The sequence below is a fragment of the Nicotiana attenuata genome, chromosome 12, assembly GCF_001879085.1.
Source record: "Nicotiana attenuata strain UT chromosome 12, NIATTr2, whole genome shotgun sequence".
Classification (NCBI taxonomy): Eukaryota; Viridiplantae; Streptophyta; class Magnoliopsida; order Solanales; family Solanaceae; genus Nicotiana; species Nicotiana attenuata.
This window is the reverse complement of record NC_032000.1, coordinates 51915939-51988027: the sequence shown is the minus strand read 5'-3', so window position 1 is coordinate 51988027 and position 72089 is coordinate 51915939. Positions and strand designations below refer to the sequence as shown.

The 72089-nt window shown below is 41.3% G+C and overlaps 2 protein-coding genes across 2 annotated transcripts; one reads left to right on the top strand and one right to left on the bottom strand.

Annotated features, from left to right (window-relative positions):
* LOC109236133 (uncharacterized protein C9orf117 homolog) lies at nt 34644-35939 on the top strand. The gene is made up of 4 exons (XM_019402350.1): nt 34644-34823; nt 35105-35296; nt 35364-35687; nt 35793-35939. Exons 1-4 carry the CDS (start codon nt 34644-34646, stop codon nt 35937-35939), a joined length of 843 nt encoding a protein of 280 aa, XP_019257895.1.
* Nucleotides 53454-56021, bottom strand: LOC109236132. Its single transcript, XM_019402349.1, has 4 exons — nt 55041-56021; nt 54021-54935; nt 53668-53943; nt 53454-53594 (listed from the first exon to the last, which is right to left on the bottom strand). The coding sequence occupies exons 1-4, from the start codon at nt 56019-56021 to the stop codon at nt 53454-53456; spliced, it is 2313 nt and encodes a 770-aa protein (XP_019257894.1).

The window sequence follows — 72089 nt, the reverse complement described above, 5'->3', positions numbered from 1 at the left end:
TAAAGATGACTACACAGAATCAGAAGATTCAGGGGACCAAGGATTGGTCAGGCTTAAACATAAGCCTTAGACAACAACAGGGGAACAATCATGACAAGCAAACCAAGAAAGACATACAGAGTGCCAAGGATCAGGGGAACTGGGAAGTGGTAAATTTAGGCATGCTAATGTATAGCAATAGGACATAGGCATAGTAAGGAATAGACAAAGTCAGACTTAGCATATAAATCAGAAGACATGGTGAAGTATTTAAAGCAAAGAATCAATTACACATTGAATAGGAGAAGCATAAGTAGAAGAAAACCACAAAGATAATGAACTGAAGCAAAAATAAACACATCGGTGTGAACTTGAAAATTAATTAGGACATACCAGTAAAAGAGCAAAAGCAGGATGCAAAGACAAGGTAGTAACACTATTTTAGCCTTGGCTTTCAGCCGGCTAATAATAAGCAGGAGCAGGGAATAGCAATAGAACAAAGAGCAAGAGAGAATGCATATTTTTAAAGTGTTCAGTGTGTGTAAGTCAGGAAGACTTGTCGTGTGTGCTATGTAAAAGACTTAGGGTATTTATAGTTGAAAGTAGGTGGTAAAATAAGGTAAAAATCATAGAAAACTGTTAATTGAAGAACCCAGGATCAATTAATTAAAGAATCAAGGAAGTACTCCCATTAATTGAGGGAATCAAAATCAAACGAAAAGATTCAGCACCATACAAGGCAAGTAGAAAAAATCAGGGCAGGGTTTAATAAGGAATGAGTCAAGGTTCTGTATGCATATAGTAACCAATTAAGACCAAATTCAGGAAAATTACAATTAAGGAAAGGCTTAAAAGAACAGAGTACTATAACAAATAAGGTAACGAAAAAATCAATTAATTCAAACGGGCGAGTAGAATGCTAGGGTTTAAAATAAGATTTTAAATATACCAATCAATCAAGGAAAATCAGAATCAATCATGTGAAGTCATGATTCTGCATTCTCAACATATAAATAGAGGTGAATGAACAAGAGTAACAAACAAAATTAGCCAGGAAGGAACAAGAGATGAACAAACACAATCATTCAGAGATAGTGAAAACAAGTTAAGATTCAGCAGGACATATTCGAAGCATGAAACATTAACAAGAATCAGGCCAATAGACTAGCAGCCAGAACCAAAGCGAGGAAAATCAGGGTAATACGCACAATCGAACGAAGAAACATGCTAACACATAGAGACAAGGCAAAGGAAATTAGACTAACACATATAATCGAAGCATGCTAACACACATAATCAAACGAAGGAACCTTTTTCTAGAAATTAGGGTTTTTAGCAGAGTCAAACTAGAAAACAGTAAGAGCATAGAAATCGGTCCGAGTAAACAAAGAAAAAGTTTAATCATAAAGAAAATCAGTTGGAGCATCCAAGAAACCCTACTTTTCAGAGAAAGTAAAAAAAATGGTTCAAAGTAGAGGATTTTTTTCAGAATAAACTCAAGAATAAGCAGAACATAGAGGAAAACATGAAAATAGCATGAAATAACACTGTTTTTGAGAGATTCAGGAGAGAGTTAAGGTTTCAAAAAGGGGAAACCCTAATAGAAGTGGAGAGAACCTGCCGAAACTTCATAGATCGTTACATATAGGGTGTGATTTCGCCTGAAATCACACCGGAGAACTCACAAATAGCAGAACCAGGAACTCCAGGTTCAAATCACCATGGTCCATAAACCTTGAAGGTCCTAGAGGTGTTGAACAGGACGATGAGAGGCCCATCGGAGCCTTGGGGTTGAAGGGAGGTGGCCGGAGATGGCCGGAAACAAACCAGGCAGAACTTTTAGGGATTGATTCGCATGGTGGGGGTTTCTAGGGTCTCAAAATAGAGGGAATCGGTGAGCTAGGGTTTCATGGCGGTTGATGGTCGAATGGGGTGAGATTGGAGGTGGCCGGAGAGGCGGTGGAGATCATCGGAGAAGAGAGAACCAGAAGGTTCTAGAGAGAAGGGAGAGGAAGAGACGAGATAGAGAGAGAGACAGTCTCGTGAAAATGAAGGGGGGGGGGGGGTAATTGAGTTTAATTAAGGGAATTAAATCTGGGCCGTTGATCTCATTTGATCAACGACTCAGATTAAAGAAAGATTGGACCGGGTTATTTTTAGGGATTGGGCTGGGTTGGTTTAAATGGGGTATTGGGCCATTTAGAATCTGATAAGGGGTGTAGCCAAATTGACTAAAATCGAAATAACAAGGGCTGTTTGTTGAATAGCCAATTTCCCCTTTTATTATTTTTTATAAAATAGTAAAAAATGATTTGAAAATAAATTAAAGGTACTGGACCAATTAATAACCTATAAATATTAATGTAAAAATACTAAANGGGGGGGGGGGGGGTAATTGAATTTAATTAAGGGAATTAAATCTGGGCCGTTGATCTTGATTTGGAGAAAGATTGGACCGGGTTATTTTTTTAGGGATTGGGCTGGGTTGGTTTAAATGGGGTATTGGGCCATTTAGAATCTGATAGGAGGCTGTGGCCAATTTGGCTAGAATTGAAATAATAAGGGCTGTTTGTTAAATAGCCAATTTCCCCTTTTATTATTTTTTATAAAATAGTAAAAAATGATTTGAAAATAAATTAAAGGTACTGGACCAATTAATAACCTATAAATATTAATGTAAAAAATACTAAAAGTGATTTTACAATTATAAAATGCTGTTAATTGTAAAATAGGCTATAATTGCAATTATACGCAGTGTAGTTTTAAAAATACCAAGCAAATGTATAAAAAATATGCAAAAATTACCCAATTATATCTTAGTGTAAATATGAGAATGAAATAAATTATTCACCAAAAAATGCTAGTTTGGGAATAATTATTGAATTTTGTAGTATTAAAATAGACAATAAATTGATTTAAAAATCTTTAAAAATAAAAGAAAAATACTAAACTTTAGGGCATGCTTATATATGCGTGTACATGCTATTTTGAGTATAAAAATATGTAGGAAAAAATTGGGTATCAAAAATAATAATATTTCATTTGGACTAATAACTAAATTTATTTGACTAATTAAATTCTTTAATTTAATTATCAAATAATAAAGTAATTAATACTTTAGCAAATATCAGAACACTCGTTAGTGTGCGACCCCATAGGTTCAATACTAAGCCGGTAGTAAATTGATCATATCAACATACTAATCAAGGGTGGCGTCTAGCAACACTCCTTAACGACCGGATAACATGAAGTATACAATTTACTCTCAAGAACCTGTAGAAGAATAATGTATTAATTTCCTCCGTCCTTATAACTCCGAGTCACCCTAGGATATGGTTCAACTGTCAAATCTTAATAGACGACCAACTATGTGTTCATGTCAAATATAATCGACCATTGAATGACCTAAGAAACTCATTTCTTCTTTCATTCAATTGCCCTAGCCAAGGTCTTAATTTGGTCGTTTATAATTCATGTCAACATGGAGCTTAAACTCATTACCAAGAGTTGACAGATTCCATCTTGATCAATCACTAATTCTACAAGCATTTAATCATACCCAATATCCTTTCAACTATCGCCCTAGGGCCATAGGTGTCTGGTATCAAAGCACAATAAATAACTTGTCAATTACTATGACGATCTCAGGTCAAAGGAAACTTTTACATTACATTCTTCAAGAGAATATGCTATTGACAGTTTATGGTAATTCTAACCATTAGGAATTATCCAATGAGTCGGTTCAATGATCATATCTCTATATGCATCATCTATCTAATTTAGTTAATGAGATCAACTAATCTTTATCCCATAAAGACGATCACATAAATATTGATCTAACCGGATTACTAATGTCCAAATTAATAGTCCTACGATCAACAATAAAGTTAGATTAAATTATAAGAAACTTTACTCTCATTATCATGATCTCCATCACAATGTCAAGTCTCAAAATTTAATCAAGGACCTTATCAAATTAATCAAACGATTAATAACAATGATAAAAGAATATCAAAAGCCATATATATTTAATATCAAATAACGTTCACAAAAATATGTTCAAATCATCAAATATGATATTGGATCTAGGGCATATCTACTATATCCCTAACAATCTCCCACTTGCACTAGAGCCAATCGCTCTTGTACTTCATTCCCAATTTCAACTTGTGCTTGTCAAACTCCTTTACGCCAAGAGCTTTAGTGAATGGGTCTGCAGCATTTTCTTTTTTATCAACCTTTTGAATCTCGACGTCTCCACGTTCAATGATCTCTCTTATCAAGTGATATCTTCGCAGAACGTGTTTGGATTTTTGGTGTGATCTTGGTTCTTTTTCTTGATGATGGAAGTTTGAGTTCACAATCTAATGATGGAATTGGACAAACCATCATGGATGATTGTAGCACAAGATTAAATATAATTTTATCTTGATTATGGGAATAGTTTAATTCCAACTTCTTGTGCAAGTACATTTTGTATGTATTGAACGGACCAAGTAGAGATAATTATTTTATACTGACTTGATAGGTTTTCAATGTCTTTGCTTTATGTTTTGATGATCTAAAAACTTACTATCAAGGACCAGATAGGGAACCTGACACACTTGGACTACACTGCAAGGTTAATGGATTCCAGCTAAATGTGAACTGTTATAGCTTCAGGAGACAGGAAACCAAACAAGGACCTGATACCTTTGTGGTTCCCTTATTGCAGTACAAAGTCAATTGGGCACAGCTGGAAGCGACGTGACAGCCTGCACTGCACTGCTTCCAGTACCCACTCATTCCTTGACCAACTAAAGTGCTTACATCATGTCAAGTGATGTCATCAAGGTGTATCAACAAGGAGTTTATATCAAAACATCACTTGAACATTTCTATTCCCTCATTTAAGCCTTTGCAAAACAGAGAAATTAATTCTCACGAGCTTGAAGAACAAAGTTAGACGCTACTACGGACCAGTTCCTAAAGTTAGTATGTTGTTGTCTTAGTTGAGTTGTAAACTTTTTTATTGTTCTTATTGTATCTCCTAAAGTGCTTAGCTAGAAGCGTTGATTAGGAATCCTCTTGTAAAATTCGTAATCTCTCAGAGTTTATGTTGTGACTAGGTTTAGTCATAAGTAAAAATCTTTGTTACTAGAGAGTGGCAAAGTGGCTTATGGTGAGAGCGTCACAAGTTAGTCAAATCCTTTGTAACTAGAGAATAACAAAGTTAGTTGTGTTGAATTCTTTGTAATGGAGTCATTACAAAGTCACTTGTAATAGGTGTTTACAAGTTAGTAAAGTTGAAAGCCTACAGGTGTAGGTCGTGGTTTTGTCCCCTTGAGTTGGGATTTTTCCACGTAAAAATCCTGTGTCTCATTTACTTACTGCTTTGGTAGCATTCTCAGCATAACCTTATAAAGGACCTGGTACTATACTGTTTGGTGGACTCATAGAACTAACAATTGGTATTAGAGCAGGTTCCTCCTATCAGGCTAACACCTAGGAAGGATCCTTATGGCTGTTCCACCAAATTTTGAAAAAGGTACTGGAAGAACTTCCATTTTCAATGACAAGAACCTAGTACTCAAAGCTGATAGCAATGACTCAAGTGAGGAAGACAGTGACATGGCTCACCTAACCAAAAGATTTCAGAAGATGGTCAGAAGAAATGGAGAAATACTAAAAAGGGGTAGCTCCAGCAAACCAAAAAACTATGACCTCTGTCATAAGTGTGGAAAGCCTGGACACTTCATCAAAGACTGTCCTCTCTTGAAGCAAGAGTTCTCTAAGAATAAACCTAAAAAAGCAACTAAGAGGAACCTGGTGCCCTTCAAGGACTTCAAAAGAAAGAGAGCTGCTGACAACATGGTGAAACAGGCTCTTGCAGCATGGGGAGACTCCTCTGGTGAGTCTGAAGATGAAACTGATGCTGGTGATAGCTCCATGATGGTAATTGAAGGCGAGGAAAATGAATATGAATCAACCTTTGCACTGATGGCCCAACCAGATGATGATGAAGACGATGACAACAAGGAGGGAATAGTGAAAGGAAGCGGTCAACAATGGTTCATGGATAGTGGGTGTTCAAAGCACATGACTGGGAACACCATGGACTTTCTTTCACTAAAAGCCCTGCAAGGAGGGAGTGTATCCTTTGGCAATGGGAAAAGGGGTACATTCTTGGAGTCGGAAAAGTCGGGAAGTTACTCACTCATTCTATCGAAAATGTGTACTATGTCAGTGGCCTGAAGTACACTCTCTTGAGTGTCTCTCAGATCTGTGATAAGGGAAACAAGGTGGAATTCTTGTCCAAGATATGTACAGTTACTGATCTAGTAACTGGTGAAGTGGTACTTGTGGCCAAGAGATACAAGAACATCTATGTTGCTGATTTAGAGTCCTTACAAAGTGATGATCTGGGTTGTCTGAAAGCTGTTGATGACGATGCTGAACTGTGGCACATAAGACTGGGACACGCAAGCTTTTCTCTGCTGAACAAACTAATTCAGAAGGACCTGGTCCATGGTCTGCCCATGTCAAAGTTCAAGGTGCAAAAAATTTGTGATGCTTGTGCTAGAGGAAAACATGTAAAGTACTCTTTTAAGTCTAAAAAGGATGTGAGTACCTCAAAGCCACTAGAGATTTTGCATATGGACCTATGTGGTCCCATGATAGTACAAAACAGAGGAGGAAAGAGATACATTTTTGTGATAGTGGACGACTACTCCAGATTCACATGGACTCTATTTCTTAGAACTAAAGATGAAACCTTTGAGGTGTTTGTGGCCTTTGTGAAGAAAATCCAGGTGAAGATGGAGTCGGGAATAGCATGCATTAGGTCAGATCATGGAACAGAATTTGACAATGCCAAATTTGATGAGTTCTGCAATGAAAATGGCATCACCCACAACTTCTCAGCTCCCAAAACTCCCAGCAAAATGGAGTTGTGGAAAGGAAGAACAGAACTCTGGAAGAGATGGCAAGAACAATGCTAATCGACAGTGGAATTGCAAATAACTTTTGGGCTGAAGCAGTAAACACTGTCTGCTACCTGGTGAACAGGTGCATGACCAGATCCCTCCTAAACAAAACTCCATATGAGTTGCTGAATGGAATGAAACCCAAACTGACTCACCTAAGAACATTTGGGTGCAAATGCTATGTTCTCAATAATGGAAAGGATGAGCTTGGTAAATTCGATGCCAAGAGTGATGAAGGAATATTTCTGGGCTACTCTTCTCAAAGCAAAGCGTACAAGATATTCAACAAGCAGACTCAATGTGTTGAGGAAAGTGTTTATGTTATTTTTGATGAATCTTATCCATCCTGTGAGAAGAGTGCTGAAGAAGATCAAGATGGAGAACCCTTACTAGTCGCTGGTGAAGTCATTGACATGACAAATGGAAAGGCAGATATAATGAGCCAAGTAAAAGAGGTGAGTGAAGACAATACTGCCTCATCTTCAATGGAACCAGGTACTTCAATTACAACTACTGAAGCTGAAGAAAGAGTGGTTGATACAGTTCAGGGTACTCCACTAGCACCGGAGAGAAGAATAAAGGAAAATCAATCAAATGTACCCACACTCTCTCTAAATGAACCTCAAACATCTAACTGGAGACACAAAAGCTCTCATCCTCTTGACAACATAATTACCCCTCTAGATTCTGGAGTACAAACCAGGTCCAAAGCCAGAAGTTAACTTGCCTTCTCAGCCTTTCTCTCCCAAATAGAACCCAAGAGTATCAAGGAAGCCTTGAAAGATGCAGATTGGATTACAGCCATGCAAGACGAGTTACATCAATTTGAAAGGAACAATGTCTGGCACCTGGTACCCAGACCCTAAGACCGAAACATTATAGGGACCAGGTGGGTATTCAGGAACAAGCTTGATGAACAGGGAACTACCGCAAGGAACAAGGCCAGGCTAGTGGTTCAAGGCTACAATCAGGAGTAAGGGATTGACTATGATGAAACGTTCGCTCCGGTTGCTTGCATGGAAGCTATTAGAATTCTAATCGCTTTTGCATCTCATATGGAATTCACCTTGTTCCAAATGGATGTCAAAAGTGCATTTCTGAATGGACTACTTAAGGAAGAAGTCTATGTGAAGCAACCTCCAGGGTTTGAATGTCATGAACACCATGAATATGTGTTTAAACTGGACAAAGCATTGTATGGACTGAAGCAGGCTCCTCGAGCTTGGTATGAAAGGCTGTCAAAATTCCTCTTGGAAAATGACTTCAAAAAAGGAAAAATTGACAACATCCTGTTCCTAAAGAAACGGGAAGGAACCTGCTCATTGTTCAGGTATATGTTGATGATATCATTTTGGGGCAACAGCTGATTCTCTGCGTGAAGAATTTGCAAAACTCATGGGAAGTGAGTTTGAAATGAGTATGATGGGGGAACTGAATATCTTCCCGGGTCTTCAAGTAAAATAATCCCCAAAGGGTACATTCATCTGTCAGCAAAAAATACATCAGGGAGCTCTTGAAGAGGTTTGACATGGAAGCATCAAAGGTGATAGACACTCCCATTGCTACAGCTACTCGACTGGACATGGATGAAGCTGGGCCTCCTGTGAATCAAACCATGTATAGAGGAATTATTGGGTCTCTTTTCTATCTTACTGCCAGTAGACCTGATATTGTCTTCAGTGTGGGGCTATGTGCAAGGTTTCAATCAAATCCCAAGGAATCTCGTTTGAAGGCAGCCAAAAAATTCTGAGATATCTTAAAGGAACACAGGACCTGGTCCTTTATTATCCCTCAGGTGATAATTTAATCTCATTGGATATGCTGATGCAGACTATGTAGGTTATCTCGTAGACAAGAAAAGCACTTCTGGAATGGCTCACTTCCTAGGTTCATGTCTCATCTCTTGGGGCACAAGGAAGAGAAACTCAGTGGCTCTTTCAACAGCTGAAGCAGAATATGTAGCTGCAGCATCTTGTTGTGCACAACTTTTGTGGATTAAGCAACAACTGGAGGACTTTGGGGTACTCACTGAGAGTGTACCCCTTCTATGTGATAACACCAGTGCACTCAACATGGCCAAGAATCCAGTTCAACACAAAAGGACCAAGCATATTGATGTGAGGCATCACTTTCTTAGGGACAATGTGGAGAAAGGGCTGTTATGTATGAAGTTCTGTAGAACAGAAGACCAAATTGCAGACATCTTCACCAAGGCATTAAGTAGAGAACATTTTGAAAGAAATAGATTGAAGTTGGGGCTTTTAAAGCCCAATTGAGGACCGGATTCCTCATTTATTGGCTATGAAAATCACATTCAAAAACACAACTGGCTAATGATGTTTTCTAGTCATGTCTAACTCACTTCAATACCAATACAGGTAAACATGCATGATGAGTCTAGAAGCTGTAGATGCAGTGCATGGATGATAAAAGAGGATTGATACTTTCAAAACAACAGGTCAAGAACCTAGTTCTTGTACCAAAGGTTAGTAGTTCTGTGCATTCTTTAATACACATCTTAAAAGGGGTACAAAACTGTGACGACCCGGCCGGTCATCTCATGAGTTACCGCTCCGTTTCCCCCATTTCTGCTTCTTTATGTATTTTTTATCCGTGTTTCGAGGTATCGCGTTGGTTGGATTGAATTCGGATTGGTTTTGGTGAAGTTTGAGACACTTAGTCTCTTTTAAGAAGGGTTGAGTTGGAAAAGTCAACCAGACGTTGACTTATGTGTTAGAGGGCTCGGATGTGACTTCCGATGGTTCGGTTAACTTCGGGAGGTGATTTATGACTTAGGAGTGTCATCGGAATGGGTTTTGGAGGTCCGGAGTAGAATTAGGCTTGAATTGGCGAAATTTATATTTTGGCGATTTTCGGTTGATAGGCGAGATTTTGATCCAGGGGTCGGAATGAAATTTCGAGAGTTGCAGTAGCTGTTATGTGATTCGGGATGTGTGTGCAAAATTTTAGGTCATTCGGACGTGTTTTGGTTGGGTTTTTGATCGAAAGCGTATTTCGGAAGGTTTTCAGAAACTTAGGCTTGAAGCCGATGTGTTTTGGGTAATTTGATGTTGTTTGAAGTGTTTTGATGATTGGAGCAAGTTTGAATAAGGTTTTAGGAGGTGTTGGTGCCTTTGGTTGAGGTCCCGGGGGCCTCGGGTGAGTTTCGGGTGGTCAATCGAACCATTTTGGAGTTGGAGAAATTGCAGAAAATCTGCCCAGCAGTTGCAAGTATTTTGTTCTTCGCGTTCGCGAGTGGCACCTCGCGTTCACGTAGAAGGAATTGAGGAAGGCTAGGAATTAGCCTTCGCGTTCGCGTGATGGGCTCTGCGGTCGCGGAAGGCTGGGTAGCAGTGCAACGCGTTCGCGAGATGGTCGTCGCGATCGCGTAGAGTATTTTTGGGTCTGAGGGGTTCGAGGCCTTTTGTTCATCGCGTTTGCGTATGGTTTATTGCGTTCGCGAAGGTGTAGGAGGAGGAAGCATCGCGTTCGCGGTAGGTGCTACACGTTCGCAAAGAGGAATTTTTGGTCAAAGTAAGTTTGTGCTACGCGAACGCGTGAGGTTGACCGCGTTCGCGAAGATGGAAAGTCAGACCTGGGCAGAATGTTTTTAAGTCGTCTTGTCCGCGATTTTGGGTCTATTTTCACCCATAGTTGATCATTTTGAGAGCTTTTTGAAGGAGATTAAAGAGGGATTCAAGGGGAAACGATTGGAGGTAAGATTTTTGGACTTAAAACTCGATTCTATCGTGAAATCTACCTAGAAAATTATTGAAACTTAAGCTAAAAATGGAAGAACTAGGGCTTGGAATTTTGGACCTTTAATTTGGGATTTGAAGGGTCATTTGTGGACGGATTTTGATGTTTTTGGTATGTATGAACTCGTGGGGAGATAAGGAACCTATTGGTGTAAAAATTTCTGAGTTTCGAGAAGTGGGCCCGGGGCTTGGGTTTTGCTAATTTCGGGATTTTTGGTATTTTTCGATTGTTTTCGCTTGGTCTTTGTTCCCTTAGCATATTATGACATATTCGTTTTGATTTTGGGAACATTCGACGCGCGTGGAGGCCATTCGAAGGGCAAACGCGTCGCGAGCTAGGGATTTAGGCGGCTCGAGGTGAGTAATGCTTGTAAATGATGTTCTGAGGGTTTGAAACCCCAGATTGAACATCGTAGTGCTATGTTGAGGTGAGACACACGCATGTTGACGAGCGTGGGGTCGTACACTATTGGGATTGTGACTTGGTTCGTTCCGGTTGATGATTTTACCGCGTATTCGACTGAAACTTATTTGTTATCACTATGATTTGGGCTGAATGCCATATTTGGGCTTCGTGCCAATTATTTGAACCCTTCGGGGCGTTTTCTTGATATTTCCTCACTATTTGAATTATTACTTAAACTCAGTCATGTATTTTCCGCTGTTTTACTACTCAGCCGATTTTTACTCGGTTTTGAGACTTAAATGATATTTTAAATGATGTTTTGGGCTGAGACACACTGTTTTACTATTGCCCGAGGGGCTTGTGAGTATTTTTGACCGAGTAAGGCCGAGGGCCTATGTTGTGAGGAGACATTGATACTGATTTGAGGCCGAGGGCCTGAGATATGTACGTCACGAGGTGGCTTGATTGATATGAGGCCGAGGGCCTAGTTGTGATGCCACGAGATGGCTTGTTATTGCGCTTTGGCCGTAAGGGGCCCCTCCGTAGTCTGCACACCCCCAGTGAGCGCGGGTACCTAGTGTGATGTGAGATTTAGCTCGATGGGCTGTTATTGTTCTGAGATGTTGCCCGAGGGGCGGATGTGGTGATACTGTGCCCGATGGGCGAGCTTTTATTTATTTACTGTACCCTAAATTCTCAGTCATTTACCTGTCTACTTGTTGAAAGAGGATTTTACTTGTATTTTTACTGGTTTACTGCTTTTTAATGATTTTACTGCTTCATCATAGAATGCTTTGTGCCTTACGTGATTTCTTACTTTCAGTCATTATTTACATTTGTTACTCACTGAGTTGGAGTACTCACTTTACTCCCTGCACCCTGTGTGCAGATTCAGGCGTAGCTGGTTCCACTCTAGAGTGTTGATTTCCTCCAGTTCCGGCGGGCTTCTTCGGAGATTACGAGGTAGTTGTTGAGGTCCGCAGCCCCGGGTCTCTATTTCTCTATCTTTCCTGTTCTTACCAAACAAATGTAGTAGTTTATGACTTTAGCAGACTGTATTGTGGTTCATAGATGCTTGTGACTTGTGACACCCCGGTTAGGGCTGTGTCGGGTTGGATTTTCCGCATTTTTATTGTTATTTCCGCTATTCAGTGTTAGTAAATCATGTTTTAGACTATTATGTGTTGGTTAACTGCTTTAAAAGATGAATTGGGTTGAACTGGCTGGCCTTGTCTTCACGAGAGGCGCCATCACGATCGGGTTCGGGGTTAGGGTCGTGACAAAAACACAACTGCCATGTCATCCAACTTTTCAGTCTCTGCTGTCACGTCACATCAGTTCAAATCGTTCCATCTCCCTCTGAAACGTTGCACTTCTCCACGCCCTACCGCCATTTCAGAACCGGTCCCTGTCTCTCTCCTCATAATTATCCATTCTTCATAAAACCCTCCTCTGTTTTCCACAAACCATAAGTCCCTTACTAGAACTTCCCAAAGCACCTTCACTCCATCTTTCCATGGCTGATACAAACCCCAACCTCCTAATCTCAGTCATCCCTGTTATTGAAAAACCTATGAGGTCCTCTGTCCCTTTTAAGTCTTTTATGGTCACGCCTACTCTCCCTGCTGAAATCACACCGCACCCAAATTCTCCGTCTCTTTCCATTTCAGAAACCCCTAAAAATACTGATCTGTGCCCTCTATCTTCTGCTATACCCACTAATCAAAGAACAAGTGGAGAACAAGGTAAAATGCACGAGGTCGCAGAGGGTTCTGCCATTGTTACTGCAGATTCTGTGGTGGCAGAAGTGCCGATTGAGAGAGACACTATTGTAACTATCTTCGTGGTATCTGCTGGCGGTGTCCTTCAGGAGATAATCACTCAGAAAAACAAGGTACAGGGTAAGGGCGAAAAAGGAGCTATAGTGCCAGTAGTAGACACTACTGGGCTCTCACATAAGGAACCTGATCCCTCTCCGAAGGACCCAGGTCAGGATTCTCATTCCCAGGATAGTTCTACTCCTGCATTTGATGTTGCTCCTCTGGACGTTCAAGCTCCTGAGATGAGGTTCAACGATGACGAGGATCTAGATAACCTGGCTCTTGATGCGTTCATAGTTAAGCGGAGGGTTGTGCCCACTCCTAAGTCTTCCACCAAATGACCTACTACCAGGTTGCAGGCTAAGGTAGCCTACGACTCTGCCCCTTCAAAAGAGCAGAAAAAGTAGTAAGAAGCAACGGAGGAAACTGGTAAAGATAGTGTGCCCGTAAGTGATAAAGAAATCCCAGTAGTAGAGGTGGAAGAGAAAACACCAGATGAACCTGGTTCACTGATTAGACGGTCTCATAAAAAGAAACAGCCTGCTTCAGTAGAGAAGGTTTCAACTTCTAACTCCAAGTTGAAGGATGTTGTGCGTGAGTCTTCGTTGACGGATGAGGATATGTTAATCAGATCCAAGGGAAAAGAAAAATCAAGTGGTGGAAAGTCCAGCAAGCGCAAGTCTGGAATTGATCAGGAACCTGGTTCCTTGAAGAGAATGAGAAGTGAAGTCAGCTTTGGGTCAGAACGTCTAAGACACCAAAAGGTTCTGCTGGGTCATACGTTTGACCCTGCAATCTCTGAGATGGCAGGTATGCGTCAAGTTCTTGAAATGGTAGAGTTTCAACAATGGGGGCATCTATTCCAAATAGATGCACCCAAGGCATATAAGGATGAGGTACAAAGCTTCTTTGCTAGCCTCTTTCCCGTTGAGACCAACCACATCTGTGCTTTGGTGAATGGAGTAGATATTGTGTTCGATGTAAAGTTGCTTGGAGAAATTCTTGAAGTTCCAACAGTTGGTATGACCAGTGTAAGGGATGTGTGTCAGTTTAACTTTAGAAATGTCGTGGTCAAAGACAAAGCGAACCAAAAGGGGGACCAGATCCATAAGAAGGCATTGCTTCCTGTCTATCAGCTACTTTTCGAATTGGTAAACAAAGTTCTCTTGCCTCGAGCTGAGAGGAGGTCCGTCACCTCTAAGTCTGACCTGTTCTTGATGGAACAACTGGATAGCTTTGCTCCTGTAAGCCTGCCTGCTATTATGATTGAACATATGCAAAAGGTAGCCACCTTCAAAGATGGTAATCATGGCTTTCCCCATGGATTCTTGCTTACGCGAGTGTTTAAGTTCATTGATGTGCCACTGGGGCTAGGCAAGGTGGGGACTAAGAAGCAGACTTTCTCACAGACTACATTGGAAGAATGCGAATGCATAGAGAAGAATGGGTGGTAGGAAGTACATCAACCGTCTCACAGCTCATTAACTCTCAGAATAGTGCAATTGAAGAGATTGGTCCGTTGAAGTCTAGGAATGCTATCGTGGAAGGTCAGCAAGCCCAAGGGGCTCCTGCGTCAAATGATGAAGTAGCTCGTTTGACAAAAGAGAATGCTGATCTCAGGGAGCAAGTAGAGAACCTGAAAGCAGAACTGCTCAATAAGCAAAAGTCGGCCAACGCCCGAATAGACCTGGTTCTTCAAACACTTGCTGCAGCCTCTAAGCCCGCTACTCCTAGTGCCCCCTAAGTACCCCTTCAGTGATCAGTGTCTGGAAATGTCCTATAAGCTTTTTTTTATTGGCAGATGTTTTTTTTATGTGGTTGGGATGAAACGGTACTGCTCCCGTCGTAACAGTCCAATATTACCTTCGCTTTTTAAGCGAAGGCATATTAAATTTTTATTAATATCAAATCTATCCTCTTTTATTATCTCATTTCTTACATTCTCTGTTTCTCTTTTCTATCATGACTGTGTGCACATAAGTGGCATGAGTTAGCTCGGCTAGACTTCTTTTTGCTACTTATCTGTTTGTGTCTTTTTAATGATGCCAAAAGGGGAATAAATATGTGTAGAGGGAAGGCATAAAGTCAGGGGGAACTACTTGTGGAACTGGTGTGTTACAATGTTAATCAACTAGGCTCTCCTTGCTGTAAATCCATGTTATCAATGTTAAGTTTGTCATCATCAAAAAGGGGGAAATTGATAGGTTTTCAATGTCTTTGTTTTATATTTTGATGATCTAACAAACTTACTGTCAAGGACCAGATAGGGAACCTGACACACTTGGACTACACTGCAAGGTTAACGGATTCCAGCTAAATGTGAACTGCTATAGCTTCAGGAGACAGGAAACCAAATAAGGACCCGATACCTTTATGGTTCCCTCATAGCAATACAAAGTCAATTGGACAAGCTGGAAGCGATGTGACCACCTGCACTACACTGCTTCCAGTACCTACTCATTCCTTGACCAACTAAAGTGCTTACATCATGTCAAGTGATGTCATCAAGGTGTATTAACAAGGAGTTTATATCAAAACATCACTTGAAAATTTCTGTTCCCTCATTCAAGACTTTGCAAAACAGAGAAATTAATTCTCACGAGCTTAAAGAACAAAGTTAAACGCTACTATGGACCAGTTCCTAAAGTTAGTATGTTGTTTTCTTTAGTTGCGTTGTAAACTTTGTTATTGTTCTTATTGTATCTCCTAAACTGCTGATCCAGAAGCGTTGATTAGGAATCCTCTTGTAAAATTCGTAATCTCTCAGAGTTTATGTTGTGACTAGGTTTAGTCATAAGTAAAAGTCTTTGTTACTAGAGAGTGGCAAAGTGGCTTGTGGTGAGAGCATCACAAGTTAGTCAAATCCTTTGTAACTAGAGAGTAACAAAGTGGCTTGTGGTAGGAGTACCTCAAGTTAGTTGTGTTGAATTCTTTGTAATGGAGTCATTACAAAGTGGCTTGTAATAGGTGTTTACAAGTTAGTAAAGCGGAAAGCCTACAGGTGTAGGTCGTGGTTTTTGTCCCCTTGAGTTGGGATTTTTCCACGTAAAAATCCTGTGTCTCATTACTTACTGCTTTGGTAGCATTCTCAGCGTAACCTTATAAAGGACCCGGTATTATACTGTTTGGTGGACTCATACAAACTAACAATGACTTAATAAAATAAACTCTCTAGCCATTAAATGTACTTATACTCTTAATCTTGATATAATTATTATTAGCTGTGTATATTATTATTGTTTTGATTTATTAAAAGGCGAGATTCTTTCGTGGGTCAATATGCCTGGTAAATTGGACAATAATAATGTATATTGGCGAAGTAATAGTTAGTTAATGGAATCCATATCTCGGTTTAGAGATTGATGATACACCTTTATGAAAGCTTATAAGTTTTCATGTGTAAACCTGGCCGGTGGATTTTGTATCCGACACATGAAATAAGTTAAGAGAAAGTCTAAAGGAAATAATCAATAAATTAAATCGCCAGTAATTTAGTTTAATTGATTAGTATCTGAATCTTAACATGGGGAGTTAAATAAGATTTAATGGATGAATTCCGAAATTGAATAAGGAGTGCAATTACGAATTTTTAGTGGAATAATTCGTAATTAATTATGGTGGATATTAATTTCGAAAATTATAAATTAATTCCATAATTGGAAGTCTTGTTAATTAAATTATGTGGTCCCTACTGTGCCTAAATAATAGGAAATAAAGGAATCTTTTTTCTAGTGAAAAAGAAAACCTAACAGGTTTTGTAAAAGGGTTTTAACCCTTAAAACTTGTGCTATAAATACATAAGGTTTTCCACCTAGATGAGGAGAGAAAAATAGGGCCGAAATTTTCAGCCTTTTTCCTAGAGAAATTTTGCCCACACGAAATTACTATTATCGGATATTATTTGGGTAACACAGTAGAAGACCGTGGAACCTTCGAGGATCATGATCGTGCGGGTGGTGAAGATTTCATTGAGCTGCTATGAAATTGAAGGCTCGCGTGATAGAGGAACTTTGTTCACGCTTCAAGAGGTAACCCCTGGAATCCCGTTCATACTAGTTGTCTAGATTACATGTGATTTTGATACTGGGATTGCTTCTGCTGCTTATTATAATCCATCAATTGGTATCAGAGCCCACTCACATCTAATTAGATAACTAAGTCTTTCATGAAACAAGAATATCGTGTTTATGTGCGTTTTTGAATTACATGTATATGTGGTTTTCTGAAAAACTACACTGCTGTTTTGTGAATTAACTGTGCAAAAAATTTGGATTATTCTTGTAATCATGAGATATCTATTTTTTATTGATATTTGATTGGGATGATCTGGATATTTTTTTGGTAAAGCCTAGAAACACGCAAAACCTGATTTTGACCGAATTGTCGTTATTTACGGAGGTCAGCGATTTGACGGACTCCGATTAAGCTGAAATTTGATGGGTCCATTGGAAACAATGTGGTGAGAAAAACTTAATGCTTTAGCAGTGAATCATGGGGTTTTTCGGCATTTTGAGGCCTTTTGGACTGTGTTTTGGACGTTTTTTTTATTTTCTGGAAATTATTTTTTAATAATTTTAATTCGTTTTTAATTTAATGGTGGTGGGGGTGACTCCCCATGGTCTCCATGATTAAATATTGGTGATATAATGGGTTTACACATTGCTTATTAGTAAATAGACGTGTTGTTGTATTAAATTCAATAATAGAGGTGTAGCATTTTATTGACTAGGTCTTACAATGTATAATTGATATTGTGTGATGATATAATTATTTTGTAAGAAAGTGAAATCCTTTGTTTGATATCCTGCATGACTAATGATTGGAGCGTTTGGCATATGTGTGCATAAAAAAAATATTTCTCAAATTTTAGTTTATGTTTTCATGCCCTACATGATTACTAGTCTTGGATTTTTGATGAAAAATTTTGTTCTCTAGTTGGAGGTTGTAATTAAATGAAATATGACGATATTTTGTATGAGTTTTATATTATTGGCATGGCTTTTAAGCTGTGGTCTGTAATCTGCCATAAAATAATTTTATGAGCTACATGTATCTTCACTTGTAAATTGAGAATTTTGTGAGAAATAAATAGTTACCACTAAAGTGGTTTGTTTATTTGAACTCATGAAAAATTCTTAATAAATTTGTACATGTGAAATTGTGTCTATTCATGGATTGAGCATTATGATTGTAACGACCCGACCGGTTGATTTGAGCTTTTGCACATTTTTTGCCAGTTCTCGGGCATGACTTGCCCCGTGTGGTGTATTATGACTTATGTAAATCGTTGGTTTTGGTTTTCAGGGTAATCGCAATGAATTTGGAAGAACAGTTCCCAGTTAGAAGCTTGAAATTTGAAAGGTTTGACAAATATTTGACTTGCTTGTATATGATCTCGGATCGGAATATTTATGATTTGGTTAGCTCAGTTAGGTGATTTGGGACTTAGGAGCGTGATCGGAATGCATTTTGGAAGTCCGTGGATGGTTTAGGCTTGAATTGGCGAAATTGAGATTTTGGCGATTTCCGGTTGGTAGGCGAGATTTTGATATAAGGGTCGGAATGGAATTCCGAGAGTGGCAGTAGCTTCATTGTGTCATTTGGGATGTGTGTGCAAAATTTTAGGTTATTCGGACGTGGTTTGGTTGGATTTTTGATCAAAAGCGGAATTCGGAAGTTTTTAGAAACTTAGGCTTGAATCCGAGGTGTTTTGGTTGATTTGATGTTGTTTGAAGTGTATTGATGATTGGAACAAGTTCGAATAAGGTATTAGGTTATGTTTGTGCTTTTGGTGGAGGTCCCGAGGGCCTCGGGGTGATTTCGGGTGGTTAACGGAGAGTTTGAGGTGTTATTGCAGCTGCTAAGATTGCTGCTTTTGGTGTTTTCGCACCTGCAGTTTGGGGACCGCAGGTGCGGCGCCGCATATGCGAGAGAGGGGGGCCGCAGAAGCGGCTAGAGGTATGTTTGGCTAGGACCGCAGAAGCGGCTAGGATAACCGCACCTGCGATGTCGCAGATGCAGGCGTGGAACCGCAGATGCGGATGGCTGGGGGCTTAAGCGATTTCCGCAGAAGCGGAGGATTAACCGCAAATGCGGTACCGCAGAAGCGGTGGAATGGTCGCAGATGCGAAAATCCCTGGCTAGAAGGTATATATTGTTTTCTTCGCGAAATTTTGCTAAGTTCATCATTTTGAAGACGGGAAAAGAGGCAAAGGCATAGAATTTCAAGAGGAATCAAAGGATATCCGTTGGGTAAGTCCCCTAAGCTTAATTACTTGGGCTTAAGACCATTTTTTCCACTGTTTAATCATGGTTTTAGTGGGGATTAAGGAAGAAAATTGGGGATTAGGGATTGAGTTTAAGAGGCCTTCAAATGGGGATTTTAGGGATCGTTTGGACTCCGATTTCAGTGTTCTTGATATGTATAGACTCTTGGGAAGATAAGGAAGCTATTGGTGTAAGAATTTCTAAATTTCGAGACGTGGGCCCGGGGCTCGGGTTTTGGTAATTTCGGGATTTGTGCCCTTTATTGATTGTTTTCGCTTGGGCTTTGTTCCATATTTTGACGTCCTCGTTCTGATTTTGATTAGATTCGACGCGCGTGAGGCCAGGGGCAAAGGCGTCGCGAGCTAGAGATTTAGCCGGCTCGAGGTGTGTAATGATTGTAAATGATGTTCTGAGGGTTTGAAACCCTGGATTGCACATCGTAGTGCTATATTGAGGTGAGGCACACGCTCGATGACGAGCGTGGGGTCGTGCACTATTGGGGATTGTGACTTGGTCCATCCCGATTGATGATTTTACCCCGTATTCGACTGAAATCTATTTGCTATTATGATTATTTGGGCTGAATGCCATATTTGGGCTTCGTGCCAACTATTTGAACCCTTCGGGGATTTTTGTTGATATTTCCTCACTGTTTTGACTTTATACTTGAACTCAGTCATGTTATTTTCCACTGTTTTCAAAACTCATCCATGTTCACTCAGTTTTAATACTCAAATGATATTAAATGATGTTTTGGACTGAAAAACACTGTTTTGCTGTTGATTTTGACTGAGTAAGGCCGAGGGCCTGTGTTGTGAGGATATCTTTTGGGTCGGGCTGCACGCCGCAGCAGTGATACACCGATTTTGATTATGAGGCCGAGGGCCACGAGGTGGCTTGATATTGATTATGAGGCCGAGGGCCTGAGATTGTACGCCACAAAGTGGCTTGATATTGATATGAGGCCGAGAGCCTGTTTATGATGCCACGAGATGGCTTAATATTGCGCTTGGGCCATAAGGGGCCCCTCCAGGAGTCTGCACACCCCCAGTGAGCGCGGGTACCCATTGGGATGTGAGATATAGCCCGAGGGGCTGGTATTGTTTTATGTGATTGCCCGAGGGGCTGGTATTGATCTGAGATATTGCCCGAGGGGCGGAGTTGTTGAGTTATAGCCCGAGGGGCGAACCTTTAAGTGTTTATCTGTTTATTTACCTGTCATTTACCTGTTTAGTTGTGTAACTGTGCCCTAGGGGCGGATTCTCTATGCTTATCTGTTCTAGTTGTTTTGCATTCAATTGCTTAACTGTTGAAAAGCCATTTTTGAAGAAGTTTTAAACTGAGCTAAGATGCTTTAAGAGATTTCACAGCTTCATTGCTTTCAAACTGGTTTTGTACTACTTCTATACAGCATGCTGATGCACTTTTCGTGATTTCTTATCACGCAGTCTTTATTTATGGTTATTATGAGTCGGAGTACTCACTTTACTCTCTGCACCTTGTGTGCAGATTCAGGTATTTTCTGAACCCGGGAGCGGGTATTGGTTGATCGGAGGCAGAGTCATCGGAGTTTAGCAAGGTAGCTGACGGCGCTCGCAGCACTGCTTTTCTCCCTCCTTATTCTATTAGTCTGTACTTGGTACATTTCAGACTTTCTCAGTCGTATTTAGACCTTAGTAAATGCTCATGACTAGTGACACCCCGGTTTGGGCTGTGTTTGAGTTGTACTTCCGCTATGTTATGATATTATCTGCTACTTAGTATTATTAAAACATGTTTTAGTCTGTTTTATTGTTTTTTAGCTGTTTAACTTCGAATTGGAAATGTGTCGACTGGCCTTGTCTTCATGAGAAGCGCCATCACGATCGGGTCTGGGTTTAGGGTCGTGACAAGTTGGTATTAGAGCCTAGGTTACATAGGTCTCACGAGTCATGAGCAGGTTTAGTAGAGTCTTGCGGATCGGTACGGAGACGTCTGTATTTATCCTCGAGAGGCTGCAGAACCTTTAGGAAAACTCCATATTCTTGAAATTCTTATCGTGCGTCGTTGATTCAGCTGGAAACATAACTCTTTGAACTCCTTCCACGAATTCGTATGCGCAAACAAGCGCTCAGTGTCAGATGGCTTGTGATTCCCTGATTGAGGGGCGAGATGTGATCTCTATGTGCTGATGTTGGGCCAGTCTGGAGGACTCGAGGCCGGACTTTTTTTTTTCCTATAGCTTGAGCACCGAGGTGCTGATTGTGTGAGCACGTGTTTCTGGATCTACATGTTCTGTTGTGTCCCTATTAATGGGAGTAATGACTAGATAGTTACGTGATGAGGGTGATGTGACTGCGAGATATATTCGTGTGATTTGGAAGCGACGAGAAGGGTCTGCTGGAGGATAGAAGAACTATTAGGTTTCTAATTTCCATCTTGATTTGAGGTATGGCCCCGAGTTATGGGTGTGTGATGAATCCTTTCATGTTTTCTAGTTGCGGTATTATTTCAGACTCAGGAAGATTAAGTGACTGCGCGATGAATATGACGGTGGAAAGTATACAGAAATGCCAGTTTGAGGCAAAGCAGGTGGGGTATCTCCTGCGGAATGTTCTGAGTTTGTGCGATCCTTATGTTGTCTGTTAGAAGATCTCAATTTCAAGTGAAAGATATACGTTGTAATTTGAATCTGGGTCGCATAAGGGAATGGGTTTAATTGTTACGAGAGTAAATGCGAGAGTTGCAGAAGATATGAAGTACCAGATGGTCTGTGTTCCACGAGCTTATGAAGGATTGAGTTAATCTCACTGTGGTATTATGGCAGTAATTAAGTATATGCGCTATGGGTTATTGTGTGTGTTTTGATCTATGGCTTCGAGCCAAGTGGGGGAGTTTTCTATGGATAAGCTGATTGCACGGTTATGTGCTATGTTGGTTCCAGTTTGAGGCGTGCTGGTGAATCAGTTATGGTTTGCGGGGATTGAGCCCGAGGATGGCTCGTGTAAAGGAAGAATTTTTGACTAAGGCAAGGTTACATTCTGTGGTGTCTGAAGTGCTAATAGGGCGCAGGTTGTTCGGTTCTTTTGATCGGACTAATTGCAGTTTGGGTAGAGTGGATGACTCTAGAGAATGGTTCTAATATGTTCTAAAATTTTCATGCAATAATTGGAGACTTTCAAGTTGTACTTGTGGCTGGAAACTGAGGTTTTGCATTTGGAGGGTGTCAAGACTAGTAGTATTTCTATATCATTATGGGGTTCTACGTAGCAGTATCAAGAAGGTAAAGGTAATGGCCTTCGATTCGCAGGAAAGTCCTTTCAGGGTAGGTAGTTTGAATGTGGTGCTTATGGGAATACTTAAGAGAGAATTCAGTGGCTTATGAGCCTTAGACGGTGTGGCTTTATGCTTGGGTCTTGTGTGGTAAGTCTGGGTTGAGGAATTGTGGTGCTACAGCAAGAGGGAGTATCAAGTCGAAGGTAATCAGAAGGAAACTCGGATAGATGGGATAGCTTGGTAGTAGGCCGAATCGGTATGGTAAGGATATGATTAGTTCTTTGGGTACTTATGAGGTAACGAGTTTATACAGATGTTTCGCGATAATGCTCTTGGGTCTTAATGGCCTGCGTAGCCTTGAGTCAGAAGGATTCAGTCCTGACGGTTTAGTTTTGTGCAAGTGGATTACAGAGAGTTCTTGATGTTTTTTTACCATGGTTAGAGGTGTATATTTTCAGCGAGCATGAGGAGCATGGGATGTATAGTGATATTCTCCTAGATGGGATAAAATGAAAAGTTCTTGGCTAGTTGAGTACGTGGATGTTTGTGGCTCGGAAGGAAGATAAAGTTCTCACGTATTCTAGGACGGTAGGGTATATGCGATATGTTGTGAAGGATTGAGATATGCGTGTGTAAGGTTACGGTTCAGTTCTGAACAGAAGGTCATAATATCCTTAAGCAGCACGGGCAGTTTCAGATAATTAGAGAAGTGAGCTTCAGATGATTAGGGGGATGATCTTCAGATGATTAAGGGAATGGTATTGCTAGTTGGAGGTAATTTGACAAGGGTATATGTTTCAGAAAAAGGCAATGTGATTAAGTTGAGGGTACTTCTGTAGTATTGCGGCACATTCTTGCTAGATCGACTGCTGATATCCGAGTTTGCTTGGAGGCTCAGAAGAATGTTAGAGTATCTCTCGTGGAATGATTGGATATTAGAGGTGTGGTATGTATTTGGATGGCGGAATTGGGATCAGGTATGGTGATTCGTGTGCTATATGGAATTGGAGACTGGGAGTTCTCATATTCAGGCTATGTTATGGTTACGGGTCGTGTGTATCGGCACTGTGTAGTGACTATCGGGGTTTGGAGACCCGAGTGGATCTTTTGCTGCTTGGTATGTTAGATCTTGGATGTAATATTGGGTATAGAGTGGTTATCTTCGTGTTGTGTTATTCTGGACCATTGCGCTAAGGCGGCAATGTTGGCTATGCCGGGAATGCCACGGATTGAGTGGCGAGGTTCGACGGATTATGTTCTTGGTAGAGTGGTTTCATGTTTCGAAGACCCAGCGGAGGGCTGGGAAGGATTGTCTTCCTTATTTGGGCTCTCGTGATCGATGTCAGTGTAGAGGCTCCTTATATTGATTCAGTTCCGGTGGTGAGGGACTTCTCGAATATGTTTCTTGTGGCCGGGCATGTCGCCAGGCAAGGTTGTTGATTTCGGTATAGCACCAGTAGTGTTAAAGGAGTTGAAGGAGCAGCTTCAGGATTTCCTTGATAAGGAGTTCGTTGGCAGGCCAATGTGGATGCGTGTTCTAACTTGAGTCGGCTTGGTTGGCTCCGAATTGTATTGTTGAGGGATGTGTTGATTCGATTGTTATTGAGCTTATTAGTAATCTGGGGAGATCTATGAGTTACCTTTCTGTGTTGCGAGGTGTTATGATTTGTGGGTTATAGGCACATATGGTGCGGTTCTATTGGGGTTTCATAGTGGAGTCGAGCGGGAAGAGTAATTGGGTGTTGCTCGATGGATGGCGTATCGGTTATGTCCTTTCGGGTTATGTGGTGTATGTTATTTGCTTCACCATGGTTATGATGATTTTCTTTGGTTCTAGACATCAATTGCGCGTGGTCATCAATTTTGAGCAGAGTGACTTGAGGTGTCATGTGGAGCAGTGTTTGGATAGGATCGCGCATCGCAGCGAAGTTATGTGGGGGTATGACCTTGCGGGTTAGATTCGTGTGTTCTATTCCTATGATGTGAGATGGGTTCTCAGCCTTGTGTTGTGGTGGTACTGGTGAGCTTGTAGTACAGCTCTTTCATTTGAGTCACTTTCATGATTTGAGTATGTTCGGATTGTTTCTTATTGGTGCGCGGATTGCGCAAGTTATGGCTTTAGATTGTATTGATGTGTCATGTTACCAGAGTAGTGGTGTTGGATTAGATGAGATCGTCGGGATCTGAAATGAGTACGAACTGATTCGATTTCAGCATGTTGGAAGGATAATATCGAGGCTTGGCTCAGAAATTTTCTATGATCTTTGCCAAAGGAGAAGTGGCTTCATGAATGGTTGATCTGAGAAATGGTTATGGTTTATTGCGTGTTTCATTATCATTGGCAGTACATGAAAGTGTTGGAATGAGACCTTAGTTGATAAGAGGTTTTCTATTGGTATTCGATTGTTGTGTGCAGCTGCTGTGATTAGAAGTTATCCCTGCAAGCGTTTGAGTTATGTGGTAAATCATGTAATTGCACCTGAGGTTGCAGGTACGGGTTATTACAGCTTGTTCGGGCTTATTCGCAGTATAAATGTGAGATTCTGATTGCATTGAGGATTTCAGCAGTGGAAATGTGGTTCTATGGTTTATGGGCTAGATTGGATTGTGGAATTTCAGTTTATATGTGTTATCGGACATATATGAGATAGGGTGACGTGGGATCACCCTCGGGTATATGCATGGTAAGGCTATTCAGCAAGTGGTTGGATTCTGGAACAACTCTGGGCACGTTCGAGGACGAACGTATGCTTAAGTGGGAGAGGATGTAACGCCCGACCGGTCTTTTTGAGCTTTTGCACATTGCTCGCCATTTCTCAAGCATGACTTGCCCCGTGTGGTGTATTATGACTTATGTAAATCGTTGGTTTTGGTTTTCAGGGTAATCGGAATGAATTTGGAAGAACAGTTCCCAGTTTGAAGCTTGAAATTTGAAAGTTTGACCAATATTTGACTTGCTTGTATATGATCTCGGATCGGAATTTTTATGATTTGGTTAGCTCCGTTAGGTGATTTGGGACTAAGGAGCGTGATCGGAATGCATTTTGGAAGTCCGTGGAAGGTTTAGGCTTGAATTAGAGAAATAGAGATTTTGGCGATTCCGATTGGTAGGCGAGATTTTGATATAAGGGTCGGAATGGAATTTCGAGAGTGGAAGTAGCTTCGTTGTGTCATTTGGGATGTGTGTACAAAATTTCAGGTTATTCAGACGTGGTTTGGTTGGGTTTTTGATCAAAAGCGGAATTCGGAAGTTTTTAGAAACTTAGGCTTGAATCCAAGGTGTTTTGGTTGATTTGATGTTGTTTGAAGTGTTTTGATGATTGGAACAAGTTCGAATAAGGTATTAGGTTATGTTTGTGCTTTTGGTTGAGGTCTCGTGGGAAGATAAGAAATCTATTGGTGTAAGAATTTCTGAATTTCGAAACGTGGGCCTAGGGGTCGGGTTTTGGTAATTTCGGGATTTGTGCCCTTTATTGATTGTTTTCGCTTGGGCTTTGTTCCCTTGGCATATTTTGACGTCCTCGTTCTGATTTTGATTAGATTCGACGCGCGTGGAGGCCGATTCGAGGGGCAAAGGCGTCGCGAGCTAGAGATTTAGCCGGTTCGAAGTGAGTAATAATTGTAAATGATGTCTTGAGGGTTTGAAACCCCGGATTGCACATCGTAGTGCTATATTGAGGTGAGGCACACGCTCGATGACTAGCGTGGGGTCGTGCACTATTGGGGATTGTGACTTGGTCCGTCCCGATTGATGATTTTCCGCGTATTTGACTGAAATCTATTTGCTATCATGATTATTTGGGCTGAATGCCATATTTGGGCTTCGTGCCAACTATTTGAACCCTTCTGGGATTTTTGTTGATATTTCCTCACTGTTTTGACTTTATACTTGAACTCAGTCATGTTATTTTCCACTGTTTTCAGAACTCAGCCATGTTCACTCAGTTTTAATACTCAAATGATATTTAAATGATGTTTTGGACTGAAAAACACTGTTTTACTGTTGATTTTGACTGAGTAAGGCCGAGGGCCTGTGTTGTGAGGATATCTTTTGGGTCGGGCTGCACGCCGCAGCGGTGATACACTGATTTTGATTATGAGGCCGAGGGCCACGAGGTGGCTTGATATTGATTATGAGGCCGAGGGCCTGAGATTGTACGCCACGAGGNGTTGTTTTTTCCAAATTAATGTTTCAACTTTCAACAAACTTTTTCCAATTATAATATACTCATAAATTTCCGAGAAAATAAAAAAGTTATATCCGAACATATCTAAAGCCTAATTTTCTATAAACTTTCTGTCTGAATATTTCATACTAAATAAATAGACCCCTCAGTCCTCACGTGATCCTTGCTTGATTTTTTTTTTTTGTTAAATGAAAAAAAAAAAAACATGTTAAGTTTTTTTTAGCGGCGGTTGAGTGGCATAATTGCCAGGTAAGGTATGAAACCATTGTATTCCTTAAGGGCAATATGCCTTATTTTGTGATTATAATATATTAAACCAAAGAATGGATCATATTCTTAGAATCGAAGTCACTTATGAACCGTCGCTCGGCAAAAGAATTCTGAACATGGTTTTTGGTTTCTTCGTCATCAAGGTTTTTTATGTCGTGGTTTATCGTGACTTATAATCGAGTAACATGTTTATTTTCACAAAGTAATTTTGACCTTGGTTGAGCATCAAAATAATTAATTAGACGAAGGGTTATTTAGCGGCATCTTACTCTCACGGGTTGTTTATCTCCTTATATGTATATGACATTGTATGATAAACTAAGAATTTATGATTAATAAATAGGTACCACTAAAATGGTTTATTTATTTGGGATCATTGAAAATTCTTAAAGCTTTGTACATGTGTTAAGAATTTATAATTATAAATGGTTATCACTAAGGTGAATTATTTGTTTGGAATCATTGAAAATTCTTAACAGTTGTATACATGTGCAANTGCTGATGCACTTTTCGTGATTTCTTATCACGCAGTCTTTATTTATGGTTATTATGAGTCGGAGTACTCACTTTACTCTCTGCACCTTGTGTGCAGATTCAGGTATTTTCTGAACCCGGGAGCGGGTATTGGTTGATCGGAGGCAGAGTCATCGGAGTTTAGCAAGGTAGCTGACGGCGCTCGCAGCACTGCTTTTCTCCCTCCTTATTCTATTAGTCTGTACTTGGTACATTTCAGACTTTCTCAGTCGTATTTAGACCTTAGTAGATGCTCATGACTAGTGACACCCCGGTTTGGGCTCTGTTTGAGTTGTACTTCCGCAATGTTATGATATTATCTGCTACTTAGTATTATTAAATCATGTTTTAGTATGTTTTATTGTTGTTTAGTTGTTTAACTTCGAATTAGAAATGTGTCGGCTGGCCTTGTCTTCACGAGAGCGCCATCACGACCGGGTCTGGGTTTAGGGTCATGACAATGATTAATAAGTAGGATCCACAAAATGGTCTATTTATTTGGATCATTACAATCTACTTAATGTACCATGTGAAAATTATCCTTGATAAATCTACATTAGTGGTGGAGGTTCTTAACTAGAAAAAGAGTTTTATCTTTAGGTACTAGTGAGACCAACTCCACCCATGAGAAGAGGAATTAAGTTTTCACTGAACGGGAGAAAATATAATATCTTAGGTTCTTGTGTATTTAATAAAAGGATAATTTATTGCAAAATGAGATATTATGTATCCTAGAAATAGGAAGAACATAATATATTCCTTGAGCTCATAGTATAATTATAAGGAGAATGGAAATCAATATCATATTTTTTTTAATTCTTGAAACTGCTTAAAACGGTTATTCTCCGAGTTTGGTTACAGGCTGGTGGTCATGAATTTGACGGATTCCGATTGACCTGAAACTTGGTAGGTTCATCGAAAACGATCTAGTGAGAAAAACTCACTGCTATGCAGTGAATTATGTTGTTTTTCGGCATTTTGAGGTCGTTTAGATGAGTTTTCAAGCAGTTTATTAAATTGAATTTGTTATAAATATGAAAAAAGAATTATTCTTTATATATCGGCTATATTTGTGTTAAATCTGAAACATGATGATTTAACTTGATATGATATACAGCAAGAATGCAAATCACATGGATTTAATCCTAAATACGCCAAAAATAATTTATTCGAATTTGGTCAAATTTTTGGCGATCGTAAATTTTACGATCTCCGAATGACCTGAAATTTGGTAGGATCATCGGAAACGATCAATTAAGAAGAGCTCATTGCTATGCAGTGAATCACATCGTATTTTGACGATTCGGGATCGTTTAGATGAGTTTTTTGGAGGTTTGGCGGATTAAAATGTGATTTACATACGAAAAGTCATTCTTTCTATCATTTTATTTATGTCTAATCTGGAACATGATAACACATGCTAATTTGACATGAATTGGTATATCATAAGAATGTAGGTCATATTTTAAATTCTTAAAAAATGCATAAAATGATAATTTTTCAAATTTGGTCACAATTTTTGGTGATTGTGATTTTAACGATCTTCGATTGATATGAAATTTGGTAGGCTTACCAGAAACAGCCCAATGAATAATACTCACCGGTGAAAAACGTTAATTTTAGCGTTTTAAGACAGTTTAAATGGGGTTTTGAGCATTTTTTTAATTATGGAACTTAATCCTCAGAGAAAAGTTCGTGGTTGTGATAAAGTGGTGATAGGAATATATTTCTATGGTCTTCCACTATTAATTTCAAGTGAGTAATAAATTTACGCGTTGACTTTAGGTCTTCCTCCATATCGGATAAATTTATTGTAAGCTCACTTGGTGAAATACTAGTAATTGATATCGTGTACTTACTCTCCATCTGAGTATACATGTTGGATCAATGGAACTAGAGCTATTAAAAATGATGTTCACTTGACTCAAATTAACAGTATACTCTCTATCTGAGTTGGGTCTGTTTTAATTATTGGAGTGAATAATCTGGCATTACATATGTATGTTGTATGAGTAGTTCTTTTCCCATCGAAATTGCTATTCAAGATGCATGACATATATGTGCAGTGTGTTTAAAATTTTTGTACTAAAAGGTTATATACAATTGACTGAAAATAATAGTATACTCTCCATCTGAGTTGGTTCTATTTATTTTTGGATTGTATAATTCTTGCATTATATAATATACTTTGCATGAATGATTCTTTTCCCATCGAAATTTATTATTCGAGATGCATGTATGTATATAAATATTGAATGCAGTCTGAATTTTAGTATTCAATGTTTTGACTTATTATGATCTATTTAATGTTTTTATCTCAACTCCACAATGACTTTATCTAATTTGTCATATTACTTGTTATAATTTTCTTTTAGAGATAAGACATTAATTTAAAGGATGCAATACATGTACTTTTTGTTAGAAGGAATTTAATTCCGGTTTCTGGGCAAAATAAGAAATGGATATTTATTTTATTTTTCGAATAACTCTTGAGTTATTGAGCTTGATAAACATTTTATCTCTTGTGGTGCATGAATGCATGACCTTGTTATTGTATATTAATGTATCTCCTGAATAGAACAATAATAGTCTACCTCATAAGAGAATATGTTCTTCAAAATTGAGTAAAACTTATCTGTGCACTTTTGTCTAAGTCATATTAATCTAGATAGGATTTCAAGTTGGTCAAGGATGGACCTTAAGGTTCATTGAAAGTAGAGGCACTACCAACTTGTAGATCCTGTTTGGAAGGAAATTTGACTAAAGGATGTTTCCCTTCAAAAGGAAATAAAGCTAGTGATAAGCTAGAATGAATCCCTTCTGATTTGTATGGTTAAATGAACATACTCGTAAGAGATAGTTTTGAGTATTTTTCTGACGTTCATAAATGATTACTCAAATATTAATATATTTATTTGATGCACTGTAAGTCTTAATGAATTAAGTAATTCAATATTTTTTAAGACTTAAAACGGAGAAGCACCAAGGAAATATATTAAGTTACTGCAATTTGATTGTAGTAGAGAGCACCTCTCTAAATAGTTCTTTTGTTACTTATCAGAATAAGGGATTACATCTCAATTGAATACACCGTAAACTCCACAATAGAGTGGTGTGGTAGAAAGAAGAAATAAGTCTCTTCTGGACATGGATAGATTAATGAAGTGTTATTCAGATTTGCCTTATTTGTTTTGGGAATATTTCTAAGAAACTGCAGATTACATTCGGAATTCAGTTCCTTCTAAGTTAGTACCTGTGACATCTATACAATTGTGGGCTAGGCGTAAGCTCAGTCTGTGGCATGTCCAGATATAGGATTGTCCCGCATATGTGCTGAAAGGGAAAGCGGATATGTAAGTTGAAACTAAGAATGGATAGGCGCATGTTTATTTAATATCGAAGAAAACGAATGGAGTTTTATTTCATTTCCCTAAAGAAAATAAGGCAATTGACGTTCAAGAACATCAAAACCCACAAGTCGGAATTGACGTTCCATTGCATTTAAGTTGGAAGAACGTTAATAGACATTGTTTACCTCGAAAATATGAGTAACAATTAAATTTGATTTGTGGTTTTAAAGATACGTGATTTAATTCAATACCAATTAATAATCAAGAAGTATGAAGTAGAAACGAAAGAGAGAAGTGAATCAAACCAATGTTACTCAACAGCAGTGACCTCGAGCCTAGGGACCTCGAGGTAGGCTTGGTATTATAAGAACAATTAAATAATAAAAGCAAAGTAAGAACAATAGAGCTAAAGGACAATGTTGATGAAAAGCAGGCGAAAAAAGGTAGAGAGTATATTCTTTTCTTAGTGATAAGATGATGTTACAAATGATTACGGTCCCCTTTTTATAATAGGAGATCCCTAAATAAGGAATATTTTTATTTACAATAGGGAATATTCTTGTTACAGCTGCCTAACCTCCTAGTACGAAATCGTACAATCTTATTCCGGGATTTGCGCCATGATCTTGGGAACGTGGCAGGAATCTAGCTCATTCAGTTATAAGCCCATAAGGGTACTATTTCGGGGTCGAGCACACTTGGTCTCGGTATTTCTCGAACTCCTATCTCCGGGCATTGCACTCTGCCTTCGAGCTCGAATCTGATCCACCGGTTTCGAACTTGACCTCGCCCAGACTCGGTTCTAGGACGGAATCTCGAGCCTATAGATCGGGGGCATATGATTTTGACCGTATACAGATAGTCCCCGCATTTCTTAAAATAAGATGATAAGAAACGATTTGCACCTCGATTTTCCCGAGCTTCTCATGATGATGTCATGCCCGTGACGTAGGTGCTTGAAGTGACCGAAATGTCACGTCGGCGCTCTTCCCCATAATATCAAATGCGTGCTAGTGTTGGTCGGCCACTAGCGTCGCCGAACTACCGTTGCCTTTCTATAAATAGAAGCTACTCTCTTGAACAAAGAACTGTACGCACTTCATCATCATTCACTCCGATTCTTTCTTTTCTTTACTTCTTTCTCTAATCATCTGTTTCCATGGTTCGAACTTGCGATCATAAGGTTTCAGGGCAGCAACTTTACTAGTTACGCCAAGGCTCCCCTTTTCAAAGCTTCGATTCGAAAGAACGAGAGGAGGGTGCAGAATCCTTCCTGCATCAGGAAATATGTGAACTTCACCCTGCTTCCCATCTCTCTTAACTTCAACCTGGTGTGGCACTTCATTTTTTTTTGCTTTCCATGGAATGAGGTGGTACTATCATCTACTAACTTTTGCATCCCACACCGGCACAATGTCCCAAGGATGAACATTCTTGGATCGTTTCTCGTGCATCTTGCAACCTTTTTGGTTTTTCTTGTGATAGAAGGCAAAGCTACATCTTCATGTTCCTTTCTGGTCTTTTTCTTTTGCTGCTCTTTTTTTTAACGGATAATGGCCCAAAATTTCAGCAGAATGCTCAATCCCCGCTGCTGGAAATATAGTTACATTCATCGAGGGCTTTCTGACCTAAATCTTTTTGGGCACACAGTCATTTCCAAAGATCAAAATGGGGTCCCCGGGAAGGAGGCTCTCGAAGATGACGCTCTCGAGGACATGGCCTTAAAAGTAGATTAGGTTCTTGGCTTTTGTTTTTGGCTTCTTTGTTCCTGTGTAAGTACCCTTCGTGGATGTTGTAGTTATATTTTGTAATCATCTCTTGGAAATATAAAAAGATCCATTTGTCTCCCTTTTGGCTCGTGTTGAATTCCATTCTATCTTTACTTGTGAAAAATTTGATTTTATAACTTTAATGACTAGTCCAATATCAGACTCAAGACATAATAAACCCTTAGGTTTTTAATCGACCAATATAATACCCCTTAAGGTTCTTGTTAATCCTCGAACTGAACTTTAATCGGTTTGATGCGAACTCGGAACATCGGGATTCCTGAGTCCGAGTTAAGTGAGAGCAAGGTCTCGAATTTGAAATAAAGTTAGCCCTTAGGCTTCGTAGATAATCATCGAGTGAGAACTCTCTTCAAACTCGGGTAGCCCTTGGGCTTAGTAGTTGAGCGAGCACTTGCTCGAACTTGAAATAAAGTTAGCCCTTAGGCTTTTTTGTAGTCCTCGAGTGAGAAATTTCTCAAACTCGGGTAGCCCTTGGGCTTAGTAGTCGAGTGAGCACTCTGCTTGAACTATAAATAGATTGATAAGAGACGAATTGATCTTTGACGCCTCGATCCTGCTGCCAATCTCGTGACGTCAGCGGTTGAAATGACTGAAAGGTCGCTTTTTGTGCGGTTCCCAAAGTCATTGATTGGAGGCGACTGACGTTCGGCTTTTTGGCTTCCTCAGAACGCTTTAATGACCTCTATAAATAGATAGACTTCACAATCTTGCAAACTTTATTCTCATACTGTTCTCAAAGCCTCATTAGCTCTTTCAATTTCTCCAAATTCTCTCTTCTCTTCCATTAGCCCTTACTTCATTATCAACATTGTCCATTTTCTTGAATTTCCGCATTATAATGGCTAAGACCTCTAAGTCGGTTCCCCAAAAGAAAAGTCTTCTTCATCTTCTCGACCGACCAAGAGTAAACTGGTAGTGTCCCCTCGTATTGAGGAGTGCATTCCTCCCCCATGCGAAATAACATTTGATTTCAAGATCGAGAAACTCGTAATGACACCAGGCTGTTGCGAACCCATGTCTCGATATGTTAGTTTGATAACCAAGGACGAGCTCGCGCAAGTTAAGGAGGACTGCAAGTGGGAGAACAAAGAAGTAGTGATCCCTTCCCCCGAGGAGGTTATCACCACATACAAAGAGGGGTACTTAAGCGTGTATACCTGCCCATTCACGGTGGGCCTTGCAATTCTAGCTCAAGGTCCCATAGATCCAATTATTCTCGACTTTTACCGACGATACCGAGTGACGCTTGGCCAGATCTACCCTTCATTCTAGTGAATCGTTAATTTGATCAGGTTCTTTTCGAGTTAGGTCGAGGGGATGCCTTTCACCCTCGACCATCTGACTAGACTATACAGTCCTTGACTTTATCGTGGTGGCTAGATAAAAATGCAATGTCGATCCTTGAAATCTCTCTTCTCCAGTATCGATGAGGACAAAGACCGAGGGTGGATGAGCCGGTTTGTCCGAGTCATGACCTCCGACCTGATTCCTGCTGAGTGGATGCCGTTCCCCGAGGAGTGGAATATGAAACGTAAGTACATAGTAGGTTTATACCCCGCTTTCTCTTCCTTTTCTCAGTTTTATCTTTTCCTAGGTCTAACCCCTTTTCGATGGCTCAGCTACTGCTTGGTTTCCTGGTGGGGTCCCGGACCTTGAAGGCTGGGTCTGAAAACTGGCTTTCACTTCCTCTTATTCGGAGCATTGCTGGCGGAATTTAGCCGAAGGCCGATGGGAGGCCAAAAATCACGGTGAGTTCTCTTGTTTGTTTACTTGTACTTCTTTAGTGGAATACTTACTTCGGTTTTGTGCAGGTCTGGGAGACGCCGTTTCTATACGGCCGGCCCCGGCTGGTGAAGAAGAGGTCCCAAAACGTTCTAAAGAAAAGAAAAGAAAAAGGGAGTCACTTGCAAATCCCTTGAAGCCCAAGAAAAGCGCGGCTCGAAAGTCCAAGGCCGATACGGTGGCCTTATCTCCGGAAACGGCCCAACGCCTTTGAGATCAGGAGGAAGAATATGATGATGACTACCTTTTGGTAGCTCGTAAAAGAGGAAACACAGGTGCTTCGAAGTCCGTCGAGCCGACGATGGTCGATGTGGTTCATTCCAAAGTCGAAGAAATATCCAAGGGGAGTTCAAACATAGTCCCCGAGCCATCTAGCAGTGAAAAGTCACCTCGCCTAGGAGGTCATGTGGGGGGCGAGGCTGAGGGGACCGATCTCGAACCCCTTCAAATAAAAGAGAATACCCTGAGTGGATCACTTAGGGTAATCAATATGGATGACTTATTGCTTGGTCCCGAGTTCTCCGAGGGGCAGATCTGAGATGCTCAAAATATGAAATCTTCTGAAGTGGGGGCGAACAACGAAGGGCATGACATCTTTTGAGAATGCCTCGCAGGGATCGAAGATGGCCCCGACCCGGATTCTTCTTTCATCTTTGATGAGGCTCGTCGACTCTTCAAACAAGTGAGTTTTCTGTACTTTAGAATTATGCCCGTGCTTTGCTTTTGCCGTTCTGAGTATAACTTTTCCCCTTTTTCATGAAGGCTGTGGTGCTCCACAAAAGGGCATTTTCCAAGTCTCGAGCTGATCTTGCTCGATGTGAGGTTGAGCTTAAGAAGATCTCGGAAGAGATGGATAGTCTTAAAACCCTCTATGTCAAGAAAGAGGAGGAAATCAACGATCTTCGAGCCGAATTGGCAAAGGCTTGTCAACAACGAACCGAGCTTATCGTAAAGGTAATATTCCCTCTGAAGTTTTGTCATGGACCAACTTGTTCGGTTTCCTAACAACTTTATTTTGTAGTTTCAACGAAAGGGTGAGCTGGCGAAGCAGCTTCGAGAGGAGCTCAAGATGGAGGAGGCTGAAACCCTAGGCCGGAGGCAAAGCATGGACAATCTTGCTTCTGAGAAAGAAACCCTCCGAGAGCAGCTGTCTTCACTCGAACGTCAGTTACGAAGCGTGAAGGAGGAGGGCCTGGCTCGAGGCCGTGAAATCGAGAAGCTCAAGGTTAAATTTGCTGCTGAGCTGGCTAAGGCCAAATCTGATGTTGAGGAAATTATGTCCTCATATCGAGCTGACGCCGAAGCAGCTAATGCCCGGGCCAAGGAGATCTCCACTGCAACCGAAGTTAAGTTATCATGTGCACTCGACTATGCTAGGAGACAATCTCGGAGGGAAACCCTCGAGGAGGTGCACGCTCGCGGCTTCGATCTTTCAGCCGATATTGAAAAGGCGAAGACCTTGGAAGAGGAGGCTGCTGCTCTGCTTTCTGATGAGGATGATTCAGCCAGTGGCTCCGAGAGTGGAGGAGACGAAGATGAAGTCCCCGAGGGTGTGGCTCTCGAAGATGCGGCTCCTGAAGATATGACCCCGAAGTAGTTTTAGGTTTCCTCATTTTTTTTACAAGTGTCCCCTGTGTAAATATCTTTTGTAATCATCTTTTGGAAATATAAGGGGAACTTTTCATCTCATCTTTGACTTGTGTTGGATTTCATATTGTCTTTATTTATGGAATACTTCGTTTGTATAACTTGAATGATTGGTCAGAGAATTGGTTTGGGCTCGAGACATAGTTAACCCTTAGATCTTATAGATATAATAATCCTAAGTTTAAATCGATCCGATGTGAGCTCGGGATATCGTGACTCATGAGTCCGGGTAAAGTGAGAACGGAGTCTCGAACTATAAGTTTTTGGCCCTTAAGCCTTTCGAAGTTGGCCTTTGGGCTCTTATATATCGGCCCATAGGCTCTTTAGATTGGCCCTTAGGCTCTTTAAGTTGGGCAATTCGGCCTCTAGAATGGCTATATAATTTTTTCCTCATTTCGGCTAAAAGACTAAGTGAAAATTCAATTATGCCTTAGAATGTGCTTTTTGTACCGTTGAGTTTTTCGAAGGTTCGACGTATCGGACATTATTTGTGTACTGATAATCGAATACCTCTTGAGGTTGTATTGAGGGCTGACGTTATCGAAGCGTTTAAATTATTTGAGGGCTGAATTTATCGAAGCCCATTAAATTGTTCGAGGGTTGAATTCATCGAAGCCCATTATATTTTACTTTTGCCGAGGGTAGCCTGATTTAACCGGTTTTTACAAAGTGTTTGAAGGCCTTTGATTTATAGCAGAAGTCGGACGTCTCCGAGCCGCATTATTTAGGCCATAGCTTTTTTACATGATCGTAGTCTTTAATACGGCTGTAGCCTTCGGGAATGTGGCTTGGAATTGTTACCCGATAACTTTACGAACTCGTTCAAAAAGTTAGTCCCCGAGTATATTGGCCTTGGCCTTTGTTTCGTGGGGATGCCTCTTTGAGGTCTTATGAGTCCGAGTTTTTGGTGACTCGGGTGTATTGGCTGTCAATGGCAGTCCCCGAGTATTTGGGGGTGTTTTTATGCTTTGGCTCTTGAGCCGTTTCCCGTAGGATTATAAGTGTAGAGCTCGTATAATAGTAGACTTCTTTGAGACGCAAAGTGTTTTTGATATAAACAGAATGCTTCTTCAAGTAATTTGATACATGCGTACATGTTTTGCCGTCGGGGCTCGACTATTCTATATTGACACGGTTCATCTGACCGTTTGGCCCATTACAAAGTTTTCCTATCGAGGCCCTCATAGGCGTGAAGTATTTTCCTTGAAAATATAATCTCCGAGGGTGATGCCCCCCAGTATTCGAGGTTGATTGAAAAGAAGCCTTAGATACTGTTGGGTTCTCCTTAGAGTAGCACATGATTGTTGCCTCGTTAAAAACCTTTCCGATAAAACCCATTTGGGACAAAATCCGAGATAAGGGAAAAAGAGTGCAACGTATGCTTTAAAACCTAAGGCTTTCGTGTAAAAAGAGTGTCTTCGAGATCGCGCGCCTTCGAGAGCTTCGATCGAAAAGATGTAATAAGTTAGTTTTAAACTCAAATGGACAAAGGATAAAGTCATACCTTAGCAGTATTATCGTTCCAGTAATGATATGTTCCAATTTGTAACTTCACCTTCCCTTGTTCCGAGTTTGTAAGATCCTTTACCAACAACTCCGAGGAGTCGATACGGTCCTTCCCACTATCCATTATTGTGGTATCTTCGATAGCCTTGATCCTACCGGGGACGATTTCGATACCCCGATTTGACACCATGAGGCCGAGAAACTTACCCGAGCCAACTCCGAAGGCACATTTCTCTGGGTTAAGCTTCGTGTTGCATTGCCTCAAAACTTTGAATGTTTCCTACAAATGAATTAAAATGATTCTCTGCGCGTAGGGACTTAACCAATCATATCATCGATATAGGCTTTCATTGTTTTACCTATTTGTTCTTCGAACATCTTGTTAATTGGGCGTTGGTATGCAGCTCCTCGGACTGAGGCCTCCTCTTTTGCTTCACCGACTTGAACCTGGGATCGGTGCTCGGCCGATGCGTGGTGGTTTCTGGTGGAATCCTTGTTATATCTAAATTGGACCAAGCAAAGCAATCCATATTATTAATAAGAAACTGAATGAGTTTTTTCCTGAGTTCGGGGGTTAATCTCATTCCCAGGTGTACCTTTCTCTCAGGCAGTTGACTTGGTAGCACCGGACTCTTCGGGAATGACGAAGGTTCGAGGAGTAAGGAAGTCCTCTTCTTCGCCTTCTATTACCTATTGTTCAGATTCCGTCGAGGCTGGGAACTGTGGTTGCTATTTAGCCGCCTGCATACCTTTGGAGCTCGATTTCTCTGAGGCCAAGGATTTTGGTATCGGCACCAGTTCTTCGATTGCAAACATCTGTTTGGCAGCATGCTATTCTCCGTGTACTGTTTTCACTCCTTCCTCTGGTGGGAATTTCATCATCTGGTGAAGAGTCGAAGGCACTGCCCTCATGTTGTGTATCCATGGTCTCCAGAGGAGTGCGTTATACCTCATATCACCTTCAATGACATAGAACCTGGTGTCTTGTATGGTCCCGGCTACGTTTACTGGAAAGATAATCTCTCCTTTTGTTGTTTCGCTTGCCATGTTAAAGCCATTCAGCACCCAGGATGCAGGTACAATCTAATCTTGCTGGCCGAGTTGTTCCACAACCCTCGATCTGATTATGTTCGCTGAGCTACCTGGATCCACTAAAACACGTTTAACTTGAATTTTATTTAAAAGGATAGAGAATACCAGGGCATCGTTGTGAGGCTAAGATATGTCTTCCACTTCCTCGTTACAGAATGATCGGACGTCCTCGGGCACATAGCTCCGAGTCTACTTTTCTCTTGTGATTGATACTTTGGTACGCTTGAATATAGGTCGTTGAGGGACATCGACTCTGCGAATGATCATGTGGATTACATGATGTGGTTCTTCTTGCTCATTTTTCCTTGCATCTCTCTCCCTCAAGTGATTCTTGGCCCGATCACTTAGAAATTCTCGAAGGTGGCCCTCGTTGAACAGCCAAGCCACCTCTTCCCTTAGCTGCCGGCAATATTCTATCCTATGGCCATGTGTACCGTGGTATTTGCACATGTAGTTCGGGTTTCTTTGAGAAGGATTGGTTTTTATAGGCTTGGGCCACTTGGTGCCTTTGATTTTTCAAATAGCTGACACAATCCTTGATGCATCTACGCTAAAGTTGTACTCCGATAACCCAGGCGCCTCTGCGGGATCGGTATGCTTATCGAATCCATTTTTACTTACGAGTCCCCGAGAACTTTGACCCCGATTGTTTCTCGATCATTCCGAGGAACGTTTCGACCTGAACCATGGTTCCTTTGATCGACATACGGTTGATACCTTTCCCTGTTCGATCTCGATTCCCTGTTCGTATCCCTTGGGGGCTTGGCCACAAACCTGTTAGTATGAACTGAACCCGAGGGGGCTCCTAACTGATCGTCCTCAACCCTAATTTTTGACTGGTAACGGTTGTGCTCATCTGACCACGTCACAGCTGGATACTCGATCAAGTTCTATTTTAGTTGTCTAGAAGCAATCGAGCTTCGCTTGTTCAAACCCTGCATAAAGGCTTGTACTGCCCAGTCGTCGGAGACCGATGGCAGTTCCATTCTTTCCATCTGAAACCTGGACACGAACTCCCTTAACATCTCGTCGTTCCTTTGTTTTATTTTGAAGACATCAGATTTTCTCGTGGCCACCTTTATGGCCCCGGCGTGGGCTTTAACGAAGGCGTCTGCTAACATAGCAAATGAATCAATAGAGTTAGGAGCTAAGCTGTGATACCAAATCATAGCTCCTTTTGAGAGTGTTTCCCCAAACTTTTTCAACAACACTGACTCGATTTCATCATCATTCAAGTCATTTCCTTTGATCCCACAAGTGTATGAAGTAATATGTTCGTTAGGGTCGGTTGTCCCATTATATTTGGGTATGTCGGGCATGCGGAATTTTTTAGGAATAGGCATCGGGGCTACGCTCTGAGGGAATGGTTTTTGTATGAACTTTTTGGCATCTAGACCTTTCAAAACTAGAGGTGCCCCGGTATCTGGTCTACACTGGAGTTATAAGTCTCCACCTTCTTATTGTTATCCTCAATTTTCTTTTCTCCGGACTCGATCCTCTTAGTGAGATCTTCGAGCATTTTCATAATGGTGGGGTCAGTCCCCGAGTCGTTTCCATTGGGCCCTTCCGGCGTTGGTTCAGCACGTCGATTATTTCATGCTCAGCTACGCTCGGGGTCTTATTTTGACTTTGAAGTTGAGCGATGGCGATTTGCTGAGCCTGCAACATCTCAAATATCACTTGGAGGCTAACTCCCTCATCTCCTGCTCCTGGTGTTCTTTGGTCCCCCGGTCGAGCATCCCTGCGTACACTCCCTTTGGGGTCTGTGCCTAGGTTGGTGTTTATAGCAATATGAGAACCAATATCAACTGTTTCCACGTTTGGCACTTTCCCAGGGTTTACCGGTGGCAGACCGACCCCTGCATTATTGCTCTCACCAAGACCTTCGTTGTCATGAACATGTGCGTTTTGTGAGCTAGACATGTTTCAGCCTGAAAATCAAAAATTCTTGACAACAAAAAGTATAAAAATAATGTGTGTAATAAGAATCAGTAATAATCACTATTATCTTTAGCACTACGGTGGGCGCCAAACTATTTACCTCGAAAATACGAGTAACAATTAAATTTGAATTGTGGTTTTGAAGATACGTGATTTAATTCAATACCAATTAATAATCAAGAAGTATGAAGTAGAAACAAAAGAGAGAATTGAATCAAACTAATGTTACTCATCAGCAGTGATCTTGAGCCTAGGGACCTCAAGGTAGGCTTGGTATTATAAGAACAATTAAATAATAAAATTAAAGTAAGAACAATAGAGCTAAAGGACAATGTTGATGAAAAGCAGGCGAAAAAGGTAGAGAGTACATTCTTTTCTCAGTGATAAGATGATGTTACAAATGATTGGGGTCCCCTTTTATAATAGGAGATAACCTAAATAAGGAATATTTCTATTTACAGTAGGGAATATTCTTGTTACAGCTGTCTAACTGCCTAGTACGGAATCGTACAATCTTATTCCGGGATTTGCGCCATGATCTTGGGGACGTGGCAGGAATCTAGATCGTTCTGTTATAAGCCCATAACGGTACTATTTCGGGGTCGAGCACACTTGGCCTCGGTATTTCTCGAACTCCTATCTCTAGGCATTTCACTCTGCCTTCGAGCTTGAATTTGATCCACCGCTTTCGAACTTGACCTCGCCCGGACTCGGTCTAGGACAGAATCTCGAGCCTATAGATCGGGGGCATATGATTTTGCCCGTATACATTATCGAGTGGGAGTGATGTTTGAACAGTGAACACTATAGTAAGAAGTCACTAGTATTTCAATGCGTAAGGTAATGAAGGTAATATTAGTAGTACTTCGTCGTAGTGGGAGAATGCTAAAGAAATCATAGTTCTGTGTATACTCTTGGGATAGTTTCAGTAACAGAATGCATGAAGAGTTTAATACCAAACTACATGGTTACGACAAAGCACTACTAGACAAATATTGCATCAGAAATAATTGTCACGACCTGGATTTCCCCACCCTCGGGGGTCGTGATGGCGCCTACTCGTAGAAGCTAGGCAAGCCACAAATCATAAACTCCTACCTACTTTATTTTAAATCCTTTTATCAATCATAACAACAAGCGTTAAATATTTAAATGACAGCGGAATATGAAATTAAAGCGGAAGACTTAAATTAAATAAGCTGAATAATGCAGAATACAACATGTGCCTCTACCCAAGAACTGGTGTCACATCATCCACGGACTACTAAGAGTACTAAATACAATTGTTTGAAAGAAATATAACATTGTTTGCCTCGAAAACATGAGATAACAAAATAAAATATAAGATAGAGGAGACGCCGGGCCTGCGGACGCGTGCAAGGCTACCTCGGAGTCTCGGTGGACTGAAGGCTGGCTCCCAAGCCACTACTGCTGTCCTGGACCTGGATCTGTGAAAAAGAGCACAGAGTGTAGTATCAGCACAACCAACCCCTTGTGCTGGTAAGTGCCTAGCCTAACCTTGGCGAAGTAGTGACGAGGCTAGGACCAGACCACCAAATAAACCTGTGCAGTTATATAATATACAGCAGAAAGTAAAGCAGGAATAAACAAGTAAAGATGGGAGGGGGAAACGTGCTTCGGGGAATAACAAGTAACAACCGAATATCAAGAGAACTATAAAGGAATCAAAATCCAACCACTAACAAGCATAAGAAAAACAAAGGCAGATTTTACGTTCTTTTCACATCTTGCTGCAGGCGTGCAACCCGATTCCATTTCCTGTATCTCGTGGCAGGCGTGCCACCTGCTCCCATTTCATTATACCTCGTGGTAGGCGTACCACCCGCTCCCATTTCATTACATCTCGTGGTAGGCGTACCACCCGCTCCCATTTTATTGTATCTCATGGTAGGCGTACCACCCGCTCCCATTTCATTACATCTCGTGGTAGGCGTACCACCCGCTCCCATTTTATTATATCTCGTGGTAGGCGTACCACCCGCTCCCATTTCATATTGTTGCGGCGTGTAACTCGATCAATATATAATATTGTTGCGGCGTGCAACCCGATCCATATATAATATTGTTGCGGCGTGCAACCCGATCCATATATAATATTGTTGCGGCGTGCATTTGCGAGGTCTGACCAATATGGGAGGTTTCGCATTTGCGAACATAAATCTCGCATTTGCGAGGAAAAGGGCAGACCTGGGCGGTTCGCATTTGCGAGGCAGCCTTCGCAATTGCGGGCTCGCATTTGCGAGCGCCTGCAGGTCTGTTCATACCAGCAAATTTTAAGTTCAAAAATGCACCCCGTGGCCTATCCAAAACTCACCCGAGCCCTTGGGGCTCCAAACCAAATATACACACAACCTCAAAAACATCCTACGGACTTATTCGTGCGATCAAATCGCCAAAGTAACATCATAAACATCGAATTAAACCTCAAAATCCATGAATTCTTTCAAACTTCATAAAACATCAAATTTTCCAATTTAGGTCCGAATCATGTCAAACGACATCCGTTTTTCACCAAATTTCACAAAAACATCTTAAATCGTATATAAGACCTGTACCGGGCGCCGGAACCAAAATACGGGTCCGATACTAACATGTTCAATCAAATTTCATTTCCAATTTCCTTAAACAATTTCATAATACAATTTTTACTAAAAAATTCTTTTCTCGGGCTTGGGATCTCGAAATTCGATTCCGGGCATACGCCCAAGTCCCATATTTTCCTACGGACCCTCCGGGACCGTCAAATTACGGGTCCGGGTCCGTTTACTCAAAACATTGACCAAGGTCAAACTAATTTATTTTATAGTCAAAACTTATCATTTTTCACATAGTTTCTCATTTAAGCTTTCAGGCTACGCGCCCGGACTACGCACGCAAATCGAGGTGACTCTAAATGAGGTTTTCAAGGCCTCGGAGTCATAGAATTTAATTTAAAACAAGGGATGACCATTTGGGTCATCACATTCTCCACCTCTAAAACAGTCGTTCGTCCTCAAACGGACAAAAGAAGGAAGTACTTGAATCGGGGAAAAGATGGGGGTAACGGCTCCGCATATCGGACTCGGACTCCCAGGTCGATGCCTCAGGAGGCTGACCTCTCCACTGGACATGAACAGAAGGGAAACTCTTCGACCTTAACTGACAAATCTGCCGGTCTAGAATAGCTACCGGCTCCTCCTCATAAGACAAGTCCTTGTCCAACTGGATAGTGCTGAAATCTAACACGTGGGTTGGGTCGCCGTGATACCTCCGAAGCATGGACACATGAAACACTGGATGCACGGCTGATAAGCTCGGCGGCAAAGCAAGTCTATAAGCCACCTCTCCCACTCGATCAAGAATCTCAAACGGACCCATAAACCTAGGGCTAAGCTTGCCCTTCTTCCCAAATCTCATCACGCCCTTCATAGGCGACACTCGGAGCAATACCCGCTCACCAACCATAAAAGCCACATCTCAAACCTTGCAGTATGCATAGCTCTTTTGCCTGGACTGAGCTGAACGAAGCCTATCCTGAATGATCCTGACCTTGTTCAAGGCCTCCTAAACCAAATCCGTACCCAACAACCGAGCCTCTCCCGACTCAAACCACCCAACCGGAGACCGACACCGCCTACCATATAAAGCCTCATAAGGAGCCATCTGGATACTCGACTGGTAGTGTTGTTGTAGGCAAACTCCGCTAAAGGCAAACACTGATCCCACGAACCTCCAAAGTCAATGACACAAGCTCGGAGCATATCCTCCAAAATCTGAATAGTCCGCTCGGACTGACTGTCCGTCTGGGGATGAAATGTTGTGCTCAACTCAACCCGTGTGCCCAACTCTCGCTGAACTGCTCTCCAAAAGCACGAGGTAAACTGCATACCCACCCCGGTCCGAAATGATAGGTACGGGCACACCATGAAGACGAACAATCTCCCGAATGTAGATCTCAGCCAACCTCTCAGAAGAATAGGAGACTGCCACAAGAATGAAATGCGCTGACTTGGTCAGCCTATCAATAATGACCCATACTGCGGCGAACTTCCTCCGAGTCTGCGGGAGTCCATCAACGAAGCCCATAGTAATCCGCTCCCACTTCCACTCGGGAAGCTCAATCCTCTAAAACAATCCACCAGGCCTTTGATGCTCATACTTAACCTGCTGACAATTCAAACACCGAGCCACATACGCAACAATATCCTTCTTCATTCTCCTCCATCAATAATGTTGCCGCAAATCCTGATAAAATCAATCTCTCGGAGTCCATCCACATTAGGCTCATAAACTCGACCCTGCAATCTCAAAACTCCATCATCATCTAAGGTAATCTGCTTGGCACCTCCGTACTGCACCGTGTCTCTAAGGACACACAAATGAGGATCATCATACTGCCGATCTCGGATACGCTCCAATAATGAAGAACGAGCGACTGTGCAAGCTAACACACGACCGGGCTCAGAAACATCCAACCTCACAAACTGATTGGCCAAAGCCCGAACATCCAAAGCAAGCGGTCTCTCGCCGACCGGAATATAAGCTAGACTGCCCATACTGGCTGACTTCCTACTCAAAGCGTCGGCCACCACATTGGCCTTTCCCGGATGATATAAGATAGTGACATCATAATCTTTCAACAACTCCAACCACCTCCTCTGCCTCAAATTCAACTCCTTTTACTTGAACAAATACTGAAGGCTCTTGTGATCCGTGAACACCTCACATGTCACGCCATACAAATAATGCCTCCAAATCTTCAATGCGTGAACAATGGCTGCCAACTCCAAATCATGAACCGGATAGTTCTTCTCATGAATCTTCAACTGCCGCGAAGCATAGGCAATGACCTTGCCATCCTGCATCAACACTGCTCCAAGCCCAATACGGGGAGCATCACAATAAACTGTATAAGGCCCTGAACCTGTGGACAAAACCAACACTGGTGCCGTAGTCAGAGATGTCTTGAGCTTCTGAAAGCTCGCCTCACACTCGTCCGACCATCTGAACTGGGCACCTTTCTGGGTCAACCTGGACATCGGGGCTGCAATAGATGAAAACCCCTCCACGAACCGACGATAGTAGCCTGCCAATACCAAGAAACTCCGAATCTCTGTAGCTGATGCTGGTCTAGGCCAGTTCTTGACCGCCTCAATCTTCTTCGGATCAACCTGAATACCCTCTGCTGACACAACATGACCCAGGAATGCAACTGAACTGAACCAGAACTCACACTTCGAAAACTTGGCGTACAACTGACTATCCCTCAAAGTCTGAAGAACCACTCAAAGATGCTGCTCGTACTCCTCCCGGCTGTGGGAATATATCAAAATATCATCATGAAGACTATCACGAACGAATCTAAATAAGGCCTGAACACTCGGTTCATCAAATCCATAAGAGCCGCTAGGGCATTTGTCAATCCGAATGACATCACCAAGAACTCATAATGCCCGTAGCGAGTGCGAAAAGCTATCTTAGGGACATCGGATGCCCTAATCCTCAACTGATGGTAGCCAGATCTCAAGTCAATCTTCGAAAATACCTTGGCACCCTGAAGTTGATCAAATAAATCATCCATCCTCGACAATGGATACTTATTCTTGATTGTAACCTTGTTCAACTGCCGGTAATCTATACACATTCGCATCGACCCATCCTTCTTCTTAACAAACAACACTGGCGCACCCCAAGGAGAAACACTAGGCCTAATGAAACCCTTTTCAAGCAAGTCTTGCAACTGCTCCTTCAACTCTTTCAACTCAGAAGTGGCCATACTATACGGCGGGATAGAAATGGGCTGAGTGCCCGGAGCCAGATCGATGCAGAAGTCAATCTCCCTATCGGGTGGCATACCCGACAAGTCTGAAGGGAATACCTCTGGAAACTCACGAACAACCGGCACAGACTCAATAGAAGGAACCTCAGCACTAGAATCACGAACATATGCCAAATAGGCCAAACACCCCTCTTCGACCCCGAGCCTTCACATAGGAGATAACACAACGGGTAGAATGACCAGGAGTCCCTCTCCACTCCAAACGAGGTAAACCCGGTAAGGCTAAGGTCACAGTCTTGGCATGACAGTCCAAGATAGTGTGGTAAGGTGATAACCCGTCCATTAGCAATATAACATCGAAATCATCCATGTCCAGAAGAAGCAAATCTACACGAGTCTCAAGACCTCCAATAACCACTATACATGAATAATAGACGCGATCCACCACAATAGAATCACCCACCGACGTAGACACATAAACAGGGCACTCAAAGAATAACTAGGCATGACCAGATACGGCGCAAAATAAGCTGAAGCTTCTCTACCACAAACCAGAACAATACCTGCACCTCCACCTCTAATATTTTTACCTCCACCTCTAGCATCTCTACCTCCACCTCTAATACCTCTACCTCCCCCTCTAATACCTCTCTCTGAGTGATGTGGAGAAACCTCTCCAGAAATAGCTGCGTGAACTGCTCCCAAGTCGAAGCTGGCGATCCGGCTGGTCTAGCCAAGCAATAATCTCTCCACCAAGTCTTGACTGATCCAGACAAGTGAAAAGCAGCAAAATCAACCCCATTGGTCTCAACTATCCCCATGTTTCTGAGAACCTCATGACAGCTGTGTTGATAATCCTGGGGATCCTCAGTAGATGCATCGCTGAATGTAACAGTGAAGAGCTTGGGGAAACTTATCCAATCTCCACAAATCCTCCGAAGATGTAGTTGATCTATCACTGGCATGTGCTGCTGTTCTGCTGAAGAAGCGGTACATGATCTCGCCATTCGCGAAAGGACAAGAGTAGAGGTTTCAATCAGCATTGAGAAAACAAAATTGCACGACAGGGAAGAATAGAAGTGAAACTTTTCCTAACTCTGTAGCCTCTAGGGAAAAATACAAACGTCTCCGTACCGATCCCTCAAACTCTACCGAGCTTGTCCGTGAATTGTGAGACCTATGTAACCTAGAGCTCTGATACCAACTTGTCACGACCCGAATTTCCCCACCCTCGAGGGTCGTGATGGCGCCTACTCGTAGAAGCTAGGCAAGCCACAAATCATAAACTCCTACCTACTTTATTTTAAATCCTTTTATCAATCATAACAACAAGCATTAAATATTTAAATGACAGCGGAATATGAAATTAAAGCAGAAGACTTAAATTAAATAAGTTGAACAATAATGCGGAATTCAACATGTGCCTCTACCCAAGAACTGGTGTCACATCATCCACGGACTACTAAGAGTACTAAATACAATCATTTGAAACAAATATAACACTGTTTGTCTCGAAAACATGAGATAACAGAATGAAATATAAGATAGAGGAGACGCTGGGCCTGCGGACACGTGCAAGGCTACCTCGAAGTCTCGGTGGACTGAAGGCTGGCTCCCGAGCTACTGGTGCTGTCCGGGACCTGATCTGTGTAAAAGAGCTCATAGTGTAGTATCAGCACAACCGACCCCTTATGCTGGTAAGTGCCTAGCCTAACCTCGGCGAAGTAGTGATGAGGCTAAGACCAGACCACCAAATAAACCTGTGCAGTTATATAATATACAGCAGAAAGTAAAGCAGGAATAAACAAGTAAAGATGGGAGGGGAAAACGTGCTTCGGGGAATAACAAGTAACAACAGAATATCAAGAGAACTATAAAGGAATCAAAATCCAACCACTAACAAGCATAAGAAAAACAAAGGCAGATTTCACCTTCTTTTCACATCTTGTTGCAGGCGTGCAACCCGATCCCATTTCCTGTATCTCGTGGCAGGCGTGCCACCCGCTCCCATTTCATTATACCTCGTGGTAGGCGTACCACCCGCTCCCATTTCATTACATCTCGTGGTAGGCGCACCACCCACTCCCATTTTATTGTATCTCGTGGTAGGCATACCACCTGCTCCCATTTCATTACATCTCGTGGTAGGCTTACCACCCGCTCCCATTTCATTATATCTCGTGGTAGGCGTACCACCCGCTCCCATTTCATATTGTTGCATCGTGCAACCCAATCCATATATAATATTGTTGCAGCGTGTAACCGGATCCATATATAATATTGTTGCGGCGTGCAACCCGATCCATATATAATATTGTTGCGGCGTGCAACCCGATCCATATATAATATTGTTGCGGCGTGCAACCCGATCCATATATAGTATTGTTGCGGCGTGCAACCCGATCCGAATATAATATTTACAATTATAACAAGAGTCCCGACAAGGGATAAAAGGTCTACACTATCCCGGCAATGGAAAAAGAAACAGCTATAACCAAACTTGTTACAAAACCTAACTACCTCAACTATACCCAAACTTGTTACAACACCTAACTACCTCAGCTATACCCAAACTTGTTCCAACATCTAACTACCTCAGCTATAACCATAATCCTTACCTAACACAAAGAATCATCAACCTAAGTATCCGTAATATCAATTAAGAACACAATACAAGGGAACCACAACTCAACAATAGCCCGGCAAGGGGGCAACATAATGATCTCTTCTCTTTCTCACTTTTACTTCACAATTTACTTCACAACTCGAGCCACTGCTCTAGAGGTTCAATTATCACTTATACTTTCACAATTAGTTATGCAGCTGGAGCCAACGCTCCTCAACGTTCATAGGTCACAATTCTTTTCACAACTTTGCACAACAATTAGAAGTTTTCACCAAGGCATGAATAATACAACGAAATCATAAAAATCACAATATAAGACCCACGGTCATGCTCGACACCAATATATAGATACTCGTCACCATGCCTATACATCGTACTCAACAAGAAAACAAATAGCAAATAGGACGCACTCCTAATCCCTCAAGCAAAGGTTAGACCAAACACTTACCTCGATGCCTCGAATAGAACTCAAGTCTCAATTATAGCTTTACCCGTTGTTTCCACCGCCAATTTGCTCGTATCCAATCACAAATTACTTAATTACATCAATAAGTGCTAAATGAATCAACCCCAATGCATGAAAATGAGTTTTCCATAGTTTTACCCAAAAAGTCAAAAATCGCCCCCGGGCCCACGTGGTCAAAACTCGAGGTTCGAACCAAAACCCGATTACCCATTCCCCCACGAACTCAAATATATAATTTTTTTTTGAAATCGAACCTCAAATTGAGGTCCAAATCCCCAATTTTTTTGAAAAACCTAGGTTCTATCCAAAACACCCAATTTCCCCCATGAAAATCTTTGATTTTAGGTTGAAATCATGTTAAAAGATGTTAATGATTGAAAGAAATGAGTAAAAACTAACTTACAATTGATTTGGAAGAAGACTTGTTCTTGGAAAAACTTCTAAGTGTGTTTGGGTTTGAGAAAATATGAAAAATAGGGTTCAAAATCGTTTAAGTATAAAATTGCAGGTCTCTGATATGGAAATGCGAACAGGGCTTCGCAATTGCGAACCCCGACCTCTGCAGATATGGGAATTGCGAAGCTTGTTTCGCATTTGCGAACGCTTCAAATTTTAGGGACCTTCGCATTTGCGACAACAGTATCGCATTTGCGATAGTCGCATTTGCGACACAGTGATTGCATTTGCGAGGTCTGACCAATATGGGAGGTTTCGCATTTGCGAACATAAATCTCGCATTTGCGAGGAAAAGGGCAGGCCTGGGCTGTTCGCATTTGCGAGGCAACCTTCGCAATTGCGGGCTCGCATTTGCGAGCCAGGCTTCGCAAGCCTGCAGGTTTGTTCATACCAGCAAATTTTAAGTTCAAAAATGCACCCCGTATCCAAAACTCACTCGAGCCCTCAGGGCTCCAAACCAAATATACACACAACCTCAAAAATATCCTACGGACTTATTCGTGCGATCAAATCGCCAAAATAACATCATAAACATCGAATTAAACCTCAAAATCCATGAATTCTTTCAAACTTCATAAAACATCAAATTTTCCAATTTAGGTCCGAATCACGTCAAACGACATCCGTTTTCCACCAAATTTCACAGAAAAGTCTTAAATCATATATATAAGACCTGTACCGGGCGCCGGAACCAAAATACGGGCCCGATACTAACATGTTCTAATCAAATTTCATTTCCAATTTCCTTAAACGATTTCAGAAAACAATTTGTACTAAAAAATTCATTTCTCGGGCTTGGGACCTCGGAATTCGATTCCGAGCATACGCCCAAGTCCCATATTTTCCTACTCCGGGACCGTCAAATCACGGGTCCGGATCCGTTTATCCAAAACGTTGACCAAGGTCAAATTAATTCATTTTATAGTCAAAACTTATCATTTTTCACACAGTTTCTCATTTAAGCTTTCTGGCTACGCGCCCGGACTGCGCACTCAAATCGAGGTGACTCTATATGAGGTTTTCAAGGCCTCAGAGTCATAGAATTTAATTTAAAACAAGTGATGACCGTTTGGGTCATCACAATAACTTGGCAAGATTCTTTACAAAACCTTATTTGGTGAAGACTTTTAATAGTCATGTAAAAGAATGCCTGAGAAAGTTGTAGATGCATGGTTATGAGTCTAAGTGGGAGATTGTTGGAGCATATACTATTAACCATGCATTTGGATATAGTATATTCTAATAATTGTCATGGTTAAAAGTCTAAGTGGGAGATTGCTGGGATATATACTATTAACAATGGGTTTGGTTTAGATATAGTATTTATTATGGAATAATTGTTTATTCAATTTTAGTAAATTTTTAAATAGATCATATACTAGTATGTGTCCTTTGCTTATATAGTAGATGATTTAGTGTATTGAGTTTAGCTTATACATGAAAGATTAAATCATCGGTTCTTATAAGTATAAAGTTTGAGTTCACAATCTAATGATGGAATTGGACAAACCATCATGGATGATTGTAGCACGAGATTAAATATAATTTTATCTTGATTATGGGAATGGTTTAATTCCAACTTCTTTTGCTAGTACATTTTGTATGTATTTAACGGACCAAGTAGAGATAAGTATTTTATACTGACTTAATAAAATAAACTCTCTAGCCATTAAATGTACTTATACTCTTAATCTTGATATAATTATTATTAGCTGTGTATATTATTGTTTTGATTTATTAAAAGGTGGAATTCTTTCGTGGGTCAATATGCCTGGTAAATTGGACAATAATAATGTACATTAAAGAAGTAATAGTTAGTTGATGAAATCCATGTCTCGGTTTAGAGATTGATCATACACCTTTATGAAAGCTTATAAATTTTCATATGTAAACCCGGCCGGTGGATTTTGTATCCGACACATGAAATAAGTTAAGCGAAAGACTAAAGAAAATAATCAATAAATTAAATCGTCAGTAATTTAATTTAATTGATTAGTATCTGAATCTTAACATGTGGAGTTAAATAAGATTTAATGGTTGAATTTCAAAACTGAATTAAAAACCTTTTTAAAGTTTCGAGCACGTTAACCTCCTTCTGGTTTATGATTTTTTTTTCTTTTTGGGTAAGATCACGAGCACTTTCATATATCTTTTTAGGTTTTGGAGTATGAGTTTCTCCACAAAATTCAACTTTACCTCCAGAAAATAAAAGATACCTTTTTAAATTCATTAGAAAATATTTTTTTATATAATTATGCTTTTCGGTAATAACAAATAAATTACAAGGACAAACAACACATAGTGTTGGATTTGACAAAAAAATGCCTAATGTTGAACTATACTTGTTGCAACACGTTTTTTCACATGGATAAGTATATTTTGCATTTTCAAGGAAAATATTAATATCAGCAATAAGGATTTTGGTCATGATAGATTAGTCGAAGGGACAAAAGAAATAGGCAGAATAGCCTAAATGGCACTTGTACTTCACCCACTTTGTCATGCCGGTCCCCAAACTTACATATTTGCCAATTGAACACTTATACTCATTCAAAACGTGAATAATAAACGCTTATCCAACGTGGCTTATGTGTCATATGTGGCTGCAGTGCGTGATTCACACGCTTGTAAGGGGCGTGAAGACAGTAAAAAAAGCCCTAACGTAATAATTTAGCCTATTTAACATCCATCTTCTTCTTTGTACCTTATTCTCCATTGTTGAACATTGTAGAAGCTAAATTTAGCAAATCTGATGCCTTCTTCTTTCTTTGTTATCTTTAACTGTCAAAAATAGAATTTTAATTTCATGTGAATCTTCTTTGCCCATCAATTTTTGCAATCTCCTTTTGTTTTGAAAGTGGATTTTTTTCTGCTTCTCCTGCAACAAATACGCAATTGCCGCCTCTTCTCCTTCAACAATGAGGATGCAACCTTTGTGTTATTGTGGAGTTGCTGCAGATCTTAAAATGTCACGAACACCCACCAATCCTGGAAGGAGGTTCTTGGGCTGCCGAAGATATGAGATTGGTGAAGGTTGTGGCTTTTTCAGATGGGTTGATACTGCGATTGAGGAAGAACACTACAAGACTCTTCTTGCGGCTCTTATTAAGAAGAGTGATCGATGCCATTGTCAAAGAAGTCAAGGAAGGTCGAAGTTGAGAGTTGCTGCTATTATAATTGTGGTTGTACTTTTTCTAATGTTAGCTATTATGTTATTTGTTTAGGATTGATAGTGCACTTTGTTATTTCCTGGGTTTAGGCTACATATTTTGTGTTGATGTAAAATTTTGTTCATGAAATATATTGACAAAGGCTCCATTATAGCAACAAGTACTAATATAATGGCATGTGTTATAGGCAGTTAATAAAACATCCAAAATAAGGGAGTTGGTTTACAAAATATTGTCAATGATAGGCAATCAACAAAAACATACATAATGAAGTAGCTTTACAAAATATTGTCTACCACAGTCAACAAAAACATAGTAAATATCAGTTGAGCACTTCAATTAATGTCTGTTGTGGCTTGGCTGCTTGGTGTGGATTGTGTAACTGGTGTGGCTTGAGTGGTTGTAGCAGACTTTGCCCTTCTGTAACTCTATTCTTGCAGCTGCCTTTGTGTAACTGCTGGTCGGCCCTTCCACTCTAGTCCAGGTGGTTTGAACCTAAGTTCAATGTTGGTAGGAGCAGAACTTATGAGTGTAGAAGGATTGTGTACCACTCTGTCAGTAGTTCCAGACTGCACAAAAATAAAAGGTTGTGAGTGAGGGATTATGTAGTAAACCATTGTGTAATTGAGTTGAAATATTTACCCTCTGTATAACAATGCCACTTGAATCAAATAGCACACCATATCCTGCTGTCTTTGTTCTCTTAGACCCTGCATTTGCACCACCTCTTCTAGGCTCATTGGTCTTCCTTTTTGGACCTCTTGCAACATTAGTTGATTGTTGTGTGCTTGGATCAAGGATTGCTGGTGTTGTTGATGCACTTGCAGGTATTGTTGATGCACTTCCAGCTGCTGCAGTTCCACTTTCAGCAGTTTCACCTCTACCTGAACTAGTTCCAGCCCTTCCCTCTTGGTTTTTCTGCATACACATAACAAAACTATCACTAGTAATTGAATTCTTTCAATATTAGTAACAAAACAAACATTTATACTTACTGCTGATGGGCATCCTTTCTTGTTATGTCCTAGAGTCTTGCACAAAGAACATCTCATTTGTCTCCCTATCCTTGTACCCTTCCCAAACTTCTTCTTTGGTTCATCAGCAGCCTTTGTCCTTTTTTTCTTTGGCCTTCCCGGCATTGCAGTTATAACAGGTGGCTCAATAGCTGGCAGTGTGCTTGTTGGCCACAAATTCATACTAGTTAAAGGTTGAATGAATCTGCTATATGCCTTAAGGTAGGTATCCTTTCTATACCAATGGTCAACATATGGCTCAACCTCATAGTTCTTGTAATGCATTGCTGTAATTGCATGTGCACATGGAATTCCTTTGAGTTGCCATGATCTACAAGTACAGGTATATGCCCTAAAGTCAACAACATGCTTATATGGCCCATCCTGGATCTCATACCTTGTTTCACCATTAAATTTGACTTCACATTTGGCTGCCCTTTGAGCATTCTCTCCAAGTATTTCCATAGCCATGGGTGATATCTCACCTACCCATTTTTCAGAAAACTCTCTCATGCTATTCATCCTCTCCATACACTTGATTCTAATTTCCTCTAACATAGTAATGATAGACTTGTGCCTAGCTGCCAATATCCAACTATTGAATGTCTCACACATGTTGTTCTCAACTACATCACACTTACTATGGTCTTTGAAATATGCCCTACACCATGTTTCCTTGTTGTATTTCAGTAAGTCCTGAACAATATTTTCCCCCAGCTGGTCCATTTCATCCAACTTCTTGCTAAAGTAAACCTCAAATGTAGCTCTTGCACACTGCCAGAATTTTTTCCTTCTTTCCTCACCAGGCCAAGTTTGCTTCCAATTAGCCCAGATATGTCTAGCACACCATCTCATTTCAGCATTTGGCAATAACTGAGTTATTGCTAGATGAAGACCCTACAGTCATAAAAATTATATTGTTATAACTTAAACATAAATGAAAACAATTACACTTTAAAGAAAGAGTATTAGAAACCATACCTTCTACATATCAGACATGACTGTCAGCGCTTCTCCTTCAGTTTCTGTCAAGTTTAGATCATGCTTGAGACACCTGATAAACCAAGACCATGTATCCTTTGATTCCTTTTCAACTACTGCCCAAGCCACAGGGAACATTTGATTATTTCCATCCTTGGAAATGCAGGAAAGCAGTTCACCTTTACATGTCCCCTTTAGGAATGCACCATCAAAGCCAATTATGTTTCTGCACCCTTCTAACCATCCAGTTTTTAATGCTTCAAGACAGACATACATGCCCATAAAGACTTCCTTGCCAGAAACTGAATCCTTAGATGTCCTTATCACTACAGTAGTGCCAGGATTAGTAGACTTCAGCATTTCTGCATAATCATGAAGCCTAGCAAATTCTTTCTTGTAATCACCCATATTCTCCTTCATAACAATCATTTTTGCTCTTCTACAGGAAGTTTTACTCACATACAAGCCATATGATTGCCTAAGTAAGGCTTGAATCTGATGAAGTTTAATTTGAGGCTCACTAACTATTCTGTCTTTGAATTTTTTTGCAATCCATGGTGGGTTACACATCTTGTTCCTTGTTTTCTTGTAGCATTTATGGACAGGGTAGTATGTAATCACCCTAAAGTTTCTGCTGCTGCCTTCAATGCTACCAAGGATATGCCATGGACATCCATTTTTTGTGCACTTTGCCCTAACCCTTTCCTTCTCATTAGGTTTCAACTTAAGGTTGACACCTTTTTGAATAGAATATGTCTGCAATGCCTCCCTAGACTGTACAGCATTCTCAAAGATCATATACAGTTCAAAAAATATTTTTTTGGAAGTTGTATCAAAATACACCTTCTTACTTGGATTCCTAGCTGGAGCATCCCTTACTTCATCAGGGCCAACAGGTTCTCTGTCATCATCACTACACTCACTACCTGGATCTGAGCTATCAAAATACTGGTCATCCCCTCCTAGTTTCCCTTCATATTTTCCCCTTTTGTTCTTATGCATATCTTCAAAACCATCATCTACACCAACTGGACCAGATGGTATCTAATCTACATTTACTTGGGCATCCTTCTTTTTGTTGAGTTTAGACTGTCTAATTTCAACTAAATCATCTTCCAAATCACTACACTCTTCAATGTTCTCATCTATATCAAACAGTGAGTCAGACCCTTCAGAATCATCAAGGTCCTCATCAGATTCAGATTCTGATGTTTGAAGGTGATAGGAAGAGAAGTTATTACTTTCACCTTCATCTGATTCTTCTATCTCTTTATTTATATCTGCCTCCTTACCCCTTACACTATCATGCCCCTCTGTTTGTATAGTGGGGTCTAGTTCAGTTATGTCCTCAATAAGAATAGGCTCACTAATTTTATGGACAATACAAACATCAACAAAGTCACCACCTTTCAATGTATTAAGAAAATTTAACACATCAGCATCTGTTTTTAAAATGAAATAGGCACCACTTTTGTTAACTTTACATCCAAACAAATCCACTTCTAAAAATCCTAAGTCCCTAGCAACTTGTGAAACAACATAATATGTAGCTCATCCACATCAACTGTAGCTAAGTGAGGACAGGTTAGTCCATTTGCATACCTTAGGTCAGGGTCGGATACAAAATTACCACTGTGGTGGATTTGTAGGTTAACTAGGGTTGAAGCCATTTTCTTTTCATACCTGCAAAGAAACAAAAAAAAAACAGTGTTATCAATGACTATTTGTTATCAAAAGTTGCACCTTTACACAACTCCATAAACAAACCAACAAAAAAGACAGATTTTTAAAGTAAAAAAGCATCCAAGATTCCTTTTTCGTCCCCACAATGCCTTATAATATTCAGAAAATACTGTGGTGGACCGCTAACATGAACGAGACCCAACAAAAACCCAAGACACTAGGATGAAATTCTGATTTGAAAACAAAAACCCAAAACACTAAAGAGAATAACCAAATATGCCATTACATGCATGACACTACATTAAAAAGGCCTTTCACTCTAACATGTAGCAAAACACAACAAAAGCCCTATATATTAAGGGATATTAAACAACAATTACGACCTAACCCAACCTCCCCCTAAAAAACCCTAAACAGAGCAAAATCCCCATAAATAGAAGGAAATGAAGAACAATAAAGACAAAATATGAAGAATAAATGAAGAAACTTACCCCACAAACTTTTATAACAACTGTACAGATGAAAATCCCGGCAAGAACGACGGAGAAGAGAGGAGCGACTCACTGTTGTTCGATACTATCTAAGCCCTAATTTAGCGGGGTAATTGTAAAATGAGGGGAAATGTGGGTTTGGGGGGGGGGTAAATATTTTTATCCTATTTGGCCATCAGATGTGACTTGGAGCCTACGTGGATATATTTTATTGACGTGGCGTCCTACGTGTAGGCGATTGTCAAACACGCACTGGCAGCCTCATTGGATAAGCGTTTATTATTCACGTTTTGAATGAGTATAAGTGTTTAATTGGCAAATATATAAGTTTGGGGACCGGCATGACAAAGTGGGTGAAGTACAGGTGCATCAAAAGCATCGTCTGCAAAAATGTAGTAAGTCAGAGACAACAAAATAACATATAATTATTTCAAATTATAAAATATCTGTAATTACGTATACTATATAACTAACTCACCTAAAATCTTTATTTTTGCAGGTTCAGAGGACACGCAATTACTTTTATTTAACTATTAGGTCAATATAATAATAATATTTACTTTTTCGTTTAAATGAGTGCTGCATCTATTTCGACGCCAATTATTATTACACATTATTATTTCTTATTTTGTACACTTTTTATTGAAAAACACAAAAAAATACATGTAACGCACGTATATTAAAAATACGAAGTCTCTTAGCGAAATATCGTTCGCCTTTTTTTATCCTTTAAATAGGTTTCACAAGAAACAAAATCGTAATTATATAAAAATAATTAGGACTTTAAAAACAACTAAAATTTTCTTTCCTTATTTGAGTTATATTGGAATAAGAATATAAAATTTAAAAAAATTACTTATATAATTTCATTTATTTAAATTGTTAACAATAATTCAGTTATACTAAATTATATTTACTTTCTCTTTATAATAAATTTTAACACGTCGTGTGTAACGACCCGACCGGTCGTTTTGAGTTCTAGCGCTTCATTCAGCAGTTTGGGGCCATGAGCAGCTTCATTTCAGGTATTATGACTTGTACGCATGGTCGGAATTGAATCCGGGAAGTTCGGAGTTGATTTGGAAAGAGAATTATCATTTCGGAAGCTTTAAGTTGAAAGAATCAACTAAGATTGGCTTTTTGAGTAAACAACCTCGGAATCGGGATCCGAAGGTTCCAGCAAGTTCGTATGACGATTTCGGACTTGGGCGTATGTCCGGATCGGGTAGTGGAAGACCCGGGAACGTTTCGGCACCTATTGTGGAAGTTAGCATTTTGGAGGAATTTCATAAGTTTGGGTTGAAGTGCATTTCAGTGTTATCAATGTCCGTTGGGATTTCGAACCTGGGAATAGCTCCGTATGGTGATTCTGGTATTGGGAGCGCGATCGGAAGTAAATTTGGAGGTCTGTAGGTCGTTTTGGAGTCATTTGGCTAAAGATAGAAATTTGAAGGTTTTTGAGAGGTTTGACCGGAAGTGGACTTTTTGATATCGGGGTCGGATTTTGATTTCGGAAGTTGGAGTAGGTCCGTAATGTCGAATATGACTTGTGTGCAAAATTTGAGGTCAATCGGACGTGATTTGATAGGTTTCGGCATCGAATGTAGAAGTTTGAAGTACTAAAGTTCATAAAGTTCGAATTGAAGTGTGATTCGTGATTCCGGCGTTGTTTGATGTGATTTGAGGCCTCGAGCATGTCCGCATTATGTTTTAGGACTGGTTGGCATGATTGGTTGGGGTCCCGGGGGCCTCGGGTGGATTCCGAATGGTTAACGGATCAATTTTGGAGTTTGAAGAAGAATTGAGATAGCTGATATCTGGTGTAACCGCACCTGCAAGGTTATGGCCGCAGGTGCGGAGCCACAGAAGCGGTCAAGGAGTCGCATATGCGATTTGGGCGAAGGGGTGCAGTGACCGCAGGTGCGACACTTTAACCGCAGATGCGGGAGCGCACTTGCGTTGAGGAGACCGCAGAAGCGATTTTTGGCCCTGAGCCTGGGACCGCAGAAGCGGCACGTGCGCCGCAAAAGCGAGGGCCGCAGGTGCGGCTTATGCACCGCAGGTGCGGAAAGGCTGGAGGCAGTGTGCTCTTTTAAAATCGGGAGATGGTCATTTTTCTCCCATTTTCATTTGGTGTGGACGATTTTGGAGAGCTTCAAGTGGGGGTTTTTCATCATCAACAACAAGGTAAGCTAACCCCACCTATCTTGAGTTAAATATATTGATTATGTATGGATTTTAGCATGTATGTCAGGACCAAAATTCACTAAAGGTCGTGATGGCGCCGGACGCCACTGTCAGGCAAGACAACCCAAAATAATTAATTAAATTCTCATTTTAATACTCTTGAAAATTATGACTTTTCTTCAAATTTACCAATTTAAGAAGATAATTGCTTCAAGTCAAATCAAATAATAAGCAAGTAATACAAAATACTCCATAACCATCCCAGAACCCGGTGTCACAAGTGCATGACCAATTTCTAAGAAATATCGAATAAAGTACAAAGGCTGTCCGGAATACAATTGGACAAAAAATAAATAGAATCCTGAGAGAGACTATACTAGCTGCGGGTCGCCTCGAGGAAATACAGCTCACCTAGTCTCTGTGTCAACCATGCTGCTACGCCTGCTAAGCCATTAGTGGCGCGTGTGCCTGTGCAACAAAAATGCACAGAAGTGTAGTATGAGTACAAAAACAACGTGTACTCAGTAAGTATCCCGCCTAATCTCGAAGAAGTAGAGACGAGATGGCAACTTCGACACTTACTAAAGGTCCAGTAATATTATTATTAGTGCGATGACTCACGGGTTTATTAAGAACAACAGTAGATTCAAGTAAATTACTAAACAGGTAAAAGTTCCTCTTTATTAAAAGTCTCCGGACTCATAATCCATTAATTAATAAATTTTCTCAAGTCGGGAGAGCAGATATTAGTATCAACAAATATCAAAGCAAGCAATACAAGCATGCGCAACTCATGCCGAGGTCGTACGGCCCGATCCAACAATATTTAAAATGTGCACTGCCGAGGGTCGAACGGCACGAACCATAGATGCATCTATTACCCCGCTCGTGGATCACACATGCGACGCGGTCAAATTTAACTAAACAATCACCCTGCTCGCGAATCATACATGCGACGCAGGTACACCTAGAAATACATGCTCAAATAGTAAATTAAGAATTTATCGGGGAACATTTACCCAAATAAAAGCCAATTCTCTTTTATGATTTAAGAAAATGAAGTTTAATCCTCTTAGAAATTCATTTATCAATTCGATAATTTAAGAAATTCAACTGTCAATAAGACCACAGATTGTTGTCACGTATAGCATGCTTTTGGGTCCTAGACTACCCGAACTTACACATATTAGTAGCTACGCACGGACTCTCGTCACCTCGTGCGTACGTAGCCCCCACAAATAGGAGCACATAATAAATTATTTCACCTATGGGGACAATTCCCTCTTACAAGGTTAGAAAGGAGACTCACCTCGCTCCGAAGATCCATAACCGGCATTCCACGCCCTTCCGAAGACTCGAATCGATGCTAAATGCTCCAAAGCTAGCCAATAATTACGCAAATCCATTAATATATGCTCAATTACTCATTACAATCCAATTTATAACAATTCCTAACCCTGATCGAAAAGTTGAAAAAAACGCCCTCGGGCCCACGTGCCCGGATTTTCAAAATTTTCGAAGAATAAGTTTATCCATAGCCTAACGAACTCAAATATATAGTTTTCTCTTAATTCCATACCCAAAATCGTGGTCAAATTCCAAGAATATCAATTTTCTAGGTTTTCCCTCAAACCCCAAGTTTTCTACAAATATCCATGTCCAAATCCGTATATAATCATGTATTTAACTCAAAACTAACATAAATTACTTACCTCATGCTTGGTGGTGAAAATGGCACCTCAAAGTTGCTCCAAATCGACTCCAATGGAAGAAAATGGGGTTGAAATGAACCCAACCCCCGATTTAAAAGAACCTCACTGCCTCCAGCGTTTTCGCATCTGCGGTCCCGCATCTGCGAGAAATGGGCCGCATCTGCGAAAATGGGCCAAAGAGCTGGGACCGCATCTGCGGTCTCCGGGCCGCATCTGCGGTGCCGCTTCTGCGGCTTGGGAGTCGCATCTGCGGCTCCTGGCCTGCTGCCCTGGGCCGCTTCTGCGATGTGAGGACCGCATCTGCGGTCTCGCACCTGCGGTCCACCAACCGCAGGTGCGGTTATGACAGAAGCAGCAGCTTCAGCACTTCCGAAATTCCATTTTCGATCCGTTAACCACCCGAAATCCACCCGAGGCCCCCGGGACCCCAACCAATCATACCAACCAGTCCCAAAACACATTACGGACTTGTTCGAGGCCTCAAATCATATCAAACAACGCTAAAACCAAGAATCGACCTCCAATCCAAGCTTTATGAACTTTAAAATTTCAAACTTCTACTTCCGATGTTTAAACCTATCAAATCACGTCCGATTGACTTCAAATTTTGCACACAAGTCATATTCGACATCACGAACCTACTCCAACTTTCGGAATCGGATTCCAATCCCGATATCAAAAAGTCCACCTCCGGTCAAACCTCTCAAAAACCTTCAAATTTCTATCCTTAGCCAAATGGCTCCAAAATGCTCCATGAACATCCGAATTCACTTCCGATCACGCTCCCAACTCTAGAATCACCATACGGAGCTACTCCCAGACTCGGAATCCTAAACGGATATTGATTACACTGAAATGCACTTCAACCCATGCTTATGAAATTTCTTCCAAAATGCTAACTTCCACAATAGGCGCCAAAACGCTCCCGGGTCATCCAAAACCCGATCCGGGCATACGCCCAAGTCCAAATTCATCATACAAACCTGTTGGAGTCTTGGAATCCCAATTCCGAGGTCGTTTACTCAAAAATCCAATCCTAGTTAATTCTTCCAACTTAAAGCTTCTGAAATGAAAATCCTCCTTCTGAATCAACCCCGAACTTCCCGAAATTCAATTTCGACCACGCGTACATGTCTTAATACCCTAAATGGAGCTGCTCATGGCCTCAAACTGCTGAACGGCACGCTAGGGCTCAAAACGACCGGTCGGGTCGTTACATCCTCTCCCACTTAAACATACGTTCATCCTCGAACGTGCTAGGAACTGTGCTGGGGTTGTCTGAAACCACTGTTTAACACCTCGAGCACCTACCCGTGCTACCACAACTCAGCTGGGCGCCCTAGCTCGGTCAATCTGAAGATATGCTTTTTCACTTAAGCAAATAAGCCTTAGGGCCCAATTCCATCATCCGAAATTCTCTGCCAGGCCTGTTCCAACATACGCTCACCGTATCAATAACTACACGCAGCACCAAAACATGACTGCATATCTTAGCTGAATTCACACCTTGCACCGCTTTACTCACATGACCACAATGGCATTCTCTGATCGAATAAATCAAAATTCCACGAATCTGATGCTCCCATTGCACCTCATGACCTATATAGGTCTTGCTCTAATCTTACAATACTGCCACGACGGAAAAGATGTGTAGAAATTCATAACCAACTGCCGAATCAACAAATCATTGGGTCTATACTCCTGTCAAGAACCATCACCTCATCTTGAACCAAATAATGGCCTTAGCTTCTTAATGTACTTCATATAATCCGATCGCACTGATCCCAGATCCAATACCCTTGTCTCACCCAGTACGAACTGCCCAGGCAATAAGCCACCCCGGACATGATCAAAAGTCACATATGATGCCACAATGTGCCAATAGGCTACAAATTCGAACGCGATACAAAAGGAAAACGAACTCTGGGAAGGAAATCCAATTACCCCGCTCGCGAATCGTACATGCGACGCGGTCAACATAATTAAATAGACACCCTGCTCGCGAATCATACATGCGACGCGGGCACACAGCTAATACGAGTTTTTCTCAGGAAAAGGGGAAACAAAACAATAAAAATAGCTACGGGGAACTGTACCCAACATCGCACTGTTGCGGTGCGTAACCCGATCCAAACCACATACCCATGGCAGCGTGCATGCCACCCGATCCACACATAAAATTCACATAACGAGGTACACATCGAGCTAAATTGCTCATCATAACAACATATCGGATATCGGTCACAAGCACACTAAGTGCGTAATACCATCCCTGAGAGGACATATGGCGCCATAAGCCAACAAACTCAAGCACAACTGAGGTGCAATATGAGTTCTGAAACTAAAGAGTCGTACTGCTCACATAACGCCATCGCTACGTGGAACCTCAACACATAAGAAATTACCAAGCCGTTTCGCAACTCACACGGCACAACATAGTATTTCATGAAATAGCCGACGACGAATTAACACCCAACGTCCGAATACTCCTCTATAACGAGAGCTACGCTGAAATGAACATATCTTGCCTGATACAAAGCCCATATCCACATTTAAATCTATCCATAGACCTCAAGCTGATTCTGATCGCACCGAACTAGGCTAATAACCTTTCAAAGGTCCATAAATACTCCCCTTGCTCCTCATAACACATAAGAACAACCATCATAACCAGAGTAATCCTTCACAGTCCACAACCCAAATAACTGAGTGCCCTCCAGGCATCAATTCTCAAATTAATGACATCACCGCAATATTCATACTTGGTTTAACTCTTCAATCAATCAAGTGACTACATGTCATACTTATATAAAGTCCCCGTGGGGCACGCTCCCCAACCTTCCGTAACAGATAACAGGTCTGTATATCCAAACCACCGGCCGCACTAACGCTGAAAAACGATCAAGAATCCTTAACTAGGATGCAAAGCCTTTTCACAAAACACCAATCTCAGGTGACGCTGAAGACAATACCAACTTACTTTAAACATCGAAACTACTTTCCTGCTCATCTGAGCTCGTGACATTCTTGTCAACACCAAACTGTAACCTTGATCCTCACTTCAAATTTCATACCACTCACGGCACCCAACACGCCAATATACGATAGAACACGATCTCCATCATAACTCCGGAACCATTAATAGATTAACACTTCATCATATAAAAACCTTTCACTTAATTCACTTCAGGAGAACCATTGCGACACAAGGTGACTTCTCATAACCGTAGAATACGCCAAATCTCTAAGTAGTGGTCTTAAGCCACCATAGACCTTCTGGGACCCGCATACACATGACAGGCCATAACAGTAGAATACTTCTGAATAGCATCAATTACGGCGGCCGACAAACCTCACATGTGCCGCCGCAAATCACTTGCATAACTTGATCGTGCTGAAGGAACCGATCGCTGCCACCAATATGCCAATTCAACTATGGCTAATCAATCTACCTTCTTCCAATTTATCCTTGATTGCCTTAGAAATAATAATAACTCCATTCAACACATAGCATACTCCATCCGCACTCATCTCGAGTGACCTTGACTCACGAGACCATGTTGTCTTACATACCACGAACCATTTCATGCCTCCCAATTGCTACCCTGCAGGTCAAAACATCATAGAATCTTCTAGGCACCTCCTCATAAGCTGCTACAAGGCTTGATTCTTAACTGTATCTATAGGCTCGAAGCCATTAGGCACCACACTTTAATTTTTGAATTCACTAGAGCTACTGTTGAGAGCCACCCGCTATGACTTGGCCCCGAATATAATCAACTCCCCGAATCTTCTAGCACATGAATACCCTCACGATGAAGCGCCCGGCAGAATCACTTCCCTTGAAATCCACATCTATACAAGGCATAAATCCTGAATCCTTCCCCAAGTCTGAACATGGGCCAATAAGGCCAACCATAGAACACCTTAAACAATTCCTTTGCTCAATCACCGCTTATGTCCTTTCCGTAGCTGAAATGACCGTCAATATGCTAATAGCTAGAAACCTCGCAAGTAGTTAACCATGCAACCCTAGTCATAGGCGGTGGGACTCTCCCACTTAGCTTGAAGCCATTATTATACAACTCTGGACTCCACCAGGATCCTTTATTTCTTATTGACATAAACTTGCGCAATCATACCGACAAAATTCTCGAAATCTTTCTGTAAAACCCCTTTTTATACTCTGAATCATCAACCACGTTCACACAGCCGATCTCCTTGCTGTATAGACAATAGAACCCTTTGCAGAAACTTCACCAACCATGCAACCGCCGCCCTGCTCACTGGAGACATCCCGCCTGTGGGATCTACGTGCCGACGTCTTCCAACACCGCTACACGGGGTGCAAACACCACTACATTAAGGACTCATCCTGAGTCCAAGCTCACTCTCTAGCTGCACGAGTCCATTCACCCCTCGTGGACATCAATTAAGTGCGGGGCAACATCCTTCCCAGTCAAAGTTAGGTTGTATCCTTCTCCATTTCTAATAGCTCATTTCCGTTATATCAGATCTCCTACCGCGTAATAGCCCACACTTCAAATAAATCTGTAGGCTCAAATCATCAATCACAAAAATCCCCAAATCACCCCAAACTCTCCCACTTTGGCGAAACTCATCTCTTTAGTCGACTACTCGACCTTTGCTTCTTATGCCTGGCCTTCTAGAAATTTTAACTACCGCCTGACGCTCCCCACATGTCCTTCCTCATCCTTTGCTGCTCAGTTGTTGCCTTAAATAAAATCCATCTTCATGGCACTTGAACCCACAATTGCTGCTAACTGTAAACCTTTCCGAAGGTCATCTTCCTCTAACCGTCGACATTAGCAACACCGATTCAATCCTGCACTACCGCACCCCACGATATTTAACAGTCGCATCTTCAATACTACTTCACAATATCTTACCCCAAAGGCGAATCGTAGAAGATCATAACACCGGCGAACTTGGTACGTTCAATTAGGACAATGACACCTCATCATAGAAGAAAACTCCACCACGCTCGCAAATACCAAATCTCGCAACTCCACCAGCCCACATCTGACAATTCTCAGTCCGATTTCCTTTCCCCTCCCGGGAATAAATACCAAATTTCTAGATCATCCACTGAGTAACCCTCCCTTCAAGTCATTCACTGCCCCGACACGTAGGCAAACATCCTACCATCATATCAATACTGCGGAACAATCGTTCATAGCATCATGGTAGCTTGTGCCTAGCCTCAGAGCCCTCAGAAGTACCGCTACTGAGCTGAAACGATAGAATATCCTTCCACAAGGCGACGATAATAGCTCTGACAACTATGTAAGGAGAAACATCCCGCACCACCTCGGTAGTACCATTACAATTCTTCCATTCTCGATTTATAAAAAGCGGTTCGCGTCGCGTAGGATTGAGTAGGAAGGAAACAGGGGCACAAGCCTCTAGGAATCAAATCGCACGATGAGGAATCAAGAAGGGAAGTACTCCAAACAGTCCTGTAGCCTCCCGAAGATAAGTACAGACGTCTTCGTACCGATCCGCGAGACTCTACTAGACTTGCTCGTGACTCGTGAGACCCTAGGAACCTAGTGCTCTAATACCATGTTGTCACGACCCAAATTCACTAAAGGTCGAGATGGCGCCGGACGCCACTGTCAGGCAAGCCAACCCAAAATACTTAATTAAATTCTCATTTTAATACTCTTGAAAATTATGACTTTTCTTCAAATTTACCAATTTAAGAAGATAATTGCTTCAAGTCAAATCAAATAATAAGCAATTAATACAAAATACTCCATAACCATCCCAGAACCCGATGTCACAAGTGCATGAGCAATTTCTAAGAAATATCGAATAAAATACAACAGCTGTCCGGAATACAATTGGACAGAAAATAAATAGAATCATGAGAGAGACTATACTAGCTGCGGGTCGCCTCGAGAAAATACAGCTCACCTAGTCTCTGTGTCAAACATGCTGCTACGCCTGCTAAGCCATTAGTGGCGCGTGTGCCTTTGCAACAAAAATGCACAGAAGTGTAGTATGAGTACAAAAACAACGTGTACTCAGTAAGTATCCCGCCTAATCTCGAAGAAGTAGAGACGAGATGGAAACTTCGACACTTACTAAAGGTCCAGTAATATTATTATTAGTGCAATGACTCACGGGTTTATTAAGAACAACAGTAGATTCAAGTAAATTACTAAACAGGTAAAAGTTCCTCTTTATTAAAAGTCTCCGGATTCATAATCCATTAATTAACAAATTTTCTCAAGTCGGGAGAGCAGATATTAGTATTAACAAATATCAAAGCAAGCAATACAAGCATGCGTAACTCATGCCGAGGTCGTACGGGCCGATCCAACAATATTTAAAATGTGCACTGCCGAGGGTCGAGCGGCACGAACCATAGATGCATCTATTACCCCGCTCGCGAATCACACATGCGACGCGGTCAAATTTAACTAAACAATCACCCTGCTCGCGAATCATACATGCGACGCAGGTACACCTAGAAATACATGCTCAAATAGCAAATTAAGAATTTATCGGGGAACATTTACCCAAATAAAAGCCAATTCTCTTTTATGATTTAAGAAAATGAAGTTTAATCCTCTTAGAAATTCATTTATCAATTCGATAATTTAAGAAATTCAACTATCAATAAGACGACATATTGTTGTCACGTATAGCATGCTTTTGGGTCCTAGACTACCCGGACTTAGACATATTAGTAGCTACGCACGAACTCTCGTCACCTCGTACGTACGTAGCCCCCACAAATAGGAGCACATAACCAATTATTTGACCTATGGGGATAATTCCCTCTTACAAGGTTAGAAAGGAGACTCACCTCGCTCCGAAGATCCATAACCGGCATTCCATGCCCTTCCGAAGACTCGAATCGATGCTAAATGCTCCAAAGCTAGCCAATAATTATGCAAATCCATTAATATATGCTCAATTACTCATTACAATCCGATTTATAACAATTCCTAACCCCGATCGAAAAGTTNAAACGACTAGGTTCAGTTTTAGATCGAGGTATAGTGGAACTGGAAAAGAAGTTTCTAAAGAGGATCGAAGATTGCCGAGTTGCTGAAGGGAATGAAGGAGGACATCTGGCCAGAGCTTGCCTGCTGCTAGGATTGCGCGAGCTGGGAGAGCTGTTCGAGGGAGCTAACACTGCCGAGTCTGGGGAAGGTCCTTCTGGGACCAAATAGATAGGAGCTTTTCCTTTTTGCTTTGAGAAATGTAATAAGGCCTATGGCCACTAGTGACATTTTTATTTCCTGTTATTTAGTGTCGTTTTGGGATTCGTCTACCTTTTTATCAATAAAATGAGGCATTTAGCGTTCCAAGTTCTCCAAATTTACTTGTCGCTAGGCCTACCTCGGGCACAACGAGGTCCCTAAAATTAGGACACGCTTTATATTTCCTGCACTACGTGTTTAAATATCGCAACATTTTTCCTTATGATCCTTACTAACTTGTCACCTTTTGTTTTACTTTTTGTTTATTCCCCTCCCCAAAGGTTAGTTCGTGAACTCTGGCAACATCAGCATACTTTACCAGATCCAGGGGCCCTCCACCTACTCCTCCTCCCAGTCCCGTCAGGCACAAAAGCAAAAGAAAAATGGAAGATTCAAACAACTCAGCTGAACGGGTAGAGGTCACTCGTGGTGCTATGGTCCCCAAGTAAAATGCCTCTCAGATAGAACAAAACTACTGAAATTCCAAGAAGAGCTTGATCATGTCCAGAATTTGGCAAGTCTGTCATTTTCCCTTACCACTCCAGAAGTTTACCTTCCCAAATACTCAGAATCCCATACCTCCACAAAACATCCCAAAGCAGCCCACTCCTCACCACCACTGCAATACTTGCCACACTCCCAACAACACTCCACTACTCATCTCGGAACCGTTGAACTCCACAAATGACCACTGCTACACCCAACACAACACCCCCATCTACGTGGAGACCGTGCCACACTCCTTCCACCCCATCTCAAGCACACCCGAGTCCGATGATAAGGATTTGCTCATCAGAAATCTGGTCGAAGAGCTTAAGAAGTTGACCACCAGAATTCAAGGCGTTGAAGGTAGTAAAGGAATTGAGGGGCTAAACTATGAAGACTTTTGCATACAGCCCGATGTCGAACTGCCCGAGGGGTACAAACCTCCCAAGTTCGAAATATTTGATGGTACAGGGGATCCCAGGGTTCACTTGAGGACATACTGCGACAAGCTGGTCGGAGTAGGAAAAGATGAGAAGATCCGCATGAATCTTTTCATGAGGAGCCTGAAAGGAGATGCTCTGTCCTGGTACATTAGCCAAGACCCAAAGAAGTGGTCAAACTTGGTAAGTATGGCGTCCGACTTCATGGACAGATTCAGGTTCAATATGGAAAATGCACCGGATGTATTTTACATTCAGAATCTATAGAAGAAACCCACAGAAACATTCCGCGAGTACGCCACTCGTTGGAGATCAGAGGCTGCTAAGGCTCGACCTGCTTTAGGGGAAGAACAGATGAACAAGTTTTTCGTCCGGGCTCAGGATCCGCAATACTATGAAAGACTGATGTTGATCGAAAACCATAAATTTTCTGACATCATCAAGCTAGGAGAAAGGATCGAGGAAGGTATCAAGAGTGGTATGGTTACAAACTTTGAAGCTTTGAAAGCCACCAACAAGGCTCTACAGTCTGGTGGTACGTCCAAGAAAAGGGACGTAGGTGCCGTAATGGTTGCACAGAGAACCAAATCACCTGTCAAATACCAAACTTACCCAATACCTCCACTTACATATCATCCCACTCCAAATTTCCAAAAACTCGCACCCTCCTACCAAACACCACCGCCTACCTATCAATCGCCTCCACCTCCTACATACCAACCTGCTTCACCCAGATATTCCCAACCCGCACACGTCTACCAAGCTTACAACACTCAACCATCCCACCATCAATCACCTCCCACTCGCCAAAACTTTCCTAGACCTCGACCAAATTTCGACCACAAACCTCCCAAACAATATACTGCCATTGCTGAACCAATCGACCAGCTGTATGAAATGCTTAAAGCTGCTGGTTACGTCACCCCTATCCCTGCTATAACCCCTGAAAACCCTTCCCAATGGGTCAACCCAAATAAAACCTGTGCATACTGATAAGTTAGGATTTTAACATGATTATACCCCTACTTGCTATTGCTTTTGTTATGAATTGCCACAAAATAGTCCCAAAAATGCTTACAATTTGCGCTTGATTGCAGGTTTGAGCGACAAGATGACAAATGTCAAAGATCGGCTCAAAACGGAGTGAAACCTGCCAAATGTCAAAGACCAATTGAAGTGGGGAACAAGAAGACCTAGCGCGGACCGCACTGTTTTGCCACACGGCCGCGCTAGGAGATTCAGAGACTGGTTCATTCGAGGGCATCCTGCGCGGTCCGCGCTCCTTTTTACGCGGTCCGCATGGATGAGATTCAGAGAGATGGTGTTTTTGCCAAAGTACTGCCACGCGGCCGCGCTCCATTTATACGCGGTCCGCGCCCGTCCTCAAACATGGCCGCGCTACATTTCTGCGTGGTCCGCGATCCCAACTTCAGAGAAAAGAGTTCAAGAGTCCAAGGTCCAACGCGGTCGCACTCCCTTTTTGCGTGGTCCGCGCCTACCCCGCAGGGGCATTTTTGTCCAAATTTTCTAGCTCGGTATAATAGATCTTTTTAACATTTTTAGGTCATGTTTTAGCTGCTGAACAAGAGCTGCGCTCGTGAGAAGTATTTTGTAGCCTATTTTGGCATTTTTACTCTTGAATATCATAGATTTTAAGTAGTAATAAATTATTATGTTCATTTCATCATCTATTTCTTACTGTTTCTTCTTTAATTATGTCTAGCTAAACCCCTTAGCTAGGGTTGTGGCTCAACCCTAGTGTGGGTAGTTAATGGGTGTTGCATTCTAGGGTGAGATTGAGATTGGGTATTTGTTATTTGGGTTGATTTTGTGTTTTAATCTAGAATTTGTGGTTGCAAACATGAATTCAAGCTTAGTGGGTCTAACTCTTCTTGAGAGAGAGAGTCATATGACCCTAAAAGTTAACCCAACAAGGAATTGAGATGGACCCATGAGAATGGTAGTCCCAATTAACGGGTTAAACCTCGAAAGAGTAACTACCCTACTTGAGCCCTAGTTGCCCGGTCTAATTGGCCTACCTAATTTGTATCGAGAGAGTCAATTGGGCAAAATCATTCTCTCTACCGAGAGGTGTGAGAATGAGTGCAATTGTGCAATGGCTATAGCACTAAACCCAGATTTATCAATCTCCCCTTAGTAGCTTCTACCCGTTAGCTAGCCACCTAGGTAGTGTCACAACCCCAGTGCCTTTTTCGTATATTAAGCACAACTTAGCAATATTTCCTTAGCATAATTTAGCTTTAATCCTTAGATTACAATAGTAGTTTTAAATATAAAAACCCCCAAAAATGTTAGGAGTGCAATTAGAAGTACAAACGCAATTCTAAACTAAACAGGCAATACAACTCCATTCCAAGCTCCCTGTGGAAATTCGACCCCGATCCACTATTCGGGTATTAATTATTGCTACCCACTCTTCCTGCCATTGTGTAGTGTTGAGACGGTCGCGATCAACTTTTTGGCGCCGTTGCCGAGGAGCTTACGGTGTTGACTATCGGTTTAGTTAGTTTTGTATTTTGCTTCTCTTTTCTTCTTGTTTACTAATTCTATTTGTGTCAATCATTCAGGTACTGTGGCTCTCAATGCAAACGACCCTCTTGGCAACGTGAACGTGGGGGAGGAGGTAGAGGATCTTAAGCCCGAAGAGGTTATACCACCTCAAGTTCCACGTAGAGGCCATCCGGCCAACGCAAATGACAACAATCCTATTCTAGACCCTCCTCCGCCACCGCCAAGAGCAGTCCCAAGAGTTCTTCCTAATCAAGGGTACGCGAGTGCCATCGTTCCTCCCCGAATCCGGGCGGGGAACTTT

Excerpts from the sequence above, each read along its gene's own strand:
- LOC109236133 (XM_019402350.1), top strand. The coding sequence starts at position 34,644 with ATGGTCGATGTGGTTCATTCCAAAGTCGAAGAAATATCCAAGGGGAGT. Across the intron at positions 34,824-35,104 it reads CCCTGAGTGGATCACTTAGG|GCTGTGGTGCTCCACAAAAG; the intron begins GTAATCAATATG and ends TTTTTCATGAAG. Across the intron at positions 35,297-35,363 it reads GAACCGAGCTTATCGTAAAG|TTTCAACGAAAGGGTGAGCT; the intron begins GTAATATTCCCT and ends TTTATTTTGTAG.
- LOC109236132 (XM_019402349.1), bottom strand. The coding sequence starts at position 56,021 with ATGCATAAGAACAAAAGGGGAAAATATGAAGGGAAACTAGGAGGGGAT. Across the intron at positions 54,936-55,040 it reads CTGAAGGAGAAGCGCTGACA|GGTCTTCATCTAGCAATAAC; the intron begins GTCATGTCTGAT and ends TTATGACTGTAG. Across the intron at positions 53,595-53,667 it reads GTGGCATTGTTATACAGAGG|TCTGGAACTACTGACAGAGT; the intron begins GTAAATATTTCA and ends ATTTTTGTGCAG.